This window comes from Triturus cristatus, chromosome 8 (genome assembly GCF_964204655.1).
Source record: "Triturus cristatus chromosome 8, aTriCri1.1, whole genome shotgun sequence".
NCBI classification, from domain to species: Eukaryota; Metazoa; Chordata; class Amphibia; order Caudata; family Salamandridae; genus Triturus; species Triturus cristatus.
Window position 1 is genome coordinate 1,607,201,395 of NC_140591.1, and position 72,089 is coordinate 1,607,273,483.

At 46.0% G+C, this 72,089-nt stretch overlaps 1 protein-coding gene across 1 annotated transcript; it reads left to right on the plus strand.

The window, feature by feature from the left end:
* Positions 1-26,409: 26,409 nt before the first annotated feature.
* Positions 26,410-27,363, plus strand: LOC146806317 (olfactory receptor 56A4-like). Its single transcript, XM_085623950.1, has one exon. The coding sequence runs from the start codon at positions 26,410-26,412 to the stop codon at positions 27,361-27,363; it is 954 nt and encodes a 317-aa protein (XP_085480076.1).
* The last annotated feature ends 44,726 nt before the right edge of the window (positions 27,364-72,089 follow it).

The window sequence follows — 72,089 nt, forward strand, 5'->3', positions numbered from 1 at the left end:
CTGCCCCAACACCACAATGCAGCCAGGCTCGCCAGGAGGGACACGGTGTCCCGGGCACCCAGGAGGAGGCAGGCGACAACGCCAATGCCACCCCTCAGGGGTCCCGGAGACCCCATGTGCCCACAAGTGCAGGCCAGACGCAAGTGGGCAGGGGTGGTGGGAGTGGAGAGCGGCGGAGGCGCGAGCCTGACCAGTTGGCTGGGGATCCGGTATTTTCCCATGTCCGTAACATCCTGGACTCATACCGGCAGGACACCACGGGCATGGCCCAGGTTGTGTCCGTCCTCGAGGGGATCAAGGTCCAGCAGGCCCAGCAACATGCGGAGCTAATAGCCTGTCTACAGCTACACCAACGGAGGATGGAGGACAGACAGGCTGAGCAAGTGACGGCGTCCCAGGGGATTCACGCTGAACTCCGTCGGATGGCCGACACCATGGCCGACCCTCCCTGTGCCAGAAGGCGGAGAACATCACCACCCACAGGGAGGGATCATGAGGAGGAGGAGGAAACATCCGACGGAGCATCCCAGACGTCGTCACGGCCTGCTGCTGAGGTTCCCCGCAGGAAGCCGGGTCGTCCACGGAAAGGACCGTGAGGGTGGCTGCTACATCACCATCTCCCAGGACACCTGGCCTGGCACCTGGCCCACTGGAGCAACAGCATCACAGCATCAAGAGACATTCTCTGCCACATGGCCCTGCTGGTCACTGGCTGACCAATGTTGACAAAGACTGTGGCATGGACTCTGAGGATTTCCAATGGCAAGGACACCAACTCCCCTACTGAACTTTGGATTCCCTAATCCCGGAAAGGCCCTCACTTGGCCCCCCCCCCCAATAATAAATCACACTATTAAGAGTAGATGCCTGCTGGTAGCATTATTACCTAACATGTGTCATGTACAGTCTAAACATGCCTGAGTCATCTGTTCACTTCAACCATCCACACCCTGGGGCCTGAGTCTGGCACAGGACACATGGGTCACAGTTTTCTAGGCAAGACAGACATGGAGCACCATACACACCCGTGATGGTCAGAACCAGCTGAGGGGGTGGCCGAACAACCGTGCTGACAGACACATTGAGTACAGCAACAGTCATGCGCAGAGGTCAGGGATCCTGGCCCGTGTCCTGGGGGGCACCCAGGTACGTGTAGACAGGTGGCAGAACCATGTCCTGCAAGCTTCAGTCCGGTGGATGCAGAGAATGGGGTCATGGATAACGTTGGATGCATGGGGATGGCACATGTCACAATACCCACACAGTCATGGACATCATGCCCATTACACAGTCTCAGCACACACACACAGCTTGCATCTTGCCACTCGACACATTGACACATAGCCACAATCAGGGAATACCATGCCAGACATGCAGGATGCACCGTGCCAACACACCAGCATTGACTGAGAAGAGGCACCTTGGAGGCATAGGGACACCTTTAATAGTCATGTGTTTGGGATTGCAGAGGCAACTTGAAGTACACATGAACACATCATGTGGAGTAACATGTGGCTCCAACACTGGCACCCCCCTTCTGCAGCACAAATGCGTGATAGCCATGGAACTGGCACACAAGTGTCGGATAATAGCTAAATACCCACAGCTGCTCACGGAGAGCCTGCCATACACCATACATCCGCTGATGTGGAAGTCCCACGCCATGTCAAGACAATGTTAACCGGATGTGTCCGAGGGCAGTGTCACACACATTGATGCCTTCATCACAATCCACCATCCCATCACTGATGACTGACAACCAGGCAGCCCATCTATTCAGGTGTACCCAGCTGCATGTCGTGTCCCATGGGGATGCCACATGTCTGCAGAGGACCCAAACCCCGACCGGGGCAGTGTGCACACATCGTGAACAACTGCCACACCCAATACACCCCAGATGCATCCCTTACCCCATGGAGACTTCCAAACGTGTCCGTGCCTGTAACGCTGAGTCAGCCCACGATGCCATGTCCATGAGGAATAGCAGTGCCACAACAATGCAACCAGCAAACGGCATGCGCAGGTACCTGGGGAAGAGAGACACACAAGAAGTCAGCCACAAGAAGCACAGCCACTTGCATGTGCATGTACTCGACACATGTATGTATGACAACATGCTATGTCACAATTATGTCTGGGGAAATACTACCATCACTGCCACCATCACTCCAGTGACACACCCACACACACCTCTGACCCACGTGCCATACATGCAGGTGGAGACACACATCACAACGCATGCCACACGGGGACCAATGCGTGCACACTCAGACCCTGGTACTCACCACTAAGCAAAGAAGTCGCGTATGAGCCGAGTCCGGATGTCCTCTTGCGGCTCCACATCCTCCACATCACTAGCCCCATTGCCAAGCCCTTCGTCCTCCACGGGTGGATGGTCCTCGTCATCTTGATCCAGGATGAGGGGCACAGCTCTTTCAACTGCCATGTTGTGCAGCATGCAGCAGACCATGAAGATCTTGCAGACCTTCGCCGGGGCATATGGGAGTGCGCCGCCGGTCTTGTGGAGGCACCGGAATCGGCTCTTCAGCATGCCAAACGTCCTCTCTATCACTCGCCTTGTCCGGCCATGGGCGGTGTTGTAGCGGAGCTGGGCCGGCGTGATGGGGTTGCGGAGAGGTGTCAGCAGCCAAGGCATGTTGGGATAGCCAGCGTCCCCTAAATGGAAAGCACATGGATATCGTTAGAACAGGCGAAGCGGTAGTGCTGCTCGGCCAAACAGAATACAGGACAGACAGACTGTACCCACCAACAACACATGCACGTTCGTTGCGCAGCTGCATCATCATATCAGGCATCCCGCTACGCCTCATGATGTAGGCATCGTGTGCTGATCCTGGAAAACGAGCACAGACATGTGAAATCACCATGTTGGACAGACACACCACAAGGGCATTGATGGAGTGGTAGTGCTTCCGATTGCGGTACGCCACCTCCCGTGCGTGTGGTGGTACCAAACCTACATGTGTCCCATCTATGGACCCAATGACATGGGGCATCCCTCCCAGGGCATAGAATCCACGCTTGACCTCAGTCATCTGTTCAGGGGTTGGGAACTTGATGAAGTCATCCAGGTGAATCAACATGGCCTCCAAGAAATCATGCAGCACACCGCTGAACATGCTCTGGGACATGCCACCAACATGAGCTATGGTATATTGGAAGGTACCCGTGGCAAGGAAATGTAGGGCAGCCATTACCTTCAGCTGGGGTGTCAGTGCCGTAGGATACCTGTGCTGCGGTTGCAGGTGTGGTGCCAGTCTCGCCGTCAGCTCCAGAATCAACGGTTGGGTGAAGCGGTAGAGCCGGATGCTGTCATTCTCCTGCATGGTGGCCAAGTCTGGAATTCTTCGGGCAACAGGAGGCGCTCTGCAGTAATTTGGAAGTGACAAGGAAGAGTGAGTGCACTACGAGAACAACTCATGTCTACTGAGCACATGTAAATCTGCCAATACACACATGCCACATAGGGAGTCAGGCATGTGCTACATGCCCAGGACACGTATGGATGCAAGGTGACACTCCTTCCAAGACCCAGCCACACACGGTGATTGAGAACCTCCCCATGCCACGCCATGGGAATAGCTGTGTCCCAGTGCAAGTGAACAGCCCGACGCAAGACAGAAGTGACATACACCCACACATCAGCAGAAGTAGGATGCCGATTGCAGAGACTGGTAGCGGAACACTGGAGCCACAGGTCACATGACATTACACTAGTCCAGCCCACACACCTTGCCATGAAGGTGCACATGTCATGACTCACCACACATTCCTTGTGAGTTTGCTGACATGGCCTTGTCACGCTACTCCGTGTCCCATGCATACATGTGCACCTCACATCAGATACCACATGTGGCATGGTGTGCGGAACAGTGTGCAATGATAATCTACACACAGACACATGTTGGTTGCTGCAACGGCTGCAGCTTTTGAGGGTGCTACAACATCAACCTGATGTAAATCCCGGACACATAAATGACATAGTCACATTGTGCACTGTGGGTAGTGACAAGTCAGGTTTCATGACCCCTGTACCGGCCATCATGGGACACTTCCGTGTGTTGGTGTCCGTGCCATGCCAGTGACGCTCACCCCAAGTGCGCAGTACGACATGCACACATGTCAAAGGAGTCAAGGGCATGCCTGGCACACATTGCACCCTCACACAGTACACCTGTACACATCTCATCATACATCTGGTGCCTTCTCCACTCAGGAGGCATGTTCCACATCACAGCCTGTCACACCTGTGCCCCACACATGTAGTAATGCACAGACGATGCCTAGATGTCCATTCCTGGACAAGTATGTCCATCCATGGACAAGTATGTCCGCCCTATTCCTACCTGTGTGTCGACTATCACCACAGTGATGTGTACAAACCGGCGTACTGCTGCTAAGAGGGCCTGTGTATGTTCCCCAATCACTGTGGGAGTGCTGCCGTATGTGTACCCATCGTGATGGCGAGTGTACAGGCATTTGTACGGTCCGTACCACAACGAGTACGCATACGCGTGCAGACCCATAGTGATAGTGAGCGTACATGCGAGTGTACGGCCGTCTCACTATGGTTCTGCACGCGTATGCGTACTCGTTGTGGTACGGACCGTACAAATGCCTGTACGCTCACTATCACTATGGTTCTGCACGCGTATGCGTACTCGTTGTGGTACGGACCGTACAAATGCCTGTACGCTCACTATCACTATGGTTCTGCACGCGTATGCGTACTCGTTGTGGTACGGACCGTACAAATGCCTGTACGCTCACTATCACTATGGTTCTGCACGCGTATGCGTACTCGTTGTGGTACGGACCGTACAAATGCCTGTACGCTCACTATCACTATGGTTCTGCACGCGTATGCGTACACGTAGTGGTACGGACCGTACACACGCATGTACGCTCACTATCACTATGGGTCTGCACGCGTATGCGTACACGTAGTGGTACGGACCGTACACTCGCATGTACGCTCACTATCACTACGGGTACACAGACCCATAGTGATAGTGAGCGTACAGGCATTTGTACGGTCCGTACCACAACGAGTACGCATACGCGTGCAGAACCATAGTGATAGTGAGCGTACATGCGTGTGTACGGTCCGTACCACTACGTGTACGCATACGCGTGCAGACCCATAGTGATTTTGAACGTAGGCATGCATGTACGGGCCGTTGCCATGCTTTTGGGGTGCCCTAGGGCCCGGAAACGCACCGTACCTGTGTGTGATTCTCCTAATTACATAGGGGACAAGTATTAAGGCCTACATGCATGCTGGTTGTCATGGCGACCAGGTTCAAATTTCGATTTTGTTCTGGAAGGTGCACAGCAGAAGTCAGTTGGAATTCTTCTACTTTGTTGCAATGTGTTTGTGGGGCTGACATCATGCAGGAGAATGAAACCGATAGAGAACCCACAGACTGCTAGGTTTGAAGGGATTGGTGGAAACATAGGATGCAAATGTGAGTGACCAATCACTCTGTACTCCTGTGCATGAGACTGGGCAGAAGGCCACATATAAGGCAGCCAGGTCCCATGAGGGATTACTTGCCTGCACATCTTTGCATTTGTCGACCAAGCTGCTGCTACTGATTCCCTGGAAACATGTCAAGGGCTGTGGAGAGGACACAGCCATTCACCCTGGAGGAGAACATGGCTCTGCTGGATGTGATCCTCCCACAGTACCCCATGCTGTATGGGCGACCAGGGTATCAGGTGAGTGCATAGGCCACTGCCACAGACTGTCCCTATGTTGTGACTGTGTCTTCAGGCATTGTGACCCGGTGTGACACACATGCCATGTACTGTCGGGGGGGTACCAGGGGGGGGGTGCCTGATGTCTCCCAGCAGTGCCCTGAGACAGGAGGGGTGTGTGCAGAGTCCTCCCAGCAGTGCCCTGAGACAGGAGGTGTGTGTGCAGAGTCCACCCAGCAGTGCCCTGAGACAGGAGGGGTGGGGACCTATCACTAACAGCAGTGCCCTGAGACAGGAGGGGTGGGTGTGGAGTCCTCCCAGCAGTGCCCTGAGACAGGAGGGGTGGGGACCTATCACTAACAGCAGTGCCCTGAGACAGGAGGGGTGGGTGTGGAGTCCTCCCAGCAGTGCCCTGAGACAGGAGGGGTGGGGACCTATCACTAACAGCAGTGCCCTGAGACAGGAGGGGTGGGTGTGGAGTCCTCCCAGCAGTGCCCTGAGACAGGAGGGGTGGGGACCTATCACTAACAGCAGTGCCCTGAGACAGGAGGGGTGGGTGTGGAGTCCTCCCAGCAGTGCCCTGAGACAGGAGGGGTGGGGACCTATCACTAACAGCAGTGCCCTGAGACAGGAGGGGTGGGTGTGGAGTCCTCCCAGCAGTGCCCTGAGACAGGAGGGGTGGGTGTGATGCACAGTGTGAGCCTTGATCATTGATTGTGACATTGCCATCATTCCACCTGAGTACCCACTATGGCACGTACTGCCTTTTCCCTCACCAGAGGATGATGTCCCTATGACAGAGGTGCAATGCGTTGGCTGCATTACATGCCATGTAGTAACCAGCTATTATGTTCACATATGTCTCTCTGTGACATGTGGCTGGTGTATTGATGTGGTGTCACTTGTACTTCCTCACAGGTAGGCGCCTCTGCCAAGGAGCAGATCTGGCTGACCGCCGTCAGTGCCGTGAGGCGTGTGGATGGTCGGAGGCGGAGCCTGTCCCAGGTGAGGAAACGCTGGCAGGATATCCGGTGCTGGACGCGGAGGATTGCATGGCTCCTGCTGGGGGACTCACCTGAGAGCCACAAGAACCGCGGCCGCCGCCGTCTGACCCACCTCCACAGGCGTGTGCTGCCGGTGGTCTTTCCAGACCTGGAGAGGCGCTTACAGGCGATGCAGCAGGCGGAAGGGGGTAGGTACATGTGCGTTTGTTGTGTGTCACCGGCATTTGTAAGGGCACAGTGGCATTAATTCACTGGCAGGGTTTAAAGGTGCTGTGCCCATCCAGTTTGCCCAAGTGTGGCGCTGCGCCCCTGCCACCCTTCCCCTCCTTGCAATGTGTTCCCTGGTCTGTGTGTAGTCACTCCTTCACAAGGTAATGTAGGCTGGCGCTTTGTCCACGAGAACAACGACTGTAGCATCATGGGTGGTGGTGGTGGGTAACAGGTTGTGGGACCTTGCCTGTGAACTGTCAAGTTCACTGCATGTGGGTTCCATGTCAGTTGGCACTGATGCTGGCTCCAGACATGGGAGTTGGTCTCTCATGTGTCATGCCTTACAGCGCGCATGTCCTATGTAGTGGCCTGTGACATGATGTGCATGAGTGTGCGCTACGCATAGTGCAGGGATGGTGACGTGTGTAGCAGTCATTCCCATTCAGCCATTCAGTAGCATGTAGTTGCGTGCCCAATACTGTCCCCTGGGGCACCTTATCCTCAGTGTTGTTTGTGTCATCATCAACGTGGACACTCTCACTGTCTACAGCGTAGGTTGTGCTCTGTGCCATTGTCCCCTGTCACCATGTATATAGACGTGCTATTATGTACAGGTGTCCACTGTGCAGCCTGACCTGATTGTCCCTCTTCATACTCACAGTTGCCAGTGCCTGTGTGTCTTGTTATACTCATCTGAGGATGGGCACTGGTACCTCATTATTTGTACAGGCGCACCTTTGCTGTTTTGCGTCCAATCTTGCCTTTTGCCTGCCACTGTGTTTATCACCCAGACTATGAGATGTTGGTGCCACCTGTGTCTCAGCAATTAGCATCGTGTGGGGGTTGCTTGGGGCGGGCAATGCCTATGTGTCAAATCCTGATTCCTAATTGCTGGGTCTGGACAGTGTGTGATGTTACTGGACACACACGCAAGGTGCAGTGACCGAGTTATGTTGGGCATGTTTGCAGCATTACCTATGCAGCATGTGTCTCAAGTTCATGGATATTGTCCCTGGTCATAGGTATTTTCACAAACGCTGTGTGGTGCAGAGGCAGTGCAGGATTGTCCCCAGGGCCTGGGTGCTATGTCAGACTCCGTTTCCTGTCATCAGCTATTGTCTCATGCTCTCCATGGTATTTCAGTGGCATGGTGGCTCAACCAACTGTGTTTCATGCCCTACATCGGTACCTTGTTTTGCAGATGTTAGGGATCTGCCTCTTCAGGCTATGCAATGTTGACTATGTAGATTGGACTCATGTGACAGATGTGTACAGGTGTCTGATTAATTTCTGTCTCTCCACCCTGCCCACAGCATCGTCGGGGGACACAGAGGGAGACATGGACACGGACCAGGCGGAGGGACCGAGCACCAGTGGCAGCCGTGACATCGGGGCTGGCACATCGAGTGGGACAGAGGCGGAGGATAGTGTGGCTGAGGACCTGTCGACTGGCACATCAGACTACGAAGCTGACAGGTCCGAGGAGGATGTCTCAGAGTTGGCGGAGGCTGCACCAGCAGCTGACAGTGGAACAACACCTGCCACCGCCCCCTCAGTTCCCACCAACCGCCTCCCACTTGCTCGTGTCCCTTCCCAGCGTGCCCGGTCACCGCATGTCTCCTTCCTGCCAGGCACCGCACCCCCTGCCCCTGTCTCCACTGCTGCCGCCAATGCTGAGTCCATGGACATCCAGCGGCAAATGCAGGTTGGTCAGGCTGCGATCCTGAATGTCCTCCATTCCCACGGGAAAACCCTCACCAACATCGAGGCATTCTTGGAGGGCATTCATTCTTTGCAGGCTGAGCAACGCAACTTGCTGAGGTCCCTAGACTCCACACTGACTGCAGCAGTGGGTCTCCTGCAGCGCGACCTCCCCCCACCTACCCCTGCCCCATCCACACTTCCCACTTCCATGCCTGTCCCACGTACACCCAGACGTCGGCATGCACCCACCACAACAGACACAGGCACCACACCAGCAGGGAAGGTCCACCGCACTCCTCCTGACACGCACACACAGGGTGAGATAGGCACACCCACTGGGTCGGGGGGCAAACGTGTGACACGCAGCCAGAGTGGGAGTCCGCATTCCACACAATCCACTCCCTCCAAATCCCCTCCCCTCAGCTCTCCTGGCCACATCTCCCCCAAGGACTCCTTCATGGCCGCTCTGTCCCTGAGCCCCACAGTTACGCCACCACGCAAGCGGTCAAGGAAGTCCTCGGTCAGGGTGGTTGAGTCTCCCCCCCTGTCTCCACCCTCCCCCGGTGGCGCTGCAACCCATCCCTCTGAACCCCCCCCCTCCTTGGGGCCTGAGGTCACTTCGGGTGCAGGGGACTCCCTGGAGGACCTTGCTAAGGTGTGTAGTGCCATCCTGGCCTCCGCCTTTGGCCATGACACACCCCCTGTGGTTGAGTCCTCCATCCCTGCACCCACAACGCCGCCCCTTTGCCCTGATGTCCCTGCGGTGCCTGTTGCTTCCCCCCCCCCTGATGCCCTCACCAGTATGGAAGACGATGGCATTTGACTGTGCAGGCAAGGTAGGGGACACACATCCCACTGTGTCCCCCATGCAGCTGGGAATAATTGACTGCCCTATGGCCTTTGTTGACTTTGAACTGCCGTTGATCCACGGACATTGTGCTCATGCTGATTAAAGCTTTATTTTTTTTTTCATTATCACACTCCTGCTATGGTGGTATTGGTGTTGGTGGGGCTGCTACATTGTTTTGGGTGGTGTTTAAGGCTTTGGGTGTGTGGGATTTGTAGTAGTGTTCTGCTCTTTGGGGCCACCCTAGGATCTGTGTGCCATCACAAGGTGTTGGCTAACTTCCTTAGGTCATGTCAGCAGTTACTGCATGGTTCAATTGTCCCAGGGTGTATTCCTTCCTCTGTGTACCCAGTTTCTTCCCTGCAGGGTGTTCCCAATGTTTAGCGCAGAGCTGTGTCTACATGAGCTGTGTGTGTGACGGAGCCCTTCTACTTTGGCCATGCATGCATGGCCATGTCTCCACCTGCAACAATCGTGGCATCCTTGGTGATCACTGTACTTGTGTGTGGAGTCAGTTGACATGAGTTCATGGGGACATGTTCCCTTGTAGGCAGTATGGATGTGGGTAATTGTGGCATCACACACATGTGTTACACCCCTCCTGGGTGTGGACACTGCTGGGAGGACTCTGCACACACCCCTCCTGTGTCTGGCCACTGCTGGGAGGACTCTGCACACACCCCTCCTGTCTCAGGGCACTGCTGGGAGGACTCTGCACACACCCCTCCTGTCTCAGGGCACTGCTGGGAGGACTCTGCACCCACCCCTCCTGTCTCAGGGCACTGCTGGGAGTGTTAGGCACACACCCCTCCTGTCTCAGGGCACTGCTGGGAGTGTTAGGCACCCACCCCTCCTGTGTCAGGGCACTGCTGGGAGGACTCTGCACCCACCCCTCCTGTCTCTGGGCACTGCTGGGAGGACTCACCACCCACCCCTCCTGTCTCAGGGCACTGCTGGGAGGTCTCTGCACCCACCCCTCCTGTGTCAGGGCACTGCTGGGAGGACTCTGCACCCACCCCTCCTGTCTCAGGGCACTGCTGGGAGGACTCCACACCCACCCCTCCTGTCTCAGGGCACTGCTGGGAGGACTCTGCACACACCCCTCCTGTCTCTGGGCACTGCTGGGAGTGATGGGCACCCACCCCTCCTGTCTCTGGGCACTGCTGGGAGTGATGGGCACCCACCCCTCCTGTCTCAGGGCACTGCTGGGTGGAGTCTGCACACACACCTCCGATTTCTGGATATGTGCGCTTGGCACATACACGGTGGGGTTACGCACACTGCATTAGAGGTGAGGGTACGAGTCTACTGACACTGGTGTGGTGGGGGTACGCTCCGTACGTCCGCGGGTGGGGGTACGGGTCGTACTTACACTGTTGGGCTGGGGGTACGCTCCGTACGTCCGCGGGTGGGGGTACGGGTCGTACTTACACTGTTGGGCTGGGGGTACGCTCCGTGCGTCCGCGGGTGGGGGTACGGGTCGTACTTACACTGTTGGGCTGGGGGTACGCTCCGTACGTCCGCGGGTGGGGGTACGGGTCGTACTTACACTGTTGGGCTGGGGGTACGCTCCGTACGTCCGCGGGTGGGGGTACGGGTCGTACTTACACTGTTGGGCTGGGGGTACGCTCCGTGCGTCCGCGGGTGGGGGTACGGGTCGTACTTACACTGTTGGGCTGGGGGTACGCTCCGTGCGTCCGCGGGTGGGGGTACGGGTCGTACTTACACTGTTGGGCTGGGGGTACGCTCCGTGCGTCCGCGGGTGGGGGTACGGGTCGTACTTACACTGTTGGGCTGGGGGTACGCTCCGTACGTCCGCGGGTGGGGGTACGGGTCGTACTTACACTGTTGGGCTGGGGGTACGCTCCGTACGTCCGCGGGTGGGGGTACGGGTCGTACTTACACTGTTGGGCTGGGGGTACGCTCCGTACGTCCGCGGGTGGGGGTACGGGTCGTACTTACACTGTTGGGCTGGGGGTACGCTCCGTGCGTCCGCGGGTGGGGGTACGGGTCGTACTTACACTGTTGGGCTGGGGGTACGCTCCGTGCGTCCGCGGGTGGGGGTACGGGTCGTACTTACACTGTTGGGCTGGGGGTACGCTCCGTGCGTCCGCGGGTGGGGGTACGGGTCGTACTTACACTGTTGGGCTGGGGGTACGCTCCGTGCGTCCGCGGGTGGGGGTACGGGTCGTACTTACACTGTTGGGCTGGGGGTACGCTCCGTACGTCCGCGGGTGGGGGTACGGGTCGTACTTGCACTGTTGGGCTGGGGGGTACGCTCCTTGCATACGGGGTGGGGGTAGGGTCCGTACATATCCGTCCCCATGCTATGTGATGTTTGTGCGGCCCGTACCCAGGCCTTTGCCACGTGGGTGCGATCCGTCCCGCCATTGTTGGGGTGACGTGTGTGGGCGTGGTCCGACTCGTACCCACGCTCTTCAGGCGTGGGTACGGGACGTACCTGTCTGGTTGTGTTGCCGGTTCGCGTGGTGACGGACTTCCGTTGTGGCGGTCGCTGGCTTATCAGGACACGCCCCCACCCCCTCGTGGTGACCAGGGCATGGGAGTCAGGTATGTCCAGGCCATGTGTAGTGTGTCACTCATGTGGTTGTTTTGTGGCCTGCCCTGGTCGTGCCACCCCCACCCCACCCCACTTTCCCCCCTCCCTTAGTTATTCTGACCTTCTGCGGCGTCTGCGTCGTAACCTGTAGAGGAGGTGTACTGCTATGAGGGCAGGGATGACTCGTAGGTTCGGGTCCATGTCTGTCCGTCGCGTACTGGTACTCCTTGCTCGCGTCGTCCTGTCGCGTACGGGTCCTCCTTGATCGCGTCGTCCTGTCGCGTACGGGTCCTCCTTGGTGGCGTCGTCCTGTGTGTCCGTCACGTACTGGTCCTCCTTGTTCGCGTCGCCGTCTGTCCGTCGCGTACTGGTGGTCCTTGTTCGCGTCGTCCTGATTTCCCGGCAGTTTTTGGCTGCCGCAAAATATTCACCGTGCGGGGTGACGTCGGTGCGAATCGTGATTCCTGGGTCGTGAATGGCTGGCTGCGTGCGTCCCGACGTCAGGTCGGCGCTTTCCCGGATCGCATTGGTAGGTGTTTTTTGTTCGGTCGGTCTTTTTTACGATTCGTACGGTAATGGTGTACCCGTGCGAATCGTAATTCCATGTTTGTATATTTTGACGACCGGGTACGCGTCGGACGGAGAATATGCTCCGTCCGACGGTTCGTACCCGGTTTTTGCCGGATCGTGATCGGCACCTATGTCTTGTTACTCTCCATGTTGATTTTTCAACGTGTTTTGTAAGAATATAGAAAAAAACAAATTAGTACAATCCACTTTATGTCTCTTATAATGTCTTTTTAAGGTATTTTCTTGTCTTACTCTACCGCCTTCACATACAAAGTTACACACCTAATCACACAACTAAGTCTCTCCTGGCTCACCCTCTCCCTCTCAACATCACATACTTTGTAGAGCAGTCTTTAGAATTGGGCCTCCTGCTAGCCTTTCTGGAAGGCTATAGTATACACACACCAAGAGTTCCTTGGAAATTGAAGACATTGAATAGTTTTATTATTGTGTGCTATCCTCTCAGTCTATTTGGACAAAACAAACAGTGCACCTCTTTTTCTTGTTTCTAAGCTTTTAACATTATATAGGTCTGATGCTGCTTTCTTACGCTCTAGTTTTAGTGCAATAACCTAATGCACCAATTTGCCTTCAGGAAAAGGTTGCCTCCTACTTTACTGTTAATGAATTTTTTATCTTGCTTTCCTGCAGGATCATCAGACGGATAGAAGCTTGAGAAACAGTGGACCAGATCAGGTAAGTTCAGGGAATAACGCTGAATTCAGTGTAGACATTACTTGATAAAGGTCAAAACAGATTTATGAACGCAAGAGATTAAGCACTCCTCTTTAAGTGTATATTTACTTATTACTCCCAAAAAACAAATACCATACATTGTTTTTCATATATTGAAAAAACATACTTCAAATCATAAAAACAATACTATTAGACTCTTACATATAAAAATCAAGTATCATGCCAAAACCTTCCTACAAGCATTCAAAAATAGGGCTACAGCTATTGCTACATTTAGGGGCTGGTTGGAGGTTTTCTGTCCAACATCCATGGTTTGACTTCAGACCGCCATGTTACAATTACAGCAGTCAGAATTTAAACCGGCCGGTCAATCAGGCTGACTTCCAACGGGCCTGAAGAGCCTGTCGGCCAGTCAGAAGGGCTGCCTAATCCTGTGAAAAAGGCGTTTCCGCCTTCGGGATTATGATATGCCCTTTCCGAGAGCAAATCCATGTTGGCCTTTCTGACATGGAATTGATGTTGGAAAATGCCTTTGGGAGCCCCTAGAAGAGCCTCCTTGACCCCTGGCCCTCCTGTTGGGAGCTTGGGGGGCACCAGGTGCCCCCCTGTAAATCCCTGCACCATGTGGCAGGTACCGTGAGGTGCCTGCCACACGGTGCAGGGATTTACACAGGCTCCCATTTCTCTACGGGAGCTTGTGCTACAGCCGATTTACAGCCACAGCTCAAGCTCTTATAGAGAAATGGGAGTATACGACCGCACCATGTGTGATTGCATTGTAATTGCGGTGTCGGAACCGCTGGCCAGAGGTCGGTCGATTGGTCCCGAGACCGCAATGCTATAACGTCCTCTGGACATCGTCATTATGCCCTTAATGTATTAAATTCTGTTAAACATTTAAATTGGCTGCAACTGTATGAAGGTTACTTTACATAAATAAAGATTTCATATACTTTACACATAAAGAATTTAAAACATAACATGCACAAGAACATTGGGTCTTGGAGAAATCTAACACTTTTCTAAAATGCTCTCTCCAGCCTCAGCATGTCCATTTTGTTGAATTCCCAGTCTAAAGAGCAGAAGTTACCACCACAACTTGGGAACGGATATCAAATATGATGAGATTCTAAAAGGAAACTTCACCCTCTGCAGATATTGAAGAGACTTTTTGTTCTTACTATATATAAAGAGGCTTATTCATGAGAGGGTTGCGTCATGTTTGCAGCCAAGCAACGTGGTCTCTGAATGGCTTCAGAAATCTGGAGTAAAGCATAGCAGAGCAAATCACTGCTTTTCATTACTCTGCCCTGAGAAGGTGTTCCATGGACGTTGCATGGGTGTTCCCACCAAACTCCCCTGAATGTTGACACATCCCCACATTTACATGAGCTTGTAAACCTGAGGATGTGTCAAAATCTTACACCTTTCCGGGGCTGGTGTATCAAGGAGAAATATATTTATTTCTCCTTGTTTCTTCTTCTTTCTGTGTGCTGCATTCTGCCACACATATAGAAAGAGGAATATGCCTCCCAGAATTATTTTTGCCCCCTCATGCACAAAAACATTCCTGCATGCAACAAAGGCACCCCTGCAATGTGGTGCAACGGTGCCTGCTTTGGCGCCAGGCTGCCAAAAGGACACTAGAGCAAAGAAAAGAACAGGAATGGGCTATATTGACTTAAAAATGATGCATTCCTGCCCTTTCCCTGTCACGCAGTTCATACTGGAACTACAATTAGCCACTTTAGCTAAACCAGCTCTTATCTTATGTACAAATAATTTACATTTAGATTTAGAAAACAATATGCCTCAAGCAACTGAAGCTTCTTTTTGGGATAAGACTGAAATAAATGTAACTATGGCCACTTCAGCTGTTTTAGCCAGGAAGTACAGAATGAATTATAGACAAGGAGTGTTAACTACCACCGAGCTTGGCACGGTTAAAACCTTGCAAAGTGCAAGGCGCCCGCCTTTAAAGGTTTTGAAATCAGCAGTTGAACTAATAACAATGCTGAGTGGTCATAGTGGACAATAGGTACAACCCTTGTACGATACAACTTCAGAAATGCTAGAACTGAAGACCCTCTATATTTCCAATGAGGTCTACGTACGTCAGAAAAAGCTGCTCATGCTCTTTTACTTGCTTGTTTGGCATTTTCACTAAAGTGCATACTTAAGTCAAATATTACCCCCAGGTATTTGTAAGGTTGTAGCGCCTCCAATTTTAAATTCGAGATATACCCTGAAAAATTGGGATGCTTCTTCCTTAGTTGCATTACCTTGGTTTTGATTGTATAATTAAATAATTTACCAGTACTCAATTTAAAACAGACATCAGGCAGTTTATAGCTGAGTTCATATATGCACATTGAAAACAGAACTGGTGCTAACACACAACTCTGGGCCTAATTACAATGTCGGTCGCAAGACCTCCAACTGCTAGTCGTAGGCTGTCCGTCTGACACTGTAGGTTTAATCTCCGACCGCCATATTACAATGTGTGTAAAAAAAATATTTTCTAAACATGAATGATAATGTATTTTTAAAAAACAAAGGGGCATATTCACAAGGAACTATCGCCGAACCAACGTCACTTCATCGCAGCCAAAGTCGTGATAAAAATAACTCCCCATTCACAAGCCTGTGTAAACAGCCCACAACACTAGTTTACCCGTGATAGCAGCCGCAAAAAACATCGCCGCAGAAGACCCGCACAACTATCGCTTATGAGATGCAGAGTGGGCGTTCCCATGCCAAAATCCGCTACAACATCACACCACAACATTCTCAACGACCAGACAAAACTGCGATAAAGAGACAAAACAGGTGATAAGGCGCATTAGCACCAGGAAATCTACACCTCCTCTGACCTGTTGTAAAGTCGGACGGCAGCCTGCCCCACAAAAGGGAGACCAGCCCAAGGCGTCACCCGAAGGCAACAGAAGCCATGAAGCCACCCATCATGAGGCCTGGACACCCAAGAGGGTCACAACACCCTCCGACACCACACCCAGGCCCGCAACCCCACCCCCGGACCAAGAAACTGCACACCAACACCACGAATCACAATACAGACATTTTGCCTGATGTCGCACAAGCAGGAAAATCAACAGACATGCATGGCCAGGAAATGGAGACTCAGTCAAACAGCAATGCAATCACCAACACAAAACACCATACAAACAAAAGCCCAGACAACCCGTAGGATGAGTCCTAGCGGCTCTTCACTGGACAATCCGTAGCACACAGCCTGGAAGACAAAATCCAAGAGAAGAAGGTGTGCCATGCGCCCAACAAAGGAAAGAGAGGGAGAGAGCGAGGAAGCGAGACAGAGTGAGATTGCACAAGCAGCGCACGGCCCCTCGGGCATCTGCCTCCACATGCCAACATGTGTGTGTGTATCGCCATCTGTACACCATGAGCCCAAGGCCATGTCCCAATCTCAGCGCCAAAGCCACATGACATTCCCAAAATGCAAGTAGTAGTCAGACAAACATCAGGGATGAAAGCTCCATTGTTCCAATGCAGAAGGCGGAAGAACAACTGCACCTCTGACCTTGGTCCAGAACGCGCCTGGAACACCCTGAGAGAGATGCCATGGCAGACGGGGATGACTCCCACACCACACATTCCCCAAATGAACTATCCAACTCATTCACACCCCACACACAGAAGCCCCTGCCTGTGGTACCCCCACATGGCATGCCCTTGACACACATGGAAACAGCAACCCACTCTCCCCAACGTTGCACACACAACCCAATCATTGCTCAGAGCTGTGGCATATCCTCCACACAACTGCCGCAGTTCAGAAGAGTGCCCGCTCCACGAGATGCACCAACGCAATGGCAGGTCATACCGGGCACATGCACAACCCCCATCACGTGGAACAGTACCGTGCATGTATGCTGCATTTACTGGGCGCATTGCCACTGGCAATGCTGCGGATCAGTTACTGGCTCAGCTTCCGCATTGCCTACATCACTTGTGTCCAGCACTGGTTCCACTGCCGAACATGCACATTCGAGTGTCCCATGAATGTCTGCTTATCCAACACAACTGTTGATAAATTGGACTATGACTTGTGTCTTCGCCCCCTGTTGGATCACGAACAGGAGTGTAACCTAGACATCCATGCATGGGATGCCTTGACATACTGCGAATGTATTGGTAGTTGTGCATGGGAGATTGCACACTTCCTCATGTGCAGTGACCACATCGAGGCGCTCCCCTATTGGGCTTTGTTGCGGATTGGTGAAACGTCATGGGCTGAGCACACCTGCCGGGACCACTTAATGGATTAGCTCACCCTGGGGTTCCTTGAACAGGACAACGACGTATTATTGTAACACATTGCACATGAAGCTGCACTGGCATTTATGGACGAGTAACTGCGTTCCTGCAGCCACATCCAATTGGCACCCACAGCACATGTACCAACTACTTATTGCATTGTGGGAATAGCTCACACATCCCACTAAAACAGAGTATAAGTCTGCCTTCGTCCGGGCTCTGGATGCATGTGCGTGGAACAACGCGTGTGTACACACACCTGTTCAAGGTGATGCAGGTTCATGCCCGGTGCTGCACAGCGTTGTTTGGCAACTTTGCCAATTCTGACACACTGCTGGGGAGAGCACACACATGGCATGTAGCACAACATGTGAAGCTGTCTGACCCTCACACCTGATCACTGTCACAAGAGCAGACAATAGGCGCACTCCGGAGGCAGAGCACTATGCAGATCCCATGGGCAGTGAGTCATGCCCCCTCACATGGGGAAATAGGCAGATGCCAAACAACACATGACTCATCCAGCAAGGCAAGGTGGGCTGAGAGCGTTGCCATCCATGATGAATGTTGCCCATTTTAGCCCCAACATTTTCTGAACTTCGACATGTACCCATGCTGCGTGTAAGTGTCTTCAGCATGTCCCTGCCTGTTGTGGCCCTTGCCTCGTCCGTACTGACACGCACATGCCAATAAAGTCTATGCAACTCCACTGGTGTCTAACTGTGAGGTGTGTTGTTTGGATTGTCCACTCTTGCGCCACAATGAGCATCGTCCCTACACAGGGAGAAACTGACTGATGCTTGTGCAATAGGGGGGGGTCCCTTTGGCAAGCTCTACCTCTGTGAGCCAGACATTGTTATTGGATAGGTGCTGGACGCCATTTGCACTTACGTGACTTCAGCAATGTGAGTATGGTGACGAAACCCCTGACCATGTGGAGCAATGTTATATATCACAACAGAATGTGTCCACACAGATGTGTGTGAGTAGGTATGCGATGTAAACTTCTGGTGTCACATGTGCTGTAGGACACCACTCCTGGCCTGCTTTAGTTTGGGTCAGTCTACACACAGCCCTATTCAATACATGTTCGTGTGCCTACAATGGGGGTTGTGAGATTGTTGTTGATGTGCAATGGGGACACAGCTAGTACTCACCTTCACAGTCATCCAAGTGGCCATGTGTCTCAGGGATACACATGCGCATAGATGTCAGTTACCAGGGTGTACCTTCACGTGCAATCATTGTACCTACATCCAGCCATTCCTCCATATGTGAGTGAACATAGTGATGACAGATCTGTGTGATTTAGAATGATTTATTCCCATTCAGGGATTGCGGGAGCTGGGGCTGTACATGGCCATCCAAGCCCACATCACATAGAGGCCCAGGGTGTGCCAACCAGAGTCCTTTTGGGGATTGCACAATGATTGGGAAGAGGGATAGTGCAGTCCTCAGGAGGATAGCTGTGTAATTGGCCTGCAGTGAAGAAATGGCAGTCCGTGTCGGGGTCCGGGTGAAAGTCGCAGTCTTCCGGGGGTCACTAGGATAGGATAGGATAGGATAGGATGTGCATTTGGGTGTTTAGCCAAAATATCGAGTTTTAAATTTCGACCTACAATAATATCGTGTTTTTAATATCGTAGGTACAGAATATCGAAGTCAAGAATATCGATGGACAGAATATCGATCCCAAGGTAAGTAATATCGAAGTTAATAATATCGAAGTAATTAATATCGATGTAAGTAATATCGTAAGTAAAAATTTCGATGTCAATAATATCGATATTTATTTAGTGTAATGTCATTTAATATGTATTTTATTTGTATGTTAAAGATTATTGTAATGTATTTTAATACATTTAAAAATAAATGTTTAGAGATTAATAATTATTTTACATTTAATTTAGCGTTTTAGTATCAGAGCGGGTTGTGGCTTTATAGGGGAATAGGGTGGGAAGTAATTTAATTATAATTAATGAATTAATATGTATTGTTTAATTGGTATTTATGATTAATTAATTGGTAATCAATTAATAATTGGTAATTAATTGATTAATTAATTGTTAATTAATTATTAATTGTAAAATTATTTTATTAATTGGTTAATTATATACATTATAATTAGTTTATTATTAATATGTATTTATTGTTATTGTTAATTAATTAATTGTTAATTAGTAATTAATTGGTGATTTAATTTTATTAAGTGATTAATTGATAATTAAATTAATTATGGGAATTTTTATGTGTAGTGGGTTGTGGGTTTATAGGGGAATAGGCTGGGAAGTAATGTAATTATAATTAATGAATTAATATGTATTGTTTGATTGGTATTTATGATTAATTAATTGGTAATTAATTAATAATTGGTAATTAATTTGATTAATAGATTAATTAATTTTTAATTAGTTATTAATTGTAAAATTATTTTATTATTTGGTTAATTATATACATTATAATTAGTTTATTAATAATATGTATTTATTGTTATAGTTAATTAATTAATTGTTAATTAGTAATTAATTGGTGATTTAATTTTATTAAGTGATTAATTCATAATTAAATTAATTATGTGAATTTTTATGTGTAGTGGGTTGTGGGTTTATAGGGGAATAGGGTGGGATGTAATTAAAATAAAATAAATAATGATATATTTTATTTATTTGTAATTATTATTAATTAATTGTTATTAGTTAGTTAAATATAGTAAATATAAATAATTGATTATTGTATTTTATTTGTTGTTATTGCTAATTAATGTATTGTTAATTAATAATTAATAGGTGAATATTTGTAATTTCGTAGTTAATATGTATTAATTAGTCAATTAATAACTATATTAATTATAAAGAATGTATTATTAATTGTAAATAAGAGATAAATTGATATTTAAATCTATTGTGTATTTTGTATGTGTAGTGTGTTGTGTGTTAAAGGGGGAATAGTGTGGGATGTAATTTAAATTTATTTATTTAAATATTTATTTTACATAATTGGTATTTAATAATAATTTATTTTTTAAAACATTGTTAACATGCAATTTTTTTATAAGAAATTATTGAATTGGTTATAATGTTCATAGAATCACTATGCTATCTAGTGCTTTCCCAACTGTTTTACTATCTGGAGTGGGAATAGTAATTTTTACCCCTACGCTATCCAGCGCTTTCCCTACTGTTGCACTCTCTGGAGTTGGAATAGTAATTTTTACCCCTACGCTATCCAGCGCTTTCCCTACTGTTGCACTCTTTGGAGTTGGAATAGTAATTGTTACCCCTACGCTATCCAACCTTTTCTCTACTATTGCATTCTCTGGAGTGGGAATAGTAAATTTTACCCTTACGCTATCCAACACTTTCCCTACTATTGCACTCTCTGGAGTTGGAATAGTAATTTTTACCCCTACGCTATACAACGTTTTCCCTACTGTTGCACTCTTTGGAGTTGGAATAGTTATTTTTACCCCTACGCTATCCAACGTTTTCTCTACTGTTGCACTGTCTGGAGTGGGAATAGTAATTTTTACCCTTACGCTATCCAACACTTTCCCTACTATTGCACTCTCTGGAGTGGGAATAGTAAATGTTACCCTTACGCTATCCAAGACTTTCCCTACTATTGCACTCTCTGGAGTGGGAATAGTAATTTTTACCCCTACGCTATCCAACGTTTTCCCTACTGTTGCACTCTTTGGAGTTGGAATAGTTATTTGTACCCCTACGCTATCCAACGTTTTCCCTACTGTTGCACTGTCTGGAGTGGGAATAGTTATTTTTACCCTTACGCTATCCAACACTTTCCCTACTATTGCACTCTCTGGAGTGGGAATAGTAATTTTTACCATTACGCTAACCAACACTTTCCCTACTGTTGCACTCTCTGGAGTTGGAATAGTAATTTTTACCCCTACGCTATCCAACGCTTTCCCTACTGTTGCACTCTTTGGAGTTGGAATAGTAATTTTTACCCCTACGCTATCCAATGTTTTCCCTACTGTTGCACTGTCTGGAGTTGGAATAGTTATTTTTACCCCTACGCTATCCAACATTTTCCTTACTGTTGTTTTTGTTGAAGTTGGACTAGTAGTTTTATTGTGTCTGATATTTAATATGTTTTGTAATATTTTAGCTATTGTAATATATAATTAATAATAAAAATTATTCAAATTAAAAATATTGATTATTATTTGCTATATGTAATTATTTAATATTTATTAATGTTATTGTTTTATGTGTATAGATGTACTGGTAATTTAAATAAATATTTAATAATTTATATGTTACAGAAATTAATATTAAAAGTAATTATTAAGTAAGTGTATATATTATATATTATATATATATGTTTAATTAAAGTTTCATTTAATTATATATATTTATTATAAATTTTACATATTATAAAATATATTTAATTATGTTTCTTTGATTTATAAGTATTATTTGGTTTATTTTACATATATTTGTAAACTAAAAAAAAAACGATATTTTTGAATTACGATATTTTTGACATCGATATTAAATTATCGATATTTTTGTACTTACCATGTTGTAGATAGGATGTCGATATTCTTGACCACGATATTTTTGTTGCGATATTTTTGTAGGTCGAATTTTTGTCTTTCGAAATTATGTCATACAACCGTGCATTTGTAAAGCGCGGATTGCTGCCCGGAGGCGTCCAAGCGCTAAGAATACCCGTGATCCGCACAGTGGCCCACAAGGGAGAGAAGGGGGAATTACACTGAATGAAATAGAAAGGTTTTCAGCTGCTTGCGGAAGGCCGTGAGATTAGGGTTGACTCTGAGATGCAACGGGAGGAGATTCCAGGCCCTGGCAGCATTATGGGAGAATGCTCTACCTCCAGATCTGGCTCTTTTAATTTTGGGGGCTATTGCAAGGAAAGTCTGACTAGAGCGTAGGCTTCTACTGGGCATGTAGTGGGTAATTAGGTCCCGCGTGATCCTGGGGCCAGTGTTCCAGAAGGCCTGGTGAGCTATGCACATAGCTTTAAACATGACTCTCTTGCGCACCGGTAGCCAATGAAGGGACACCAGTCCGGACCTCACTGACTGTCTACGAGGGAGGTCGAGTAAAATGCATGCTGCGCAGTTCTGGACTGTCTGAAGCCTTCTTAGAGTGGATTCAGGAGCGCCAAGATAGAGTACATTTTTGAAATCAAGGCGTGACTGAATTAGGCCTTGTACACTATGAGGTGTTTCCCAGGCCATGATGCATAGGTCATAACCAGGCAGCGACAGGCCATACGGCGGTGATGGCTGCTACTGCCTCCTTCCCCAGACAGTAGTTCACATACCCTTCTTACTCCCCTGATACGTGTTCTGTGTCCGGTGTGTGTGGCAGGGTGATGGCTGCATCACTGTGTGCCACTGACACATCAGACTGTGAAGGTGATGGGACAGGATCACTGTGTGCCACAGACACATCAGGGGTCGGAGCTGTGTGTGTTGATGTTCCCGCTGCAGTCATCTGGGAACGGCTCAGTGGCAGCAATGGCAAGAAGAAGTATTACAGGGCATTGAAGTCCCCAGCTACAACTCACTGGTGTCCATCCATGTCAGACATCCTTCCAGCCTGCATGCGCTCCATGGTCTCCATTGACCTCCGCATCTGTCCCAACTCTGTGCTGTCATGGCTGGTGCCTGTATGTTCACACAGTTCTTGTGTACGATTCATGGCACCAGCGAGGTCAGCCAAGGTCTGTGGCAAAGAATGGTGCGGACAGGGGGAGTCCGATAGGGACTGTATGTGGTTCATGATGGGACTCAGACACCCACGTATGGCATCGAGTTTGGCTGCCATGAGCTCGAAACCCACCCGCAGCTGTTCAGCCAACTCCACCTGGGAAGACCACACACGTTGTATGTGCTCAATGTATTGGTCGGGGGGTCCTGGGAGACAGCCGTGGAGGTGTGTGTTTCCTGCTGTATGGTCTGTGCAGGTGGTGGGGGAGGCAGCTGGCCTTCCCTGGTCCTGGGGGTGGGGTGCAGAGGCTGTCCAGTATCCGTTGGAGGGTATCTTGACATATGTGCAGGTCGTCCTCTACATCATCATGATGGGGTTCATGTTCTGCTCTGCAGTAAATGTTGATTGTCCCTCTGCAATGTTAAGGGGAGATGCAGGTTAACAGGGTTTCACATATATGTTGTTGATTTGCATATGTTTACATTCAGACTGCATGCCAATGTACTTTATGAATGTTTTGGGGGAGCTAGCTATTCAATGGCAGTCAGTGTGTCTAACGAATACATGATGGATGTGTGGTGGTACCCGTTCATTATCCTCACACTGTGCCAGGCAATGCCAGATGTGAGTGGACTGTTACTACGCACGAGCGGGACCTGTTGTGGGCTCTGTCCTGTGGTGCTGGTGTTGCACATTGTACCACATTGCTGTTGTTGCTGATGTCCTGTGATTGCTATGTGTATGTGCTGCATTGTGGGGGAGTTGCACCTGCAGCTCTGAATTCGTGTGGCCTTCTCCCTTTGAGGTGGTGTGCCTTTGAATTGTGTGCTTTTCGGGGCCTGATTTGCTTTAGGCTTGGGTCATATGTGCTCTCGGACAGATTTTGTGGCCTGGTGCATTGTTTGTCTGCTGCGTGTATTGTAAAGTATGGGTTGTGGGTGGACTGGGACATGTCAGGGTGTGACCAGCTCCTTTACGGATGCGATCCATGTCAATTTGTGGGCCATGTCATTTTTTTTTGGCTGCTGCCATGCTATCGGACATGCAGTGTTACTTGCATAGTCAGTGTGGGAAACAGAGCAGCTGCTTTGCTGGATTCGGTACATGTGCATGGGTCGGTGGTGATTTTGGTGATGGGGGGGGCCCTCTGTGCACATTGTGGATGGGGGCCTACTTGGCATTTCTATGTGTGCTTCAGTGTGCCAAGGCAATCAGGGACATGTTTCACGGTCATTGTTGGTGTGCAGTGTGCTACGCATACTTGTGCATGTGTACCATTGTGCCCATCTCCCCCATCCCCCCCGTCCCTGGCCGTTACGCACCCTGTTGCTGTTGGTTCAGGTTGTTTCGTGCTGTTTCCAGGCCCCAAAATCCTGCCACCGTCTCCTCACTGCTGACTGTTGCCACCATTTGCTCCAGCTCATCCAGCTCCTCCTGTGTCGCAGGAGGCCCACCTCCAGTCGCCGTTGCTGACTTCCTGTTGTCGGCGAGCTTATGTTTGGTCTGCCTTATCAGATCATGCCAGCGCCTCTTGACCTCCTCCAGTGACCTCCTGGAAACTCTGACTGCATTGACGTTGGTTAGGATAGCCTGCCATGTTTCGGTTTGTGTTGCCAGTGCCGCAGTGGAGGTGCCGAACAGTTGTTGATGGTGTTCAGTCACATCCGTGACGAGGATCCGGTCTATCTGCGGACTGAACCCCATCTTCCTCTTCCTCTTGTCCTTGCCCTTCCACGAACGCGGGGTTCTTGGCTGGTCCTCCGTGGGGCTTGTGGTATCTGACTTGTCCTTTGCACTTGGTCCGGGTGCATCCATGTTGCTATGCAGTTTGAAATGTTTTTTGGCTTTTTTTTCTTGCTTTTATGTTGCTTTTTCCCCCCAGACGCGTGGGATTTGCAGGCCTGTGGCTGGTCTTCGCTGATTTGTGTACCACGATTGTCCTCATTGCATGATTTTTCGCGTTGGCATTTCGCATTTTTGGGCGTGGCATCGATTTTGACGCTGACATTTGACGCGTTATCTGGTGTCTATCGCATGCTACCGCCTTGTTGTGAATTCCAAGTTGACACGGGGTTATTTTCCCGCGATGGGCTGCGATATTGAAAGTTGCAATACGCTACACTTGCGGTAGTTATCACATGTTCTTGTGAATAAACCCCAAAATGTTTTTTGTGAATTAATGTTATATTTGAATTTTTGTAATATGTGGTTTTCTAATATTTTCAACCTTACTACATTCTATGAATTAGTTTTACTACTAAATTGAGTTTTCAATTGTTGCGTTCTCAGAAATTGGTTTCAGTTTTTTGGTGAACATGCATAGTATAGTTGTACTGTCCTTGACCTCCGGATGGCTGCCCACTGATATATAGTCCAAGGCTTAAGCCATTGTTTGGAAAATTACAACCAATTAAAAGCACTTTTCTTAAAGATGAATGTTGAAGACTAGTGTAATTAGTTCATGATGTCCTACTTGTTTTCTGCTGTTTTCAGTGGTATCTCAGTCTATGTGGAGATAGGAAAGCCAGGCCTACATAAAATAGTCTGATGGAAAATCTCAGAGAGGCAACCGGCCTGGCAGTGAGCCTGCCAGATCCTGGATGAGCCAAGATAGCATATTTGTTTAATTTAAGGTGTTTTATTGACAGCATATACCTCATCCTTTGTGTACCGTCTGCAATCTGGCATTCACGGTCATGCCCCTGGCAGATGAATAAAGGGATAAGTGGTAGCAGAAACAATTGAAGTTCCTCTCCCGACAATTCTTATCAGAGATCAATGGCAAATGCACTGTCAGGCAGCTGAAGCCAAAAATACATTCACTTTTGGGTCAGGTCTTTAGAAAATAAACATTCAGATAAATATTCTTGATCAATATTCTAAAGGTATTGAGATAAGTATTGTTGATCTCATGATAATCTCCACATACATTATTGACTTGACCAAGTAAGGAAATGGAAATATGGAAAACCAATTTATCATTAAATACAAACTCTACCAAAACAATTTGCAACAGAGTTTCCACAAATAATCCTCCATTGCTTTTCTTCCTCCTTATTCTCTCTCTGCAGATGCTGATTTGCTCCTCCTATAACAATGTTCACACCCAACACCACCTCATCTTTTGAAATCACACACTTTGTGCTGATCTGCTTCGCGAGCATCCAGAGCTGGCAGCATTGGCTGTCCATCCCTCTGGCTCTTCTTTTAGTTGTTGCCATTGCAGCGAATATCACAATCCTGGAAGTTATAAGAAGAGAGCAACGCCTCCATGAACCTATGTACTATTTCCTCAGCTTCCTTGCGGCCTTAGATCTGATTCTGGTCCTGACCACCATCCCCAAAATCTTAGCTATCCTCTGCTTCAACTGGATGGCCATCAACATGAATATCTGCTTCCTTCAGATGTACATCATGAACACCTTTCTTACAATGCAGTCAGCAACGTTCCTTTCAATGGCATTTGACCGCTATACGGCTATCTGCAAGCCCCTGTATTATCATTCTGTTATTACTACCAGGTTTGTTGCAAAAGTCATTGCTTTTATCTTGCTCAGGAACCTCTTGTTGGGCTTGCCATATCCAGTATTAGCTGCCCAACTTCATTATTGCTCCGGAAATGCTGTTAAACATTGTGTCTGTACCAATGTAGCAGTGACATCCCTTTCATGCGATGACAGATCAATCAATAAATTGTACCAGCTCGTTGTTGGCTTCAGCCTCTTAGGAAGTGACTTCATCTTCATCTGCCTGTCTTATTTCATGATCCTTCGAGTGGTAACCAAGCTGCAATCAAAAGTGGCTGCAGCAAAGGCCTTCAGCACATGCACCCCCCATTTAATTTTGATTTCATTCTTTTACACTATTCTTTTAGTTTGGATTTTCACCCACAAGCTTCAAAAAATAATACCACCTGATGTCCCAGTTATGTTCAATGTTCTGCACCTGCTAGCACCACCCACCCTGAATCCACTTGTGTACAGTATAAGGACTAAAGAGATCAAACAGGGCATCAGAAAAATGCTAAGGGGAATTCAAACAATACCGTGACCCAATGACTGAGTCAAATAATCCAATGTCAAGAGGGTGGAACATGTCCAAACAAGAAATACTGGCCAAGAAAAAAAAAGAGAGAAAGAGTTAGTTTTCACCTCCTCACTTAAGCAGTGGTAAACATGTTTTTCAATGTGTAAAGGCAGACTTTGTTCCCTACATAGACAAGGTAAACTACTACTTCCATATGTTATTTGCATTACAAAAATAGATTTGATTTGATAGGACTAATGACCCTTTACCTCCTCATCCAGCTTCCTTGTCCTTGCCCTTATGAGCACAGGTTTGCCACATCATGTAAACAGGATTTGCCTAGCCTATCCTTAACAATAAAATGTAATCATGCTATCTGTAGAAAGACCCCAACCTAGGATCCATCCCTTTCAGTGAGCAATAAAGGGGGATCAACCCCAGCATGCATCATGTTTTTTCATCTGGGGAAACAGCATGTGTCTGTTCTTTCCTTCAGGTATGTCTGTGCTTTACATTTTATGTGTAATGTGTATACAATTTACTGTCTTCAACACTTCATAGTGCTCTTGCCCCCCCCCACACTTTCTCCCCAAACTCCAGAACCTGCAGTTTCAGTGTTTGTGGGGTTTTTTGGATCCATTTGCTCTGATAGTCATAGGGGAGTCTGAGCTCATGAAGGTTGGGTGCATGTTTTTTTGGAGGATTGCATAGGGACTGGTGGTCTTGTTCCCTCCTGATAGGCAACTGGGGGATGTAGATCCATTTTTTTGCACCTGAGGCCTGCCGTTCCTAGAGTCACCACCTTGCCTGATTCCAAGATGGTGGCAGTTTTGCGGGATGTGAGCAGTCCAACACCTTGTCTTAATAACTGGGGCAAGAAAACCTTCTATTTTACTGTGCAGGGGCTGAGATGCCTGGGCCACAATTCACTGCAGTTCAAATTAGACTATTCTTCTTGGTCAATGGGAGTCAAGGCCATTTGCCAAGCTTGCAAGTGGCTCCAGTCTTTATGCTCAATAGCAAACTTGCCTTACAGAACACTGCCAAGGAATCCTCACCAGAAAGGGGACTCTAGTGGACAGGACATGCCCCTCAATTATGTCACTCGGTGGGCTGGGGTTGGGATTGGGAGGGATGGTTTGGTCTGCGGGAGGGCAGGTATTGGGATGGGGAGGACTGGGTTGGCCTGTGGGAAGGCTGGGCTCAGGTACGGGATGGCTGGGATGGCCAGTGGGAGGGATGAGCTCGGGATAGAGAGGGCTGGTTCAGACCAATTGGGGTATTTTATAGCCCTTAAGGGTAGGTATAGGTGTATGGAAGTTGGGAACAGCTTTTTTCTACTTTGAGGCACTGGGGGTGGGAGAGGAAGAGGTGTTTTGGGTATTGGGAGGGGTGGGTCTATTCAGGACATTAACCTCTCTTTTTACTTTGGGTTTTCACAGGGGTAGAAGTGGTATGGATGGGGAAGGCTAGAAAACCAGGTCTGGGTTTGGGAGGGGGCGGGTAACTGTGGCAGGGAAGAGGGCAAGGGCAATGAGGCAGACTACTTGGGGAGACGTGGGAGGAAGTGAGACAAGAGGTGGGGATTTGGATGTAGAGGGAAGTGAGGTCTGAGGTGTTGTTTGTGTGCATGTGTCTCTGAGTCATATGTATGTGTGGTTGGGGAATATGTCTGGTCTGTAGCAATGTCTGATGGGTATTTGGCTGGTGGTGTTGTGGTGTCTGGGTGTATGATGTATGTAGTTATTCAAGCACACACAGAAGGGGAGAGTAGTACTATTCCTTTTCCATCCTCCCTATATTTGAACACTTGTACCCACAAAAAGAGGAAAAGGAGGAAATCTGAGTGTTCTGTAAAAACAGAAGCAACACCTAGGAAAAATGCAAGGTTTTTATAAAAAATGCCCTCACCCACTTATAGTGGCATGCTTTAACATAGGGCTGCTACAACATCCCTGCTTCGACCAATGCCTGGGATGGATTAAGGGGTAGGGGGAAGACAGTACTAACAAATATGTTGGGATCAATGCAGCAAAACACAAACAGAAAAATAGTGAAGGTGGAGTGATAAAACTATCTCAGGGTTGCCCTGAACTGTCTTTATTCATGGACTACCGAGACAGGATTCTAAATGGGGATGACTCTAAGGGTAATTAGTGTCCCTTCATCCCTCCTTACTGCTTATTTTGTCTACATGTTTCGGCTATTATTTATCACCCACAAGGGGTCGTTCAACTTTCTTCCGGACTAGCGATCCTACTAGCTATATTTCCTTTAAAAACTAAACTAAGGTTTTCTTAGGAAATATTAATCCAAGTTAGGAACTTACTTGTCACTTTCTACGTAAACACACATGGATTTCCTGAAATGACAAATACCATAGTTGAATACAAAACCATGTGTTTTCCCATTACACAATTGGTATTGCTTCCCTTGGAGCAGTATCACCTTTCTGTTCACATTCTGTGAAGGTATTCTTTCCCTTTGGAGGGAGACTTACAGTGCACATATGATCTATCTAATAGCCAATATTAAGCCATTTTCTTCGGCAAACCACCACCACAAAACACCACCACCCATAAGTTAAGTGGCATACAAAATGATAGGAGGGGACGCATGCTATGTTGCTTACCAAGTGTCACCATATTTATCACTGAAACTGGAGTGCAAGCGGGAGCGTCCCCCTTGTAGTCGCACTCTGTAGCACGAGATGAAAACACACTTTAAAACATCCATGTTCTCTTTGGAGATTGCCAGCATTTTAGCCCAGAGCGTATACTGAGTCCACTTTCATAAATCTCAGGCAAAATCCTTTCAAAATCAGTTGACTTGAGATTAAGGTGTCTTTGGATTCAGACCAAACACACAAACTGTGATTCGGATGTCATTTATCTAATTTGGTGCCCATGTAATCTCCTGTACGTAGGGATGACAACCCGCAAAGTAAAGGTCAGAATAATGGAACACAAGAGCAATCTAAAGTGCAAGAAAACCATGACCAAACTTACTACACACTTTGCTGACAAGAATCATACTGTGTGAGACATCCACTGGAATGTACTTGATAAACCAGCAATTCCCCATAACATCAGGGACATAAACACCTTCCTGCTAAAGAGGGAGCAAAAATGGATTTGCAGGATCCATAGCCATGAGGTTGGTCTGAACAATGACATCCCATGGCATCAGTTCAACAGCCTCTAAAGACTTCGGGCGAGAAGGCAAAAGACACACAATTGATGGACGGAATGCACTCCGTCCTTCATCTCCTTGTGTTTGCTTTGTTCGCCCTAAGTTGGCAGGGTATGCCCAGACGTGGGTCCCTTGCTCACTTTGCCACTGGGTTCAAGCTAGCCTGGCTGATGAGGGCTGTTAGCCCGAAACCGGTCCCAGGATGCTTGTTTCCGGTCCAGGGAAGACATGACTTGGCAGTTCGGGCTGGACTGTTCCCATGAGGCACAGGGTCAAGACTGATTTGCATATTGCTGTATCTGAACTGGGTTGGCAAAGTTAACTAAATAATGATGATGGATTCAACCCAGATCTGTGACTGGGGTGAGTGTTTGAAAAGTGTCAGAACTCCGTCCATCATCTCCTTGTGTTTGCTTTTTTCTAAAGACTTCGGGCATATTTACAAGCCCATTAGTCCACAGGAACGTCACTTTTTTCGATGTTCCTTGGAGATAGGGGCTTCGCATTTTTTACAAGGCAGCGTTAAGCCACTTAACGTGTCTTAACGCTGCCTTGTAAATAAGGCTCCCTTTCACGCTATGCTTAGCATGAAAGGGGAGGGCAATGGGTGTTGCTGTAGGCATTCCACTGCAACACCCATTGATTCTGATGCTGCCTCCTATTTACAAGGGAGCTGTAAATAGGAGGCAACATCAGAATCAAGGCCAGGGAAAACCTGGTCTTAACCTGGCGAAGGTTAATTTCTCCTCGTTTTTGCTGTTTTCATGTGTGCTGCATTTTGCAGCACACATGAAAACAGCAAAAGGACAAGGATTGTTTATGTACAGGAAGATTACCCTTCCTGCACAAAAAACAATCATTTTTTAAAATGCCGTTTTGCAACTTTTGTGTGTGCTGCATTAACCAGCACACATAGAAGTTACAAAATGGCATTTCAAGACTGCTTATGTGCAGGATCTTGCCCTACATGCAGACACCCTTTCACTATGGTGCAAGGATGCATGCATTGGTGCTAAGCTGCTAAACATAGCACCAACGCAGGGGGAAATGCAGGGCTGCACCATATTCTTGTAAATATGGTGCAGCCCTGCATTTCAGAAGTGGCGGAGCATGTTGTTAAGCGAAAGAGGCTAAAGACACACTCTGCCACTTCCCTTGTACATATGCCCCTTATTGCTGTGTGAGAATATGCAGCATTGGTACTAGATTCAGGGTATATAGTTTCCCTATTGCCATATGTCAACATGCAATGTTGGACTGGATGATGTTTGCAGGAGAAACTCTCTTCCAAAGGGAATTACCGGGGTGCACCTTTGACACAAGGTTCATTATAATGCCCATTATGATTCAGTTTATTGATATAGGGTTTACCTGGACTAGGTAAAAGAACCCCACCCCTGGAGGGTAGATGAGAGTATGTGAGCCATACAGAAAACATTTGCTCCATTGCTAGAACCGCTGGGAGGTGGTTTACCTTTGAACAACGATCCAAATATCTGACTGTACACTGAGATATGGGGACTCACATTCTGTCTCTTCACCTTGATAGGGAAGAGAGGCGGCCCCATTGTCAGTCTGTTCCGCGAGATGCAATCAGGCCCTCCTGGTCATGTAGATGGGGAAACAGTAACCATTAAAAGAGAAGCTGTGTTTTCCGCTGAAGAATATTGCATGGCAGCAAAGGCGCTGGGGATACTGCTGAGTTCGATGCAGTTCTATTCAAGGAGAAACTATGGGACATCTTGGGGCATGGGCTCAGCAACCCATTTAGGCTTGATGACAAAGAATTATCTGGCCAGGGCATTCTTCGAACATGGTGATGAAACTGGGCAGAGTAAAACCATTAAAGTTTGCTTTGTAGTGTTTGATCTGAGAAGGTGACTGGACACACATCATCGGAAGGCGGATGCAGGAAAACAACAATGTGGAGGCACCTACACAGAGCAGCGAGAGGCACTAGTAGCTGGCATACTTCCCTTGAAGATGTACGTACAGCAAGCTTGCAGGGGCGGCGCTCAGTTTGATCGTGAGATGTTCGTGGTCATCTCTGCTTGCGACTATGAACAGGGTAAAGGGTTCTGCCAGTATTTTTTTTTAATTGGACTGAGCATATGTGCTGGACTAAAATGCTGGCAATGTCCAAAGAGAACATGGATGTTTTAATGTGTGTTTTTATCCCTTGCTACAGAGTGTGATTACAGGGGAATGCTCCCGGTTGCACTCCAATTTCAGTGATAAATATGGTGAAACTTGGTAAGCGACATAGCATGTGTCCCCTACTATCATTTTGTATGTCACTTAACTTCTGGGTGTTGGTGTTTTGTGGTGGTGGTTTGCCCAAGAAAATGGGAAATGTGGGCTATGAGAACAATCATATGTGCGCTGTAAGTTTCCCTCCTAAGGGGAAGAATGCCTTCAGGCATTGTGAACCAGAAAGCTTGAATTGCTCCTTGGGGAGCAATATTAATTGTGTAATAGGAAAACGCATGGTTTTGTATATATCTATGGTGTTTGTCATTTCGGAAAATCTGTGTGTGTGTGTGTGTGTGAGTGTATAGGTAGAAAGTGACAAGTAAGTTCATTGTAACTCGGATTGATATTTCTTAAGAAAACTTTTCTTTTGTTTCTAAGGAGAATAGAGCTAGCAGGATCACTAGTCCTGAGGAAGACCGTACAACCTCTTGTGGATGATGAATAATGGCCAAAACATGTTGATGAAATAAGCAGTAAGGAGGAATGACGGAGCACTAATTACCTTTAGAGTCATTCCTATTTAGAAACCTTTTTAATCCTGTCTGGGAAGTCCATGAATAAAGACAGTTTATGGCATCCCTGAGATTGTTTTATCACTCCACCTACACTATTTTTCTGTTTGAATTTTGCCTCATGGATCCCAACATATTTGTTTCTACTGTCTTCCCCCTTCTTCTTGCATTTTACCTAGGGGGTGCCTCACATTTTCTCCTTTTCCTTTTTTTGAGGGTACATGATATGGGTAGCGGCAGTGCCAGGTGGTGTGGTGTCTTGCTGCTGGGTGTAGTGTCTGGTGGCGTGGTGTCTTGCTGCATGGGTGTAGTGTCTGTTAGTGTGGTTTCTTGCTGCATGGGTGTAGTGTCTGTTAGTGTGGTGTCTTGCTGCATGGGTGTATTGTCTGGTGGTGTGGTGTCTTGCTGCATGTCAGTGGATGCGGTGGCGATGGGTGAAAGTGCGTTGGGAGAGGATGCGTATCTTTGTTTATCCTGATGTCTCTGTAGGCATGTGCTGCATAGGGATGTTGATGAGGATGCATGCTTTGATGTGCATGTGCTTTGTGAAGGTGTGGGAGTAGGAATTGTAGATGAGAATGAGGCAGGAGGTGGGTGGAAAGTTGGAAATGGTGGAATGCTGCCATGAGTGTGGAAGCCAGAGCCTGAAAAGATCCCCGCAGAGCAGACATGTCAGCGTGGATGCCTTCCAGGTCCAACACCATCTAGGTCGCCTTTGGGTCCTGCACTTGGATGGCATTCAGAATTGCACTCTCCTCTCCTTAAGGGAGCAGCAGGGAGGGTGGAGATGGTAGTGGGGTGGTGGATATGGATGTGGTGGACACAGGTCCAGGGGAGTCCACCACAACCAGGGAGTGGCCACTGGAAGACGACTCTGATGTGGTAGATGCTGTGTCAGATGGCACCACTAGGGCACTCTCATCACCCTCCATGCCACTGATTGTAACAGTGTCACTGGTGCAACGGGAACCATTCTGACCAGATGCTTCCCCAACGGTCACTGGCCTGTCTCCTCCACTGCCCTGGGTTAATGCTGCAGGAATAGTAGAAATAAGTTAACTGATATTGCGTGAGCACACTGGGCAAACAGATCCTCCATTCCACGATTGCACAGATCACAACACTTACAAGGATGACTACATTGGCTCAAACATTGGCATAAGCACATGCATTATTGCTACATGAACTGCCACAGTTACACTTAATGGTGTCATTATCACTGTCAGCTCCAGGTGCATGAGTGACCCTATTCCAAAGCAGGCCAGATGTGTGTAGCAGGAGATATCATCAGCCTGTAAACCTAGGCCCTTGTAGCATACCATAGTTACCTGATGTCATCAAATGGGATGTCCACTAACCCTGGGTTGTGAACTCTGCTCCATTTGAGGAGTTTGTGGAGTTTTCTGCACCCCGCAGAGCACGCGAATTTCCCAAAAACTCCACTTCCCAGAGTTTTTTTCCTGGAGTGCACTCGTCAATGTCAAGTTGGTGAGCGCAAGCGAGGAAAATTCACCTCCCAGCGACATTTTTCCAAGCCTGGTCTCACCAAGGTCTAGTTGGGGAGTGCTAGCTAGGAAAATGACCACTTGCATTGAGAAACGTTCCGTTCGCATTGAGAAAACTGCAGCTCGAGTAGCAAATCTACTTGAGCACCAGAATTGATGCTATGCCCTCTTGTGCTGTGCATAGTGCCATTCATGATGATTTTACTGCACGGGACAAACACCCGGTGCTTAAAATCACTGTGAAAGGCATGACCCTAATGCACTCCACCACTCGTGAAACTCCACGTAGCGTGGTAGAGTCTTTTTGTCACTTTGCAGTATTTCCGCAAAGCGGAACTCTGCAAACTCCGTCGAGCCTTAATTTCCACATGGAATCAATCTCCACCTTTCAACACAAGGCCCTGCAATCAGCAAATAGTCAGGTGTCCCCAACCCACAACATGGAGAACAGCTGGGCACCTGCTACTGCTCAGTCACAGCAATGTGTGACTACCAAGAATGAGGTGGCATGGAAGTGGCACTCCACACTGTTCACACTTCCCAAGTGGCACGTAAACATCTGTACACTGCCAGATGACGCAGTTGAAAGCTGCACAAGAGTGGTTTAGCTAAGTGTCTCATGTAGTACCGAAGAGTAGAATGGAGACATTATGGCTCCAAGTGGTTTGAGATATAAGCACAAATAAGCATTATACATCAAGCTAGGAACATCCCCAGTCTATAATGTCCCATGTCAGCACACAACTTGAACATTGTAATCATCAATGCCGTTAGAACATTATAAGTACATGAGGTTTAGGAAACATCCAGTCCAGAAAATGGTTTCACTTGTGTCAAAATGGTAAGGGATTTCATTGTACTTGTCTAGTCTCGCAAACACTCATACCAATGTTGTACTTAGTGCCGACACACACATATGGCCACAACAAGTCAGCACATGTCCATCACACCTCACTGAATACACCATCTCAATGGCATGCAAACTCACATTGCCAGATGGTGGTGCAAGTCTTCCCACAATGTGTGTTATTGCCACTACAGTTTGCCCTGACTAATGACATCCAACAAAGTTATTGAGTATGTGTGACTCACCCACCCATGTACATTCATCACACAAAACCTATTCTCATGTACACATTGAACAACACATATGCATATGATGGAATAAGAAAGAAATGCATGTAGGCCCCAAGGGCATGTATGGAACAGTTGTATTTATGACAGCACATCACCTAAAGGTACACATGCCAGCATGTAGGCATCAAAACAGGTTGCACCAGTGGTGTCAGCCAAATCAGAATACTGTACATTCCACAATTACCAAGGGGAGGTAGTACACAGTGGCTGCATACAGAGTGCATATTATGCCATGCCACAAGTCTGTGTTCTATCCTGACAAGAGACACAGTAGTGAGGAAGCATCTCTTTAGCCACAAGAATGACAATTGGGTTGTTTGGGACCACTGGCCCACATGACATCAACTGATAATGTAGGCAACCTGAGATATTAGCAAGCTCTGTGGCTGCTAAACTCTGGGAACTGTCATTTGACTGGACCCTGCTTAGTATCTGGTCACATGGACAATAGTCTACGGGTGTCAGCATGCACCTACTGCCAAACCTACACATGCAACAACTCTCCCATTGCATGGGACATAAGTCACCTTCAAGCTTAATGGGGAAAAAGTTGCCTGAAACAGAACGTAGATGGTTATGCAGAAATTTTCTCTCAGGCCAATACTCACCCCTTCCTAGCTGCTGTTGGGCTCACAACTGCCCCTCAAGGTCTGGATATGCCACATCTAGGAGGCAGGACATTAGGAGGGTCAGGGTCTGGTGCGTGCCCCTTCTGCCTGGGGAGGACATGCCCAACTGGACCTCCACGATCTTCCAGGTCCAGTGTCTCAGGTTCTCCCACCATTTTCTGCAGTGGACATTGTGCTGACAAGCGATCTCCACGATCCACAGCTTCTGGTCAATGGCTTTCCACGTGGAAACCTTCGATGAGCACTGACCTGTATGGATGCAATAGATAAAGAGACTGAGCTGACATGAAAGATTTCGCTAACTATGCTTGGGTGACACAGAGGTTTAACACAGATAGCATAACCATCAATCAAAAGTGCACACACTACATGTGTACTGAGAACAAGCTGAGCACTACAAAAACTGTTTAGCACACTGTTGAAGTCTTCAGAGGAGTAGCCTCAATCATGGTCATGACAATACTAACTAGGCTAGCCCACTGATATCACGCAGCCCTGGGCCACACCAAATGTACTCTGAAATGAGTCACAATATAACATAGCACTCCAATGAAATGTCCAGAAGGGTACAGTACTAGTGCATCACTAGACAGACACCTGAACAGTCTGGACAAATGACTTGATTCATACAGTTCGAGACTTCAGTGCAATCATTGTAGTTACTACATTTGAAGATGAGGGTCACAATGAGAGAGCTGGCATGTGTGTCACTGAGAGTTCCTACTCCGAGGATCAGTTGACAAGGTGATTTACTCATTAGGACATCATACTACGTCTGAGTATGTGTGTGTTTCCGAAGTCCTGCCATCACAGGACATACCTTATGCCACATATGGCAGTATCTAATTGACAACATAAACTTTCCATTGTACATACTGAATGCTAGGTCATTCTTACACAACTGGTGATGTACTTCTAAACTGCACTGCAGATGTAACCAACTATCTGCTGTGTGCATTTGTCACATGAGCAAAGTTTCTGTAGAATGCAACCATCACTAACATGTCGGTAAGATCCCAGGTACCTGTTCTAAGGCAATGACACACAGTGACCATATGGGTTCATGGACAGTAGTCTCTGGTCTGGCCTTCTCATCATGCACCAAACCAAATAAGCTTATACGAGGTGTAAATAGGCCAACTCAAGGTCCCGTAACACTGATTTAGGCCACATCTGTGAATCAGTCGATCTACAGGTAGTGCAGTCTGTGCGATATTTCCATTAGCACTTCTACTCTGCTACAGCCTGGACCATGGACTATTAAGGGTATCATTCTCAGTTTTTGCTCTATGGATGCTGAGCATACTGTTCTGAGATGACCATTATATTGCCACATATTCCACACCTAACAGTACACCTTGTGGACAACCTAAATGTGACATAACTGTTGTGGGTTACTATGGAGGGGGCTGTGAGGTTATGGTATCTCCCTGATAGCAGGTTAGTGAGGCCTCATTTGTGTAGCTGGATATATGGAACTCTACATCTATCTAGCATCATCCTCACATGCTAGTCTCAGGACACATACACAGGGTGTACACATTTGTTTGCTCATCTGTCATTCAATGATTAGCTGTTTCATCATAGACAAGAAAAGGTCTAAAAATGCATCGATATGTGTATACAACAGGTGCTGGGTCTAGGCCTGTATACACATCACCATGATGATGTGATTTCCACAAAGTACACTGCAACATAAACCATTACATCAGAGTCCTATGTTTGGGCCACACTATCTGACATAGACAACATTGAATTCAGTCTGGAAGTCAGAGCCACCATGTGGCCTATGGGCCTAGATACTAACAATTTAGCAGATTACATACTGTATTACTAGTACTCACCTGCTCCTCTGGTGAGCCATAGAGCTGGCGGCACAGGGAAAGCACCCCAGATACCAGGGCCTCCAGCTCCTCCGGAGTGAAGGCAGGGGCCCTTCTCCCTGTACAGCGTGACATTACTGCTCCCAGAGGTGGCAAACAGCAGTTGATAATGAGGACGTGTTGTAAGTAACAGGCAAGTGATTTGATGCTCAAACAGCAACCTATAAGTATGCCACATAGGGGGACTTCTGTACAGACGGATACAGCCATTGGACCCCTGACTGTCGCAGTTTTCAACATTGGACTATGGCTGTTTCTTCAGTGGTCCATACCGAATGGTTCAAACAGCCGGCAGTCAAAGTATCACCATGTCCCATTCTCTGCTCCAGGCATCCACATAGGTGGTGTCATCTGTAGGCAGACATAGGCCTTGTACTGCGACTACAGCATTTTTCAAAGCTGGCCTAGGGCTGTGACCGCCTTGGTCGATATTACCTACCACACAGTTTGAATCTGCCGGTGGTTTGCCATTCTGCATGTCCCATTTGTGAGGTCAAGCATCCACCATGTCAGTGTTGAAGGCCTCATTATTGACAAATGATCTTCTAAGTACGCCTCCACCAGTATATATCCCCTGATGTATGACACATTCCTTTGCCTATACCAATCTTCATTATATGATTGTATTATGGGCACAGTGCTGTAACAGACACATGAGAAGCCCAGACTGGGGGTTATAGGTGCAGCTTGCTGTCATGGCAATAGATCTGAACCTTCCTGGTTATTTCCGTAGTTCTCTGGAAAGTCAATGTAATGCTTTATCTGTTCACTGCCTGGAATGGTCTCTCCTACAACAGTGGTCATTGGGTTATATGTATCATCCAGACCATGGACAGGCATCTCTTCCACTTTCCTCATCCAAGAAGTAGCAGTGTATGCTATGGTATGTCATACAATGATGATGTGTATTGCTCTATAATGCTGACATCTGCTTTAAGGTTTTCTTCACATTACATTTGGCTGTGTCTTGGTTTTTGTGAGTGTGTACATGTTGACCAATATGCATGTGTGTATATTCAATACATAGGTATCCTGGCAGAGGGAGGAGACGACAGCCTCCTGTGTACCAGACATTACCAGACCTACAAACAACGGAAGAAAGAGACGTCATCAGGAAGTTTTGTCTCAATAGGAAGACAATACAACATCTATGTGACCAGTTGGAGCCTAAGTTACATCCTGGTAGGGCCTATTCCACATCTCTGGCTCCCAAAGCGCCATATCCTCATATCCAGCGGAAGCCGGAATTGCTCCCACCCGCAGGGTGCAGCTAATAATGCCGTTCTCCATGGGTGGGGCAATATTCAGATCTGTTTCCCTGCCCGCATCACTATGTCTGAGTGGCTCTATGGGCGAGTGTCTATGTGAGTAGCTGTATAGGAGAGTGACTGCGTGTGTGAGTGGCTCTATGGATGAGTGAGTGAGTATGTGAGCAGTGGTATGGTTCTGTGAATGTGGTTGTGTATGTGTGAGTGGGTATATGAGAGGTTGTATGGAGGTGTGAGTGGTTCTGTGTATGATGTCATCAGTGATGTCATTTGAGATGTCATGAGTGATGTTACTGACCATGTCTTGCTTGATGTAATATGTGAAGTCATAAACAGTGCATTGCGGGGGCGCAAGTTATAGTTAGCTCTAGTAACTGTGACTTCTAAATGTAACTGTTTTTTTACAAATTAATTCTGAGGCTAACTATTACATTCTGGTAACCTTTGGTTTTTTCAGTGAATTTCTAATCGTTTTGTATTCAATTTCCTAACTATAATGTCCCTGTAACCTTACTTTTTTTTCAGAGAATTTTAAGTTGTTTTTAATGTTATCTTCTAACTATAACGACCCTGTAACCGTTTTCTATCAGTGAAAATTCTAAGGTTTTTCAAAGTGCATTTTTAAAATATTTTGTACTTCTAGGGCCCGATTCACAGAACAAACTTAAGACAAAATCCTAAACTTAGTACCATTTTGGTATTCACAGAATGCACTTACTACTTCTGGTATTCACAGAATGAACTTACTACTTTTGCGATTCACAGAATAAACTTACTACTTTTGCTATTCACAGAATGGATTTACGACTACTAACTTTACGTCCGCACTCGGGCCGGAAATTCGGGCCCGGAGGCGGAGCTTCCGGCCTGGAGGCGGAGCTTCCGGCCCGGAGGCGGGGCTTCCGGGCCGGAGGCGGAGCTTCCGGGCCGGAGGCGGAGCTTCCGGCCCAGAGGTGGAGATTTTGGCCATGGCTATATCTCCGCCACTGGCCGGAATCCCCACCTCCGGCCCGGAAGCTCAGCCTTCGGCCCGGAAGCCCCCGCCTCCGGCCCGGAAGCCCCGCCTCCGGGCCGGAAGCTCCGCCTCCGGGCCGGAATTTCCGGCCCGAGTGCGGACGTAAAGTTAGTAGTCGTAAATCGATTCTGTGAATAGCAAAAGTAGTAAGTTTATTCTGTGAATCGCAAAAGTAGTAAGTTCATTCTGTGAATGCCAGAAGTAGTAAGTGCATTCTGTGAATACGAAAATGGTACTAAGTTTAGGATTTTGTCTTAAGTTTGTTCTGTGAATCGGGCCCCTAATGTTTACCTTTTTAGTTAATTTGTAAGGTTTATTTTGAATACTAAGTGTATTACAATTTCTTACATTATTTTTTTAATAATGTAGATATTCTTTTTTAACAAATAAACTTTTGTACATTTAAAATATAAAAATCACATTTATACCTAATGTGAAGTAAAATAAGTTTCTGTAATGTAATTAAATATATACATATTTAAGTTGTTGAGGTACTGCAGTACCTTCGCGGGTCCGAAATATACAAGGGCTGCTACTTGGTTTTTACACTTGAGTCCAAATCCACGGATTTGATGAAACATTTTCAAATTACTGCGCATATGTACATCCACCCCTCCATTATGATTGATAACATCAGTGTGAATATATTTGCAAGTATATGTAAACCACCTTATATCTTTTTTTCCAAAAAGTTACCCATTTTACTAGATTTGTGAATCCGTGAATTTATGAGCTGGATTTGCAAATTTACTCATGACCACACCCAAGCCTTGCCTTCTGATTGGATATATTAGGACAACATCCTTCCTCATGGAAAACCACGTCCAAAAGCAGCTACTTCTACAGTAGGTGGATTGAGAAGCAAGAGTGATGTACTTTCAGGCAATGGCTGAAGCTACATCGTCCGTCCAAGATGAGGCTCCACAAACTATTGAGGATGACACATCATATTGCAGAAAAGAAAGTAATGTGTGGAAGCACTTTACTATACCTTCTGGGGAAAAGAAGGTATCAGTAAAATATGTAAAGTACAATTTGCGGCAAGCAGCTATCCGGAGGCAATGCAAAGAAATATTTGGATGAGACAAGTTCTATGTGGAAGTACCTGAAAACAATTCATGAGAGGGTATACAACCAGATGATGTGAGAGGAAGCAGGAGCAACAGTACATACAACCTCTACAGCAACCTTGGGAGAACCATCTTCAGCTGAACTCCTTACAATAACAGCTGCGTGTGAGGAATTGAGTGACATGGTTATTCACTGCGCGAAATACCACATGCTGAGCACTGTAAAAATGTCTTCTGTGGGTGCATTGTTAGATACAGTGAAGAAACATAGATGTTAGCTTTTTTGTGTTTGCATTCAAAGACTACTTTGTGAATGAATGCATTTCTCCACTCTTACCCTTTTTACTGCCTAGTTTACTTTTTGTTAAAAAAAAAAAAACATTTTTAAAACTGTTAAAAACCCTTCTAGAAAAAAACCCTTTCTTGTTAGAACCACCATCTACTCAAACAAACACTTTATTTTTAATGTGACACTGACTGTATTGTTGTGAGAGTGTATGCATCAGTATGTGCCTCGGTGTGTTAACATTTTCCTCAGTGCGTGCCTCAGTGTGTTATTGGATGCATTACTGTTTGGCTGGGTGTGCCAGTGTCTGCATTGCTGTATGCCTATGTTTGTCAGTGTCTGTATTGCTATGCGCCTGGGTGTGTCAGTGTATGCGTCAGTGTATGCTTAGGTGTCTTAATGGATGCATTAGTGTTTGAATATGTGTGTCAGTGTCTGCATTGTTGTATGCCTGGGTGTGACAGTGTTTGTATTGCTAAGACTCTGGGTGAGTCAGTGTGTGCCTCTGAGCATATCTGGGTGTGTTATTTGATACACTGTCGTATGGCTGGGTATGTCAGTGTCTGCATTGCTGTATCCCTGTGTATGTTAGTGCCGGCATTGAAAAGTCCCTGGGTATGTCAGTGTGTACTTCAGTGTGTGTCTGGGTATGTCATTGGCTGTATCAGTGTGTCACTAGGTATGTTAAAGTTTGTATCAGTGTGAGCCAGGGTCTGTCAGTGGATGTATCAGTCAGTGCCTGGGTGTGTCAGTGGCTGCATTGGTCTGTGAATGAATGTGTCAGTCTCTGTGTAGTGTATGAGTGGTATGAGAGTAGCTGTATTGGTGTAAGTGTTTAAGTGTGAGAGTAGGTGTATGAATGTATAACTGGGTGTGTGAGCCACTGTATCAGTGTGTGCCTTGGTGTGCGGGTTACTCTATGTGTTTAAGAGTCTGTGTGTGAATGGCTGCATGGGTGTATATATCTATCTAATTAGTGGTTTGCATGTGTAAATGGCTGTGTGACTGACTGTTGGGGATTTAAGTGGCTGTATGAGTGTATCTGTGGGTGTGTCAGTACCTGTGTAAATGACTCAATAGGTGTGCGAGTTCATGTATAAGTACCTGTGTGGGTGTTTTTGTGACCTATAACTAAAATTACTAATATACATTGTTATAACTTTGCAAACACATTTTATTAACACATTGGCAAACAATTTAAACCAAACAATTAACAAATAAACATAACATAATGTATTTAACCATTAACAAATACACTTTTCTGCACAAATACTTCAGGAAGCACAACACAAAGTGATGTTTCGAAGCATCTTACAATACTGTCAAGGGGAAAAAAGATTATAGATAAATATCTTTACTGCAATACTTGCAGGAAGCAGTTATATAGAGGCACTACAAAGCATTATTTACATGGGACAACCTCCATGTAGAAGCACTTCAAAACAATTCCAGAAAGGGGTCATAACTAAACCATGCAGAACAAAGTAGGTGCAGCCAGACAGTCAATCTGTACAGTACCCTTGGGAGAACCACTAGCAGCTGCAGTCATTATAATAGAACCTGCCTTCAAAACTTTAAGTGAGGTGCTTACTCACTGTGTGAAATGCCACATGCTTCTCACCATGCAAATGTCTTCTGTGGGATGCACTTTTGAAAGATTCGTCAATGAACAGTGGGGAAAAATTTGAAATATTGTACAAAAATACCCCAAAACTCGTTTTTTAACTCTGAGTTCTGCAGAATACATATGGGTTAACTTACATATATTTTTCACAAAACAAACTGTAACATTAAATATATTACAATCAAGATACCAGGAGAACTTTGCACTTTGGATCTGGTAAATGTTTGCAGGTGCCTTAAACACATATTTAAAAGTATGCTGTGCTTCATCTGCAACAAAAGAAATCCACTTCTTGGAGAAATTACTGATTTCTTTACACAAAAAAGGTGCTCCTTATATTCATATGCTGTTGTGGGAAAAGATGCACGAAAATTTAGAACAGACATACATGAGTCTGTACTTTCTGTCATAGAACATTATATTAAATGTACCATTCCAAAAGACACTGAGGAAAAAATCATAAAGCAGAAAGTATTGCGTTTCCATTCGCATTCATGTCCAAAGTACTGGCAGCAGAAATATTTAATAGGTTTTTTAGATCCCCATTGAACCTTCATGCTTTTCACAGTCTGAAGCTAGTTCTTTCTTCCCTATTTCCTTTGAATAAAAAAAAAGTATAAAACTGTTAGAAAATGCTGCCTAAAAAAAGGTACTTTTTACAAGCATTTCAAAAGTACCCCATAAATCCTCCCTGAACTGCTGCTGTATTTCAATCTACACTCCTCTAGTATGAATTCATACTTACTGACAAGGCTTTCCTTCATTATGGGCCGCAACCTCTTTCCCTTCTTTAGGGCCATAGGGATATATAAACTAAAAGTATACTCGCAAAAATCCGAATTCCTATCAAAACCCCCCCACACCCCCCAACCCCCCCCCCCCCCGAAAAAAAAGCTCCTTGGATGTTAAGGAATGGACCAAACTGATCATGGCTCTAAGTTGCACCCTGGTCCTGCTTGACTCGACCAAATTGCCAGAAATCACGCGCATTAAAAATCTAAACATGCAAGACCACATCAAGTCCACATCAAATCAATGGCAAAAAGTGCCCATTTTCACCTGAGCTACCTTAGAAAATTGAATCCAAACATTGCAGAATTCAATATGACTGTACGACATTAGAAGGACTATCCAAAATCTCCCCACAAAAAACTTTTCCCAATGCACCCGTGAGCCTCATAATAGGTTCGAGGAAATATGACCACATTTACCCACACTTGAAAACTCTAAACTGGCTGCCATATTAACCCAGAACTCAGCTTAAACTGGCGTGTATTATTCACAAAGCACTCCACTACAAAACACTGATGTACGTAGCTCAAAAAATTGAGTTACCTGGAGGAGAAGACCTTCCCGGAGTGCCAGAGACCTGATGTTGAAACCTCCTATCTTTCAGTAGAGGAAAACTTACGACAGAGCTTTATCCAGAGCTGCCCCCAGAATCTGGAACTACCTTCCTCCAAACATTAAAAGAATCCTAGACACGTGAGTTCAAGAGGGAAGTGAAGATCTTCCTAATGAGCAAATTCCTACCATAGCCAACTACTGATCATCTTCATTGCTGTCAGTTGATAGGTGTTGCCTAGTCCTTTTCGGGTCGGGATTCAGATTGCTCCAGAAGGATCCCAGAGATACCATAACAGACCTCCCCACGGATAAAGGAGCCAGTGACAATTTGATCAGTCGGAGGCATTTGCCCCAACAGGACAGTAACTTATATAACAGTAGACTTTCTAGATCTCTATGAGTGCACTTAGGCTGTACATTACTATACTCAATCGGTCCTTCTGTTTTTATTGTCTTACCCGGGTACGAAATGTACTAATTTGTACTGTGTTTGATAGTTCCTCTCTCTGTTTTGTTGAAATGATTGATCACATGTAATTGTAAAGCCCTCTGATACCCAAGGGTCAGGTTTGCGCTACAGAAAACACAATGAACAAATAAATAAATAAATACATGAAATATGGACTCTTTGTTCTGCACTGGGCACAGTAGTTTTGCTCCCACCTTTTTTGCTAGACTCTAACAGGTATCTGGCTTTCAAGTCCACCTCCTTGCCAGTCACTTCATGAGCCAATAAGACCCTTTTATCCACCTATTCTCTATAAGCCTCAGCTCTTCTCTCCAGCTGTGCCAGCTGCAGCCTCAGGTCCCACTCAGCATGTCTGTCCTTGAGGTCTTCACGGGACTGGGTTTGGGAGGAGACAGTACTTCCTGTACTGTATCCAATACAGAAGTCTGTCTCTGGGGGATGCCCGCTCTCCTCTGTAGACTTTACCTACTCATTTCAGTAGTTTTCTTTAAACTCTTTTTGTGGTGCTGATTGCATTCTGGGAATGTCCTCCCAGGCTCTTAGGGTGAACTAGTACTCAAACTTGAATGTCTAGGTGAGTAAATGTGTGTGTAAATGGTGTTATGGTTGTATGACTGAGAGTTGCAGTCACTGTCTGGCTATATTAGTGGTGAGTACATAAGTGCTTTTGTGGGAATGTAACTGGATATGCAAGTGCCTGTCTGTGTGAGCATGTGCAAATTACATTCTATTAAAATACATACTATAAGCAAGCACCCACATTCAATTTGAAGTGCATTCGTCCATACTGGCATAATAAAAGGACTGTACTTTCTGTGTACCAATTTGTAGTGGGCTGGTCCCACATGTTCAGGAGTCACAAGTAGACGCTGTAGACGAGGCCAGGTAGAAGTAGATGATGTTTATTAAGTTCTTAGGAAGAAGTTACAATAAGCCAGAACAAGCCCCACCAGGAGTAGCCTCCTAGATGCTCAGCCCATCTTCCAACTGACTACACTCATACACCAGGCACCCAAGCATTCCACTCACACTAACATTCTAACTGGAACACTCACACTGGCTGAGCAGCTAGGTACAGGATGAAAGGGAACATATTAACAAGAACTGAGGATATTACACATCCTCTCGCTTTACACTGAAAATTAAAAAGACCTAAGCTAAACTCAAACTAAAATAAAAACAACTAAACACAGAAATGTAGAAAAGATGTAAAGAGTCCATAAACATAGGGATGCATGATGAAATACATCATGAGAGGGAAAACAGACACACTAAGGAGGAAGGAAAGATGAAAGTATAGATAAACACACTTACACCATTCTCCTCCTTTAATACTGAACAAAGAAAATTTAAGAAGTGAAATAAGAGCTTATAAAACAAGTGAGCATGACACACGTGACAGAAGAAAAGGGTAAACTTAACTCAGACTAGAATACAATGGGTAGAACGACACCCAAGGAAGTACTTCTCACGTGAGAAGACCGTGGCGAAAACCCAATACGCCACCCCTCATGTGAGGTACACTATGGGACTAAAACCCAAGTGAAAAAACAAACATTGTTTGGACTGACACCCAAATGTACAGAATACGTCACATGGGCCTAACACCCAAGGACTTGTGCAGCATGAAAAACAGAATGCAGCACAGTGTGGCATCAAAAGATGACAACCCACATACACGGCAACAAAAACAGAAGAGAAGGGACTGACACCCAACACCAACATAATAAAGGTGGGACTGACACCCCCTTTAAACAGAAAAATGGGGCTGATACCCATCTCAAATGTATATAACTGTGAACGTGGGGTGATGGGACTAAAAACCCACTCCCTTCCCTAGGCAGGGATACAATATCTGAAACAAGGGCACATGGGGCTGATACCCATCCCAAATGTATATAACTGTGAACGTGGGGTGATGGGACTAAAAACCCACTCCCATCCCTAGGCAGGGGTAAAATATCTGAAACAAGGGGACATGGGGACTAAAACCCTCTCCCATGCAAACAAAAACCTATGAGGAACGCATTTGGCGATGTGGACATACTGCAATGACACACTGTAAATCATTAAATGTCAATTGCCTGTGAAAAGAAGACATTGTATCTTTACATCTTGTAGAGAAGGACAACAAACGTGTAAATAAACATTTACCATGGTGTGCCTGTAACCACGATGAGGTAGACAGGTGTTCAAATAATTTTTAATACGCACTATAAGCCTAACATTTCTAAAAAGTCGCTGGGGTGGCTGTCACCGTGTTGAGAATGGACAGGCGCTGCAAAGATGCAAACAGAACTTGGGTAACAGTAAACAGCTCCAGAAGACTTGCCAGAAGAACTAAGCAGGGAAAGAAGATCCAACTAAAGACCGGATGAAAACTGGGCTTTCCAGAAGCAAAGTACTATGCAGCATGCCAGATTGAAGATGTTAAAAACGATGAGTGAAAAACAAAAAGGACAAGGGCTTGTTGAAGTGCTGACATGGTGCAGTCTGCTAGGAGATTCTCAAAGTCTAAAACTCAAACTCACACCCTTACCATAGGAATTGGCAATGAATAGAATATGCTCAGGATGATCGCAGCTTACATCACGAGCAAGGAAGGAGAAGTCGTTATGAGCGGACCATTCCTCACACTGTGGCAGCGAAATCCATGTGAGGAGAAGCGTGAAGAGATTCACACACACTGAGGTTGAAGTAGACTTCAATAGCAGGATAACTTTATTAAATAAGCAAAAACGTGGTTGGCAAATGCATAACAAAACGTACATCGCTAATGGTAAATACTGCATGTAGGGCTGGATCCGCCAACTCCAAAATGGCGGGACGTACAGGAGACGTATGCTGGGAGGTTCACGGCGCGCTACTGCTTCAAAACGCCCATATGCAGCTCTGAATACCAGAAAAGCTCAAGGCGTCATTGAAGCTTGACGAGATGATCTGCGTGACACGGAGAAAAGGGTGAATAGCGTGAGGCAATTTTGAATTTAAAAGCAAAGCGCAACTGTAAGCACAAACAGTACTTGCAGCAAAGTGTGAAAACCATAAAATGTAGTAATAAAATCAATCTTTGATCACAATGTCTGAAGTACTGGGTTTTTCAGAACCAACCCAGCGGTGCCAGGGGACACACCCGAAGACTTTGAGTTCTTCCTGTTTCGGACCACAGAAACACAGAGTCTTCTAGGTGAAGTCAAAGATCGTATTTATTGGCTGCAGACCAATCACAGGTATCCGAGAAGTACAACACGGTGTATGTTCTCAGGAGACTGCTCCCAACCAAACACCAGTCTTTTCTTATATACAAAATATTACGCTCTGGGCAACACTGCCCCTATTTTACAAGTTGTCGTTCACATATTTTCGCTTCAAAGAAAGAGCACAGTCATAATGATAATCCCACATTTCGGCTCGGTCAGCACATAATTATTTACCCAGCGAGGCTCAGAACCCTCATCAGATATCAGCAGACCCCAATAAAACGGACACCTCCTACTCGTAAAACAAGCCATAAAGTAGGAAACAGAGTCAGGTGTGAAAGGGATTAGTCAGGAGTCGCGTGGGATACGCGACTTTATGATGTGTTGGGCCCTGATGCTAATCCCATAAGGCCGCAGTAAAAGAAACCGGCCGGGCAGGACTGACCTCGGTCAGCGGAGTCAGTTTGCATAGGTCACAAAGAAGTCAAAGAAAGATTGCGTGTCCTTTAGGCCTAGGCATGGCCTCAATGCGCAGCCTATGTGAGGGCAACCACAAAATGGTTACCCTTTTAAAATGGAACCCGAGGGTTCGACATGTAGTATTGTATACACGGTGAATTCATCGGTGAAACATGACGAAAATACTCATACATACCGCATTAGTCATTTGCGGTTCGCTGATACCAAAATCGGCAGGGTAGGACCATGCTACCAACATGGTTCCGAAATTTACAGTACCACAGACCCTCCTTTTGCCCTTACATAGGCAATAACTATACTCATACTAATCTGAGTCCAGGTCTATATTCATAAGGCCATGGAGATGTTGCTGTAGCATCATCCTATTGCTTAGTTCGTCCCTTGATACAGGTCTCCTTACACATGATGTAACACAGAGGCTACACACTACAGGAGCACACTGTACACATAGACAGAACAGAAAAAGAATGGCTAAGATCGTCCCAGTGACTATTAGAATCTTCCATTCCCAAGCTGATATCAGTCCCCAGAACCACCCCATCATCGACCAGTCTCCTTTATCCACATGAGTGGATTCGGAAATCTTATGCAGTTTGAAGATGGCTTGATAGACTGTCGGAGCGCTATCTGGTATGAAAATACAACAGCTTGATTGGATAACCTTGCATACCCCACCACGGTCTGCAAGTATGAATGACATCTAGAACCATACGGTTCTGCAACGTCATGAGGCGATCCGCTTTGAGCTCAGCTGTCAAGTTACCAAGGTCACCAGCCGTTACATTAACAGTGGTTTCAACTACACGAGTCAGTTGTCTCAGGTTCCTACTATTGACCATTGGTCCCCAAAACGGCAGGAAACCCAGGAAAAAAGTCTCCCGCTTCCTGACCGGCAGTATCCTCCATACTAACAACGCCTCTCACAACTCTGGTCTTGTGATAATCAGAGGCGGCAGTAAATGTCGGCGGTAGCAAATTTGCAACATAACACGTGTCCGAGAAATCAGGGGGCAACCATGTATATGTTCGATCACTACAAACAAAGTATGTACTCTTGGCAGCCAAAAATGCAGGGGAAAACTGTGATGGGAAAATGTACCTTTCAGCACAGTCACTCTTCCCTAACTGAGCTCTTGAATTCTGACAATTACCTTGTAAACAGAACTGACCCATGTGGGGTACGACCCAAATCGGGGATGACCTTTTACGCTCTTTCTCGCCCAGACTAATGCTATACCCCGTCGCGTTCCAACCCACATAAGCTCGCAACTCATCCTTGGGAATAGATGAATATGCATCGATATCTCTGCTCATATCAGCAATTCCTCTCATCAAGGCTTTATTGTTCGTGCTAGGTCTAGTGGAACGCGTGGTCGCGGGCAGTAGGTTTCAAGCGCAAAAAGAAACATAGTCTGGAATGCCCATGATGACCCATTATAGCTAAACGGCAGCACTAGATATGGGATACCCTTATTAATGGTATGCGGCATCAAACCACACACCCAGCAATTTGTCGTATTCATAACTAGTTGGTGCTGGTGCAGAAGTTGAATAAACGAATTGTTTACGAACTCAGAACGTCTAGCTTGTTCGTGTTCAGGCAGAGGGTGGAAAGAGTGTGAGGAAACAGTAGGAGGAGGTATGGGCTGTATAGTGGGTGCAAACGGCACTTGAAAAGACAATAATACATAACCTACAGAAAACATCATCATGCTAAATAGGACAAACAGACATAATATTACAAAACGTTTGCTATTCATTACTGTACATATTCTGCTCTTAAAATTTATTTCCTCAGCGGGTCTCATCATCTCGAAAAACTCCATCCTCTAATCGTGCTGTCCGCAGCGGATGAGTGTCTTCTGCTAAGGAGTACACCTGTCAGTCCAGGGAACGCCCTAGACCAACCAGACCGTTGACCTAACGTCTCCGGTTTGTACCCCAAAGTCTTGGCACCGCGGCCCTGCAGCTGAACCCGGATGGCGGTTCGAAAAAGCAAAAATAAGAAAGTTTTTCAGATGGAAGAGAGAGCTGCACTTCTCAAAAAATATCAAAGAAAAAGAATTTTTATTTGTCCATAGTTCTCGGCCTCAAATTGTAGCAACTTCCTGTAGGTACTGTTTGGTTTTGAAACAAGAGTTCAGGCTCTGTAGTTTCCAATTGAATTGACGGTGGCACAGTTTCTTGCAAGATGTCATCGCTTTCCTTCTCAGAAAGCGTTCCCTTTACTCGTGCATCGCTAAACGGCAGGAAACGAGGCACAGTCTCAGTCTCTGAGTCAGCGATCCCCTTCTGGACCCACTGGTCGTAAGGCAAAGGCAAAGGCACCATTTTGCAGTGAACGCCGTGTATCCAGTTCTTTTTCCCTTTTACTCGAACAGCCGATCTCGTGGAAAGAAGGACGAGATGGGGGCCGGTCCAACGGGGCTCATCATTCTTTGCCCTTTTGAAGTTTTTGACCAGCACCCATGATCCAGGATTGATAGGATGTCCTGGAGCTTCAGAGACCTGGGGAAGAGTATCATGCACCTGTTGGTGTAAAACAAGCAATTTAGCCGTCAATTCATACAAATAATTAAGCAGTACTGGGTGTTCGATCTCACTGAATTTTGTCGGCCTGGGCACTCCCCATATATTGGCTGGGCGGCCAAACACGATTTCGTAGGGACTAAGTCCCACTCGTGAATGCACAGTCATTCTTGTTGATAGGAGTGCTAAGGGCAGAGCGTCAGGCCATTTAAGACCAGAACTCGCTTGGATCTTGGCTAATTTGAGCTTCAATGTGCCATTATAACACTCTACTAGTCCAGCTGATTGGGGGTGATTTGCAGCGTGGAATTTCTGCTTTATACCTAGTCTCTCACATACATTCTTCATCACTCGTCCCACAAATTCACTCCCATTATCACTCCATACCATTCTTGCCATTCCAAACCTAGGGAAAAATTCCTTGACAAGGGCTTTAGCTGTGGATAAGGCAGTATTGTCTTTTAGGGGATATGCTTCTATCCACCTTGAAAAAGCGCAGACAACAACAAGTACATATTTCAAATTGTTGCACCTTTCCATGTGGATGAAATCTAGCTGTAAAACCTCAAACGGATACGTTGGAGGTGCAAAATGACCAGCTGGAGTTGGGGTTCCCCTACCAGGATTGTATTTCAAACATACCATGCAATTTTTGACCACATTCTCTGCACACTTGGGAATTCCAGCATTCTGCCATACTGGAGCTAACAACTTACAAATCCCTTTCACACTGATATGCGCCATTCCATGTGCCATCGTGACCACTGGAAGCACATATGCATCAGGTAACAACCATCGCCGGTGTTCTGACAGATCAATCCAACAAAAATGTTCATACAATTTACCCTTACTTTCTTTCCACATGCTCAATTCTTTCTTTGTGGCTTCAGCTTGAAGGGACTTCACACTCTCTATCGTGTCTTCACACATTCCAACATCAACCACCCATCTTGCAAGGCCTGCAACATACATTCGATTCGTCACATCTTTTGCTGTTTCTTTCGCGATTTCGTCAGCAAATGCATTACCACGACCAACATCATGAATAATCTTCTTGTGTGCACTGCATTTCACAATCGCAACTTGTAATGGTAAGGTCAGTGATTCAAGGAGATCATTCACCAACTGACCATTCTGAATCTTAGTTCCATGCGAAGTCAGGAGCCCACGTTCTTTCCACAAGCGCCCAAAACTATGGGCCACGTCAAAAGCATATTGACTGTCAGTATATATGTTCACTTTCATTCCTTTCGACAACACGCATGCTCTTGTAAGTGCAATTAATTCCGCTGCTTGAGCCGAATTATGTGGTATACGTGCAGTTTCAACAATCGTGTGCAAAGTCGTGACAGCATATGCAGCAGTCGTATCACCATTCGGAAGCTTGAAACACGAGCCATCCACCCATAAGGTACCATCACACTCAACCAGGGGAGTATCTTTAAGATCCACTCTCCCTTTTGTTTCTTCTTCTGTTCTGAACAGACAATCATGCTGTTCAATCTCATCTGTGTCTGCTGAAATCGGTAATAATGTAGCTGGATTCAACGCGCTGCACCTCTTTATGTGCACATGACTCGATAGCAGTGTCACCTCATAACCTGACAATCGAGCACTAGTTAAGTGCTGTGTCTTGGTCCTGTTTAATAACGTGTCCACTGCGTGTGGCACCATCACAATCAACTTGTTGTTCATTCCTAAACCAGCAGACTGTCGAATAGAAACAGCTGCTGCCGCTGTGGCTCTCAAACAACTTGGCAATGCCTTGGCTACCGGATCCAAAGTCGACGAAAAGTACACGCACGGACGCTGTCTGTCTCCAAAAGACTGTGTCAGCACTGACAACGCACAACCTTCTTTCTCGTGAACATACAATGTAAAAGGTTTACTGTAGTCGGGGGTACCCAACACAGGAGCTGAACATAATGCCTTACGTAATTCCGAAAAACTTTTCTGACACTCTTCAGACCATGGGACGGGATTCGGTGTATCTTTGCATGTTAATGCTATCAAAGGTTTTGCCAGCAAAGAAAAACTTGGGATCCACTGCCTACAGTATGAAGTAATACCCAAGAAAGCACGTACTTCTCTCTGTGTTCTTGGCACGCTTAATTGTGCAATGGCCTGAATTCTTTCTGGGGTCAGTTTCCTTCCCTCCTTTGACAAGAGATGACCTAAGTAGGTCACTTCTTGTCGGCAATATTGCAGTTTTGAGAGAGACACTTTGTGATGGAAGGCAGACAAATGACGCAACAATGACAATGTAGTTTCTTTACAAATCTCCTCAGTATCCGCGGCGATTAGTAAATCGTCAACATACTGAATAAGGGTAGCACCACTAGGTAAAACAATTGCATCAAGCTGTGCTTTTAAAGCCTGACTGTGTATTGATGGACTTTCACTGTAGCCCTGTGGAGCGCGTTTAAAGCGGAAGCTGCGACCTCCTAAACTAAAACCAAAAATATCCCTGCTTTCCTCCGCAATCGGAATGCTAAAGAAAGCATTCTTTAAATCAATCACTGAGAACCAAGCAGCGGAAGCTGGGATCATAGTTAACAAGGCAGTTATATCAGGGACAACCGGAAACTGTGGCACAACTATCTTATTTACCTCTCTAAGATCGATCACAAACCTGTAAACAGGTGGCTGAGAGGGGTCAGTACGTTTTAAAACAGGCAAAACAGGACTATTGCAAACGTTGCCTCTTGTCTCTTCGATTACATCCTTTTCAATCAAGTCATAGATGATCGCTAACAACGCTTTCTCACCGTCATTAGAGATCTTGTACTGGGGAATGCGTGGCAATTTAACATTGGCTTTCAAAAGTGACCATATATGGCGGTATTTCCAAGCGACCCACATCGTTAGGACCAGTAGCCCAAAGGACATCCGGAAGAGACGACAATTCAGCTGGCAGTTTATTCTTCGACAAATACATTGGAGAAATCACTTCCCTACCCAGTGTAAGTTGTACTCCCGAGGGGGAACAATATAATGTCGCATGTAGTCTCTTTAACAAATCCAATCCTAACAGGTTTTCACCACATCCTGTCGTTAGGATAAGGGGTGCTTTCAGCTCACAAGGTCCAACAGAAAGGGGCATAGGACTAGAGATCGGGTTCCTAACTGGGGCGCCAGAAAAACCTACTGAAACATTCATTTCACCAGACAAAGGCGCGCCAGGGAGTTTTGAGTGCATAATTGAACTCTTTGCAGCACCAGTATCCAATAGAAAAGGCTCTGATACACCGCTGTAGTCACCTTAACATACGGTCCACTCTGGTCTACTGGCACTGAAACAACTCCCTCTCTCTGTCTATGGCTGTCCTAGTAATCATCACCTTCCGCATTTCCATCTTCTGCATAATAGTCGTTATTATAGTACTGAGCTGTCCCACCAGTTACATTGGCCTGCTGATCAAAACTGTTCATCGTATTTTGAGGCGGAAGAGGAGGCGCGTTCTGGGGAACATTCCCACGCCCTCTACCTCTAGGAGCTTGCTGACCACCTCTACCTCTCGCGCCATAAGCATTATTCGTGCGCTGCAACAATATAGGACAACTATACTTAAAATTACCTTCTTGTTTGCAATACGAAGACTGATTGGGACCCACAGGAATACGCGGTTGGGAATACCCGAACCTTTGCGAGTTACTCTGAAACTGTTGGGGTTGTTGATAGTTACTCTGACCTTGCTTATAGTTATTCTGATCTCCACGTGGCGGGTAAGCCTGCTGTAGAAGAACCTTCGTCTTTAATTCTTTTGTTTTCTTGTCTGCTCCATCCTTCTCATCTTTATCCCTATTTTCGTAATACTGTGCAGTAGCCAGTATTTGCGCTGATGAGGAAACAGCCCAAGAACTCTCTGAATCTTTTAATTTCTTACACAACTCGGGAAGCAAATTATGCACAAATTTATCAACACATAACCGTTGACCACCTTCCGTACTCATGTCTTGACCACTGTGGTCGATAAATGTTTCTTCAAACCTCGTGAAGAAATCAGACACTGTTTCGTCTTTCTTTTGTTTGCATGCGGATAATTTATCCCAATTCACACGCATCGCTGGCATTAAAGTCTTCATGTAGGTAATAATTCTACCAGGGAGCTCTGCTACTAAGGGCTCAGGTTTCGCACCACCAACTTGTCTAGTGTCTGTAGCAATGATATTAGCCCATGTGCCACCTAGTTCTGCAGCATGATCTGCATTACGAATCAACCCCCATAAAGGCTGCGGAACGACATTCCCGAACAACATATCTATGTCAGCTAGGTTCATGACACACGATTCTGCAGTCTGTGATAACTCCTTATAATATCCTGCGGGGTTTTTACGGGGGTCAGGCAATGTCTGCTTAAGGGCTAAAACTTCTCATCGCTTCCAAGGAACATGTACCCAAACACGTTGGAAATGAGCTGGCATAGCAGCAATACCGTTAACGGCATCAGCCGCAACCGCGTCCTTCCATACCGGAGGGACTTCTCTCATAGGGTATTGTCTAACCTTCCTATCAGAGGAGTCACGTTCAAACAGTGACTGAGAAGGACCCTCGATCCTAAAAGACAATAATGTCGCAACTGCTTTCTCAACATCGGGACCCACAATCGTACCTTTTCCAAATTCAAACCGTACATGACACAATTCCTGCAGGCTTAAGTCCAAACCATGATCTTCCAATTCCTCACAGAGGAATACACACATTTTCTCGAAAACATATCTCTGTTTTGGTGCTTCCCATTGATGAAAAACATTTACAACAGACTCTACCTCATATCTTGAAGGAAAAACAATCCATTTATATGCCATGCGGTCTAATACTTCTTTCTCTTCAGAACCTGGCAGCTGACTACGCAACTGCGTACGTTGTGAACCATGGGTCGTACTAGATGACCCAAAGAGAGGCGAAATAAAACTAGTGACCGCACTAGCTATTCGTTGTCGTGTAGAAGGAGAAGTTGAGGCAAGAACAGGGGGAAAGACAGAGGGAAGAAAAACGGGTGCAGATACAAGTACAGGGGTCGTATCAGGAAGAGCGCCGAGGGAGGCAGCTGATGTACTAGGAAAAGTCGCAGGAAGCGCAGAAGAGATAGGCAGCGAAACCGGCGGCCCTTGAGAGGGCTGCGCCGTAGGCATAGGAGCCGGCTGAGGAGGAGCTGGCGGCTGCGGGAAAGCTTGCGGCAAATTAACTAGAGGCCGTACATTTAAAGGCTGCGGAGGCGCTGTAGGGCTCTGCGCATACGGGGGTGGCGAACTCAGCAAATATGACATTAGGGGATCTTTCTCCTTTTCTTCTGACGCATCTTGCTGAAGGGGCGGCAAAACTGGGTAACATTTATCAATCACTAGTTGACGTTGCCTGCGCAACTGCTCATTCACTTGTTCTTCCTCATTATCTTTAAACTGTAAGGCTGCTTGCATTATCGACATACCTTTGTCTCTTTTATTTTTCTTCGCTAATTTAATTTCTTTCTGTTTGGCTTCCTTTCGCCATAGGCGGAAAGAATCAAACATCGCCGGCTGGGCTTTCTTTTTAAATAATTTAACTTCTAAGTTATCTAGGATTTCTGTGTCGAAACTACCATTTTGGGGCCATTTTAAAACACCATCCTTTCTGGTGTATCGGATCCATACTTCATTATACGCAATGGGGCCCACGCCATGTTTCACATAAAGCTCATACGTTGGAGTTCCAATTGGAGGAACCGGACACAAATCCTCTAATCGGGAGTCTCTATTACAACCCAAACAAAACAAATTTCCAAATATACTAGAACCAGGCATCGTCGCTCACTAGTCTAGTTTCAAACTTCAAAGGATTATCGAATACGATAGTCTCATGAATACACGAGTCCTTCGGCTTTGGCACTTGCAAGTTCCAAATCAAAGCGATCCCGAAGGGATACCAAACCAAACTAAGGACTGGGAGACGCTCCACTTATACTTAACTGAGGTATCAATGACATCACCAGAAGACTCGTTAAATCGTTCCGCTCTACCAAATCATCAAGGGTCCAAAACAGGACGATAGTCAGGGCAGCAGTCCTTTGTAGCCGCCGGGACGCGGAGAACCTCGCAGTAAAGACTTTCGGACCACGTCGACATGCAGGGGTCGATGAAGTGGCAGCCTTCCTCCAGAATTTTCACACGAAGCTCCTCACGAACCTCTGCCTTGGACCGGTTCCGCTGAAATCGCCCTACGTTGGGCGCCAACTGAAGTACTGGGTTTTTCAGAACCAACCCAGCGGTGCCAGGGGACACACCCGAAGACTTCGAGTTCTTCCTGTTTCGGACCACAGAAACACAGAGTCTTCTAGGTGAAGTCAAAGATCGTATTTATTGGCTGCAGACCAATCACAGGTATCCGAGAAGTACAACACGGTGTATGTTCTCAGGAGACTGCTCCCAACCAAAAACCAGTCTTTTCTTATATACAAAATATTACGCTCTGGGCAACACCGCCCCTATTTTACAAGTTGTCGTTCACATATTTTCGCTTCAAAGAAAGAGCACAGTCATGATGATAATCCCACATTTCGGCTCGGTCAGCACATAATTATTTACCCAGCGAGGCTCAGAACCCTCATCAGATATCAGCAGACCCCAATAAAACGGACACCTCCTACTCGTAAAACAAGCCATAAAGTAGGAAACAGAGTCAGGTGTGAAAGGAATTAGTCAGGAGTCGCGTGGGATACGCGACTTTATGATGTGTTGGGCCCTGATGCTAATTCCATAAGGCCGCAGTAAAAGAAACCGGCCGGGCAGGACTGACCTCGGTCAGCGGAGTCAGTTTGCATAGGTCACAAAGAAGTCAAAGAAAGATTGCGTGTCCTTTAGGCCTAGGCATGGCCTCAATGCGCAGCCTATGTGAGGGCAACCACAAAATGGTTACCCTTTTAAAATGGAACCCGAGGGTTCGACATGTAGTATCGTATACACGGTGGATTCATCGGTGAAACATGACGAAAATACTCATACATACCGCATTAGTCATTTGCGGTTCGCTGATACCAAAATCGGCAGGGTAGGACCATGCTACCAACATGGTTCCGAAATTTACAGTACCACATGTCATTCTCCTCCTCATTCCTCAGCTTGACGAGGTAAAACAGCGTACACATGCCACAAAACGTAAATTCAAAGTCTCTCACGCAGTAGTTTCACCATTCCTGCACGAGGCAATCTTAATTTTTTTTTTTTTTTAAACAGCTCACTGACCTTTGAAAAACAAACGAGCAACAGTGATGAGAACAGGCACACTTTTACTCCTCCAGTCTCATGCTTACACGGAGGAAATCTCACAAAATCAATTGCTGGAAACAACTTGTGCAAGTGCACAGTCAAACATAAAACTAAAAGAAAATGACTTCGACGCCACACTGGAGAAAAAACCAAACCAGCCACAGATTACCTTACTTGAAGAGGCACTGTTGTGGCTCACCAGACTTTTCTTGTTGAACTGTAGATGTTTGAAGTGGCACTGTAAATGTTTTTGTGGTACTGAAGACATTTGTTGTGGCATAGTTTCTTCTCCAAGGTGTAAGCAGGCTTGTAACCATATTTATTGGTGTTGTAGACACAGAGATGAAAACACAGCACGCCTGGGCTGGGGCTGTCCGGTGTATTGGACACTGGTGGGGCTGCGAGGCGTGCTTGACTGGTTTCCTGCTTGACTGGTTTCTTTTCTTTTCGTTGAGTTTCTTGATACTTGTTATTCTTTGTTAGTAAAAGTAGTAGGTCCTTTCCTACACGTATTCTTGCTGTACTCCACATCCTTAGTAGGCATCCAACTACCTTTAGCGTGAGATGAGCTCTAGATCGTCACCATAAATGTAGTGGGCTGGTCTCACATGTTCAGGAGTCACAAGTAGACACTGTAGACGAGGCCAAGTAGAAGTAGATGATGTTTATTAAGTTCTTAGGAAGAAGTTACAATAAGCCAGAACAAGACCCACCAGGAGCAGCCACCTAGTTGCTCAGCCCATCTTCCAACTGACTACACTCATACACTAGGTACCCAAACATTCCACTCACACTAACATTCTAACCAGAACACTCACACTGGCTGAGCAGCTAGGTACAGGATGAAAGGGAACATATTAACAAGAACTGAGGATATTACACAATTTCTCTTTCTCCTTTCCCACTCACTGTATTTTTTGTTAGTGTTCCCATTTAAGCTCCGTCCTAGTATAGTATCTAGAGGATACGTATTTTCTTTCAGCTTACATACACTCATAATGTTTTATCTCAAAATACTTTTATATACTACAACCTAATTAACATACCTATAAAAGCTATTTGCTGTTCTCCCAGTTTTATTTCTAACTCTGATAACATATGATTTCATTCTAAATCTCCAGTCAGAACTCCAGCAAACCACCTGGTGTTAAGCAGTAAAGCAGGTAAAATGGACACCCCTCACCACGTGCTCTTACTTAAGCTGCTCTAGTTAACAAATCATGGCATTCCCTTCATCTTTCTTTCTTTTTATACCACTTCTAAATGGTCAGTATTTCTTTAACCCTTTCCATGCTTCCTGCGAAGAAGCCCAATTTGATTGGGTTTTTTATAGACTCCGCGAATTTTCTGCGACGCTCAGAGCTGCTCCGACCCGGTAACCTCGCAGCAGTCTCGCAAATTTACATGGGGGAATTGCTGAGCCCCGCAATGGCACCGCGGATTTTGCAAGTGACCAAACAAAACATTTTTGGGCATTTTAGTCTCCATTAAACATGCTTTCACCTAATTTTTAAGACACTCATAAGGTCAGGGCACCTCTACCCTGACCCTTTCATCTGTTTTTCATCCTTTTTTTCAATTCTGAGGACCATTTCCCACTCCATAAAATGGCAACTTGAACTTTTCTCTCAGGTTGTGGCCAGCCAATAAGGACCCTGCTGTGGGGCGAGGAGCCGTAATTCCACCATGAGGATCCGTGAAAGGTCCGTGCCCCTACATGTACAAATTTGGATTTCGGGTAATATCTTTAAAACTACTGAACAGTTTTACACAATATCACAGAAAGCTTCTTCCTGGACTGAGAGCTAGATTTCTGTCAAATTTGGTGTAATTCCATCCTGTGATTCGGGCTCTAGTCGTGTTCAAAATCCCCATGGGAATTAACATGGTGAAAACCCATTTTGGGACCACACTTTTTTCTCTGCCCACGCTTGACGGATCACCCTAAAACTTTCCACACAGCAGCTGAATTGACTGTTGTATGAATGTAAAACATTTTGTAAAGATTCGTAAAACAACGTCAAAGTTATTGGCAAAGCAAAAAACCCTTTTACTATGTGAACTAGGTCCTAACTATAACTACCTACCGGTGACCACCAGTAGGTAATATACATTATTCAGTGGCCGTCGCCAATGGGTAGTTATAGTTAGGATTGTGTTTCCACAGGATATGCCTTTTTGTGTTGCTAAACACTTTGGCAACCTTTGCCGAATCTCCACCAAACTTCCCCAAAAAGTGCTAAATTTTGACAAGTATGCACATGGAAAGTTTCATGGGGATCCGTCAAGCAAAACACTTTTTCCCTATCAATTTTTCCATAGGAAATTTCGACTTAGCTATAGCCAAAACCGCTGAACAGATTTACATTAAAATTGACAGATAGCTATATCTCGGTCCAGGAAGAGTGCTAATCTGTTCAGTAGTTTTGGATAAATTAAGGTTAAAAAATGTATATATCATGCCACAGAGGATGGGCGCAGCTGACAAATCTCCTGCTAAGATCTGATTTGGTGCCGCCACATTAACCAGGAAGTAGTGGCAGTTATCTTAGGACTCTGGGCTCAGTCTAGAGTCCTAAGAAACTGCAAAAAAAAGTCATAGAGGGAAGGGTAGGGATATCCTGACCCCCTAGACCTGAGGCCAAAATTATTACTATTATTTTATTTTGCCACAAATTAACAGAGGATCTGAAAATTACAGTAACATCTTTGTTTTAAAGTGCAGGCTACGGCCACAGCCCGAAGGGCTGATGCATGGTATTTTTGGGGGGCATGGAGTGTGAGGCCCCCATCCTGAGCCTCTGAGAGGCCTCATCCCCAGGGCCAATGTCAAAAAACAAGAGAAGGGTGGGTCGTCTGCCACCAGGATCCAAATGAGGACTTGTAGATCCCATTCCCTGGTCTTTAACATATAAAAAAGGGGAACCTACCTGAGCCTTTAAAGGCCCTGGGTCCCCACCCCCTGGGGCCATCTCAGTGACTGTGTCCTGGAAAGCTCTCCCCGGGACACTGTAGTTTTTTCTCTGCCTGCACCAGTGTGGGCAGGAAAACACATATTTACTCTCGTCTAGTGGTAGCATTTGTAAATCTCCCCTCAACCAGGAGCAAACATGTAAGAGTGCTCCCTGCAAACAGCAGGAGATGCTCCCACCAGCTGGGAGCAGACTTGTGCATGTTTCCCTGCCGGTACCCCTGCGGGTAGGGAAACAAAACACATATTTCTCTTGCCCAGAGGGAGCATGCAAAAGCAGCTGCTTCATCCAGGCAGGAGTGAAGCCGGCTTCCGTGCCATGCGCGAAGCCAGCTGAAGCCACTGGGGGCCTGGAGCTCCCCCTTAGTTCCCAAGGTGTTGCTTGGTGGGTGCACCTGGTGAGCACCAGGACACCCACCTATTATAAAGAGAGGGATCGGAGGATAGACTTGATAGGGCCTGAGAATGCGTAGGGAGGGGGTCTGTGCATCCCCTTCCCCTTATTTGTTGAATTTGGCCCAAAGCCTAATGAGGCTTAGAGAGGGTGGCCTCTAATTGAATTTAGCCCCGGGAAAGGGATCCTCTGCGCCTAAAGAGGCTAAGGTAGGGGGCCACAGTGCCTACCACCTACCTCCTCTTTTTAATGTTATTTGGTCCTAGGATGGAATCTCCAGAGCCTATGAAGACTTGGCCATGGAGCTGCATGCCTCATCCCCTTAATATATATATGTGTTTACCCCGGGGGATAGGGTGCCTGGGGCCCAAAGGCCAAACCTCTGCCGTGCACACCAAAGGCTGTGTGCGGCATGGGGTTGGCAGCCTGCAAGAGGGTTGGCTGCCTTGAAAGTGGGCTGGCCACAGGGCCTGGCCACAAGCCAGGCCCTGTGGCCAACCCCTGCTGTGCATGGTCAGGACGGGGGCAGCGTGGGCTTGGCTTCTGTGGGGGTTGGTCACAGGGCCAGGCAGCAGCTCAATCCTTGTTGCCATCCTCTGGCCACACACAGCCAAAGGTGTGCGCAGTGTGGAGTTGGTTACCCTTGGATGGGTTGGCCACAGGACCTGGTCTTCAGCTGTGCGTGGCGATGGGTTGGCATTAAATATGGTAATAAAATAATACTTTACATTCGTAAAAGCCTTAGAAATTCAGTTAGATGAAATATTCAGTATCTACATACAGTTTTCAACTCCAAAAACCACACAAATTTAACAGTTCTAGTTACAGTTATCTCAAATAACTATAGATTTTGCTCTAGGTAACTATAATTCACGCCCTCGCCATGCACTACTATATACCCCACATGTTGCATCATACGTGACATCTTCTGTGACATCACTGATAATATCACTGCAACATTGGCAATGTTTTTGTTTAGAAAAAAGTGTTTTCAATCATAGTGTATTATCGAGTGGAGTGTCGTCGAGTGGAGTGTTGTCGATTGAAGAGTCGTGGAGCGGAAAGAGTGTTTTCAAGTGTTTGCGAGTGGAGAGTCCTCAAGCAGAGTGTAGTACAGTAGAGTGGAGGAGAGTGTCATGTCGAAGAGTGGAGCATAGAGTAGAAGGGCATAAAGTGGAGTAGAGTGTTCTAGAGGGGAGTGGCGTAGAGTTGAGTAGCATGTCACAGAGTACAGTTGAGTGGCATAGAGTGGAGTGGAGTGTTGTAGAGTGAAATGTCATAGAGTGGAGTTTCAAATAGAGTGTATTAGAGTGGTATAGAATGGAGTAGAGTGCTGCAGACTGGAGGGGCATAAAGTGGAGTAGGCTGTTGTAGAGTGGAGTAGAGTTGCGTAGTTGAAGGGCATACAGTGGAGTTAAATGTTCAAGAGTGGAGTGACGTAGAGTGGAGTGGTGTGTGGTAGAGTACAGTGGAGAGTTGTAGAGTGGAGTGAAGTATCATAGAGTGGAGTGTGTGTCGTCAAGTGGAGTTTCATTGAGTGGAGTGGCACAGAGTAGAATGCTGTAGAGTGGAGTGCTATAGAGTAGTGTGGAGTAGAGTGTTGAAAAATTGAGTGTCGTACAGTAGTGTAAAATGGAGTGTCGTTGAGTAGAGTATTATACAGTAGAGTGGAGGAGAATGTTATAGAGTGTAGTGTTGCAAATTGGAGCGTCACAGAGTGGCGTGTCCTAGAGTGGAGCGTTGAAAAGTGTTGTCAGGCAGAGTAGGATGGCATAGAGTGGAGGGGCATGCAGTGGAGTAGAGTGTTCTAGAGTGGAGTGGTGTGTCATGAAGTACAGTGGAGTAGCATGGAGTAGAGTGTCATAGAGTGGAGTGCCGTTGAGTGAGTGTCGTCAAATGGACTATCATCATGTGGAGTGTCACCGAGTAGAGTGTCATAGAATAGAATACAGTGATGTAGAATGGAGTGGCATAGAGTGGAGTAGAGCCTCGTAGAGTGAGGTGTCATAGAATGGAGTGTGGACAAGTGGAGAAGAGTGTCATAGATTGAGTTGTAAATTAGAATGTTGTAGAGAGGAGTGGCAGAGTGCAGTGGCAGAGGGTGGAGTACAGTGTTGTAGAGTGGAGTGTCATAGAGTGGTGTAGAGTGTCATTAAGTGGGGTAGAGTGAAGGGGCATGGAGTGGCATGGAGTGGAGTGGCGCAGGGTAGAGTGGTGTAGTGTTTGGAGTCAACTGGAATAGTGTGTCATAGAGCAGAGTGGATTAAAGTGGCATGGAGAGCATAGACAGAGTTGTGTAGTAGTGCATCATACGTGACATCTTCTGTGACATCATTGATAATATCACTGCAACATTGCAATTAAATTATTGATGAGAAAACTCTGCATGTTTATGTAGCCTAAGCTGGTGTTGTATACAAAACATTCAAAAAAGCTTAACTATACTTAACCTTTATTTTTTCATTGAATTTCAATGTTTTGGTTTATATGCATGTGTTTTTAATCATAGTGTGTTATTGAGTGCAGTGTAGTCGAGTAGAGTGTTGTCGATTGGAGAGTCATAGAGCGGAAAGAGTGTTTTCAAGTGCATTTGATTGGAGTGTCCTCAAGTGGAGTATAGTACAGTAGAGTGGAGGAGAGTGTCATGTTGAAGAGTGGAGTAAAGTGCATAGAGTAGACGGGCATACAGTAGAGTAGAGTGTTCTAGAGGGGAGTGGATAGAGTTGAGTAGCATGTCACAGAGTACAGTGGAGTGGCATAGAGTGGAGTTGAGTGTTTTAGAGTGAAGTAGAGCTGTGTAGTTGAAGGGCATACAGTGGAGTCGAATATTCTAGAGTGGAGTGACGTAGAGTGGAGTGGTGTGTAGTAGAGTACAGTAGAGTGTTGTAGAGTGGAGTGGAGCATCATAGAGTGCAGTGTCGCAGAGTGGCATAGAGTAAAATGCTGTAGAGTGGAGTGCTATAAAGTAGAGCGGAGTAGAGTATTATACATTTGAGTGCCATACAGTAGTGTAAAATTTAGTGTCATTGAATAGTGTATCATGCAGTAGAGTGGAGGAGAGTGTCATAAAGTATAGTGTTGTAAATTGGAGCGTCACAGAGTGGTGTGTCCTAGAGTGGAGTGTTGTAGAGTGTTGTCGAGTAGAGTAGGGTGGCATAGAGTGTAGGGGCATGCAGCGGACTAGAGTGTTCAAGAGTGGAGTGGTGTGTCAGAGTACAGTGGAGTCGCATGGCATAGAGTATCAGAGAGTGGAGTACCGTTGACTGGAGTGTCATCAAATGGAATGTCATCATGTGGAGTGTTGAGTGTCATAGAGTGGAATACAGTGTTGTAGAATGGAGTGGCATAGAGTGGAGTAAAATGGAGTAGAGTCTCGTAGATTAAGGTATCATAGAATGGAGTGTGGACAAGTGGAGGAGAGTGTCATAGACTGAGTTGTAAATTAAACTGTTGTGGAGAGGAGTGGCAGAGTGCAGTGGCAGTGTGTGGAGTACAGTGTTGTAGAGTGGAGTATCATAGAGTGGTGTAGAGTGTCATCAAGTGTGGTAGAGTGAAGAGGCATTGAGTGTCATAGAGTGAAGTGGCATTGTGTGGCATAGAGCGGTGTGGCGCTGGGTAGAGCACTGTAGTGATTGGAGTCAACTGGAGTAGTGTGTCATAGAGTAGAGTGGAGTAAAGTGGCATGGAGAGCATAGACAGAGTTGGGTAGTATTGCAGAGTGGAGTACAAAGTTGTGGCACGGCATAGTGTGGAGCACAGTATCATACAGTGGCACAGACTGGAGTAGACTGTTGTAGTGTGGAGTGGCATAGAGTAGAGTAGAGTGCCCTAGAGTGGATGGGCATAAAGAAAAGTAGAGTGGAGCAGGGTGTTGTAAAGTAGAGTAGAGTAGAGTGGCCTACAGTGTCATGGCATGGATTGCAGAGTTGAGTGGCATGTAACAGAGTAGACTGGAGTGGCAAAGAGTTGAGTGGTGGGTCATGGAGTGGTGTGTCATACAGCAGCATGTTGTAGAGTGTCTTAGAGTGGACTGGCATAGGGTGGAGTGGCATTTCCCAGAGTAGATTGGAGTTACGAGTCGAAGAGTGGAGAGGTGTGTTGTAGAGTCGAGTGTCATTGAGTGTTGTAGAGTGGAGTGTCGTTGAGTAGAGTGGCGTGACATAGAGAAGAGTGACATGTCTTAGAGTGGAGTGCAGTGGCATGTCGTAAAATGTGACACAGTGGAGTGGGATGTTGTAGAGTAGAGTGGAGTGGCATAGAGTGAAGTGTCATCAAGTAGTGTGTCATCGAGTGGAGTTTTGTTGGCTGGTGAATCATCAAGTGGAATGTCATTGAGTAGAGTGGAGTAGAGTAGAATAGCTTAGAATAGAGTGGAGGAGAGGAGAGTGTTGTAAAGTACATTGTCTTAGCATGAAGTGTTGTAAAGAAGAGTGTCATAGAGTGGCATGTCATAGAGTGGAGTGGCATGGAGTGGAGGACAGTGTTGTAGAGTTTCATAGATGGGAGTGGCATACAGGAATATAGAGTGGAGTGCTGCAGAGTGGAGTAGAGGGGAGTTGAGTGGAGTACTATTTCATAGGGTAGAGTGGAGAAATCTGGCATGGAGAGGCAAAGAGGGAGTTGCGAAGATTATTATAGAGTAGAATAGAGGAGAGTAGGGAAGAGTGGCATAGAGCCAGATGTACGATCCTTTTTAGTGGTCACAAAGAGCAAATCTGCCCCTTTCAGACCAGAGTGATGCACAAATTATGCAAAAAAGAAGCAGAGAACTTTGGGTAACATTTTAAGTGATGTTATAGTTGGGTACTGTTAGGACTGGGGTTTCTGGTTGGCAGAGGTATGCACCCCGTCCAAGCAGTAACCAACCACTCTAGTCAGGGTAAGCTAGATACACACTAAAAGATGACCCGTGTTCCTCCTCTGGTTGCTTAGCAGCTTGGCACAGAACAGTCAGGATTCTCCAAACAGGCAATGTGTAAAGTGCAACACACACACACACAGAAGCACAATGTAAACACCTAAAAAAGACTCACAGGTTGAGAAAAATAGACATCAATTTTCATAAATAACTCAAGATCAAAATGGCAAAAATCTAATAGGCAGAAGTTGAAATAGGATTTTTTAAAGAATAAAAGTGTTCTAGCACTTACAAGCCGCTACTTGGAGGTGGGGCGTATACCCCGTGGACTAAGAATCATGCTGGCACCCAATTACGAGCAACCTGATCCCAATATGCTTAACGAATGGGCTGAGTGTAATTTGGAGTCTTCGCGCAAATTGGTGGCGATCCTAGTCAAATATGCAGAAAGTGATCGCGCAGCGCTGCAGGTCGAAATAGATGAAATGAATACACTAATCCAGGCGCTGGAAACTCCGTTGGAATGTACGAAACTTAGGGAAGAAATTAATATGCGGTTACGTAAAGAGGAGGACATTATAAAAAAACGCAAGGCATTTAAATTTCAGCGGGACAAAATCGACTATCAACAGGGTCATATTTTTACTTTCGCAAGGAAATTCGATGCCGTTAAAGCTTCCAGAACATCGGTGGCGCAGCCTCCTTCTGCTGGTATTCTTAATGCGAATTCAATACCTCAACCAGCATCCTCAGTGTCGGACCTCAGTTCATTACCTGATAGTGAGTCGGATACTGAGCTCAACAGAAATACATCGCAGTTGGGGTTTACCAGGTTTTCCCTAGTGCAAGAGGTGGATTGTTTGCGACAAAATCGTCGCGAAACTCTAAGACCGAGGAGGCCAAATCCCAGCAACGCAAAAGAAACAACCAAAAGCGCAGACTACGCCGACAAGCAGGCCTCAAATGCAAAGCCAAAAAGAAAATACAACAAAAGGTGGAAAAAGTAACCAATGTGTTGATCATACCAGATCTTCATCTGTTTTAAATCTCACCAATATTCAGTTAAGTCAAGCTGAAACTAACATTCTCCACCTTGGACTTACATTTAGCCCACCCAGTAACTTCAACTATTCAAAAACTCGGATTGATTTATATAAATTCACTCGTAAGTAGAAGCTTCAGAAATATTTTTTGCTCAATCATACTGCTCTGAGACCTAACCCTACACCTATGGAGGGCATGCCACAGGGTATATGTGTCAATGATCTTGATTTACTACAGGATCTTCAGCAATTACACAATGAATGTGCCAGTTCAGGTAGCACAGAGGAACAGTTGGCTTTAAATATGCCGGGGCACACCAAATTCAAACGGACATCTACTTTCACTCCTGTAATGCTGCATGACAATATTGATGTTTTTCATGAACTGTCCATCTTTGGCATTAAGAAATTATATTCATCTACCCTACGTGAAAAATTCAAGTACACAGCGCAAAATAGTTGTTATACTCAGCTTGTTAAAAAACTGCAGGCTAACGATAACATCATTGTCCGCCAATCAGATAAAGGCGGCAACGTAGTACTGTGGCCTAGGGAATTTTACCTGGAGGAAGCTCTTAATCAGCTTAATGATCCGCAGTGCTACAAACGTTGTGATGCAGTCACAGTGACAACAGTACGAACTGAATTTTATTCCCATCTTGTTGCCTGGAGAAGTACAGGATTACTGAGCCAAGATGAACTACAATTTCTCAAGAATGACTTTCCAGTAATTCCTGTAATTTATTTTATTCCTAAAACTCACAAGAACATCCACAAGCCTCCAGGCAGGCCAATTATATCGGCACGCAATGGGTTGTTTGAGAATACGTCTGTTTACATTGATGCTTTTTTACAGGAGCATGTTAAGGCTTTACCGTCTTTCGTGCAGGATACAGGTGATTTCCTTAGGAAATTAGCCGGGTTGATTTGGGACCCCTCGTACTGGTTAATAACGCTTGACGTGACATCACTGTATACCAGTATTCACCATCCTGATGGTTTGAAAGCAGTAAAGCACTACTTGGACACCAGGCAAATTCATATGTTTAACCACAACAAAATGCTGCTTGCCATGATTTCCTTTTGTTTGCACAACAATTTCTTTATGAAATCAATACTATCAACAGGTCAGAGGTGTTGCCATGGGGGGTTGTTTTTCTCCCAGCTATGCCTGTCTCCACATGGGCTGCTGGGAGGAGCAGGTCCTCTATGGTCAGCACCATGACATTTTTTCCAAACATGTTATTCAATGGTATCGCTATATAGATGATATCTTTTTGATATGGAAAGGCACCAAACAGCAAGCTCTTGACTTTATCGATGGGATTAATCTTAATTCAGTAAATCTCAATTTCACTTCTGATTTAAGTCAGGACAAAGTGTTCTTTCTAGATGTTGAGGTTGCAGTCAGCAATGGTGAACTCATGACACGACTCTTCAGGAAGCCTACCGCGGGCAACACTGTGTTGCATGCCACTAGTCATCATCCTGTGCACTTGATACGTAGCATTCCCTCTGGGGAGATGCTTTGTATCAGGCGCATCTGTAGCACGGAGTTGGAGTGCAGTAAGGCACAGGAAGATAGCAAACTACGATTCCTAGCCAGGGGTTACAAAACCTCCACAATTGACAGCGCAATTCATAAGGCTAACTGCATGTCTAGAAGTGAAGTCTTGATGAATAAAGCATCGAAAGCAGTCGAAACCAATGAGCCAGTCAGATTGATTTTAACGTAGAATCGCCAACACAAGGCTCTCCGTAAAATTTTAAGGAAGAATTGGAGCTTGGTTTGCAATGATCCCGTCATTGGGCACTCTATGACAGTACGTCCTCAAATTTCATTCAGGAAAGCATGCTCAATGAGCGATGCTTTAGTTAAATCCAGTCCGGAAATTGGCTCTAACAAAACCTGGTTACAGACAAGTAAAGGTTTTAGGAGATGCACTAGCTGCAAAGCTTGTAGACATGGGGTCAGTAGAACTGAGTTCCAAATTCCATTTTGTGACACCCCCCGACCTATCACCAAATTGCTTACCTGTAAGACTGACTTTGCTGTTTATGTGCTGGAGTGCCCATGTGGCCTGCAATATGTTGGCAGTACCAAGTTGCAGGTTCACAAACGGGTGCTCCAGCACATTCGGGCAATCAATGGCAGTGATGCTTCCTACCCGGTTGCACGCCATTTCAAGGAACGTCATGACAATAAAAGTGAACTTCTTAAGTTCTTTGTCATTGATTCAGTACTCCCCTTGAGACGGGGAGGCAATAGAGAAGCCCTGTTGCGTGCACTTGAAACTCGTTATATCTTAGAAATAGACACCAAGACTCCACAGGGCCTTAACTCTAGCGAAGACTTTTACACCTGTCTTTGAGTTGGACTATTTCAGGATTCCTGATATCTGTTTTTTGTAATGTGTATTGGTCAACGCCTCTTGAAAACACCTAAAGATTTGAAAATTTCTATGACACTTGTATTTCACTTATTGCACTTAGCACAATACATTGCACTCATATTCACACTTAGACATAGTTAATTAGATGTCCATTTGTGGACCGAAATTCAAAACATGTATTATTAGGTTGGCACTATTCATAAGCACTTTATAACATCTGTTGAATTGGCCTTTAAAAATGTATTAACATTGTTTGAAGGTCAATGGCATTATTAGTCTGTTGGTATGGACATTATTTCGCTGGTTTAATGTACATTATAGGACTTTACCCACTTGGGTAACAATTGCATACTGCGAATTTTGCACAACAATGCTTTGTTTGCACATATAGGAGAGTATAAATATGTTTTTTAACCTAAATTTATTTTAAACTTTCTCCTTGAATGTTATCTTACAGTTGGGAGAACGACACGAATTATGTGTTCTCAATCATTTTATATGGATTTTAACCAATTAGTATGTAAAATTCTATGATATTGCTTGTGTCATTACCGACCTCTGTAACATGTATTTTCTTTATGTCTAGTGTGTTACATCTGAAGTAGCCAATTGTGTCATTTTTCTAATTAGCACTTAGCACTTTAAAATGCGAGATTGCAACTCCCACGGCGTCATGTGATCAAGGCCTTTGTAAGGCTGAAACGCGTCATGCAGGCATTGCTGTCAACGAAACGAAAATAAATTGAATGCTCACTCGCACTTTGGGTCGGTTTTCGTCTGTTCCTGTAACCTGGAAGATATTGGGTGTTCAGGAGCGTTGCAGGCGAGATCCCCGTCACTTACAAGCAGTATGCACCAATGGGGTGTATCTTGTCACGCTGGACCAGGTCAAGGTCAATAGCTCAGGCTGACCGCGATGGAGCGCTGGCTGGCTACAGCACCCACGCAGGCCCCGGTGTACAAAGTGCCTTATCCTGGTCACAACAGCGAGATCTCTGGCGTAGTTGAGCGATGCATCAAGTGATGTGTCGATGTCGAGCCCATATTTTTGGGCGATGTGTCGGTACCATCGACAAAGCACTGAACCAAGATGCATTGGTTCCGAAGTGCGATGCGCAAGGTTTCTCCACACAGTCAAAAGATGAGGTGATCTTTCCACACGTCGATGAATTGGTTCTGAGAGCGATGCACCGATCCTACTTTTGCAACCAGGTTGATGCACCGGTTCTGCTATACACAGACAGGAGACAGGAGATGCATCAATTTCCGTCATGCAAGTAGCTCGGTCCACTTCCAGTGAACCAGGTGCAGAAGCAGAAATATAGAGATTGTGATATACCTTGGTCTCAAGCAACAAGAGGCAAGCTTCACTTCAGCTCAAAGCAGAGGCCAGCTCTCCTCAGCAGAGTCAGAGAGCAACAGGCAGCAGGGCAGCACAAGAGAAAAG

Excerpts from the sequence above, each read along its gene's own strand:
- LOC146806317 (XM_085623950.1), top strand. The coding sequence starts at position 26,410 with ATGTTCACACCCAACACCACCTCATCTTTTGAAATCACACACTTTGTG.